General features: G+C 41.9%; 3 protein-coding genes across 3 annotated transcripts; all 3 read left to right on the plus strand.

Annotated features, from left to right (window-relative positions):
• Positions 1-31,672: 31,672 nt before the first annotated feature.
• Positions 31,673-33,216, plus strand: LOC120435303. Its single transcript, XM_039604624.1, has 3 exons — positions 31,673-32,235; positions 32,381-32,697; positions 32,909-33,216. The coding sequence occupies exons 1-3, from the start codon at positions 31,673-31,675 to the stop codon at positions 33,115-33,117; spliced, it is 1,089 nt and encodes a 362-aa protein (XP_039460558.1). The 3' UTR covers positions 33,118-33,216.
• Positions 33,217-36,249: 3,033 nt separating this feature from the next.
• LOC120438065 (NLR family CARD domain-containing protein 3-like) lies at positions 36,250-48,739 on the plus strand. Its single transcript, XM_039608516.1, has 6 exons — positions 36,250-36,273; positions 36,358-36,456; positions 36,536-36,649; positions 46,278-46,356; positions 46,519-46,765; positions 46,959-48,739. Exons 4-6 carry the CDS (start codon positions 46,279-46,281, stop codon positions 48,737-48,739), a joined length of 2,106 nt encoding a protein of 701 aa, XP_039464450.1. The 5' UTR covers positions 36,250-36,273; positions 36,358-36,456; positions 36,536-36,649; position 46,278.
• Positions 48,740-66,563: 17,824 nt separating this feature from the next.
• LOC120438067 (NLR family CARD domain-containing protein 3-like) lies at positions 66,564-69,806 on the plus strand. Its single transcript, XM_039608518.1, has 2 exons — positions 66,564-67,026; positions 69,766-69,806. Exons 1-2 carry the CDS (start codon positions 66,590-66,592, stop codon positions 69,791-69,793), a joined length of 465 nt encoding a protein of 154 aa, XP_039464452.1. The 5' UTR covers positions 66,564-66,589; the 3' UTR covers positions 69,794-69,806.
• Positions 69,807-72,089: the final 2,283 nt, after the last annotated feature.

Consider the following 72,089-nt stretch of genomic DNA (forward strand, 5'->3'; position numbering starts at 1 on the left):
CAATCTTGTGTATTATTATACAAACTTTGGTTGTAAGATTCAGATAACTATTTAATAAAAGCTAAATATTTTATATGAGAGTAAGAAAGAAAAGTATATCTTTGTGTCCACCTTTCTCTGTTAATGGCCTACCTGGCCCCTGGCAAAAGCTTTGCTAGATCCGCCCCTGCACAGTTACCAGCTGTCAGCTACACAAAAAAGGAGCTTGCTGTTTACAGGAGTGCAGAATTATTAGGCAAATGAGTATTTTGTCCACATCATCCTCTTCATGCATGTTGTCTTACTCCAAGCTGTATAGGCTCGAAAGCCTACTACCAATTAAGCATATTAGGTGATGTGCATCTCTGTAATGAGAAGGGGTGTGGTCTAATGACATCAACACCCTATATCAGGTGTGCATAATTATTAGGCAACTTGCTTTCCTTTGGCAAAATGGGTCAAAAGAAGGACTTGACAGGCTCAGAAAAGTCAAAAATAGTGAGATATCTTGCAGAGGGATGCAGCAGTCTTAAAATTGCAAAGCTTCTGAAGCGTGATCATCGAACAATCAAGCGTTTCATTCAAAATAGTCAACAGGGTCGCAAGAAGCGTGTGGAAAAACCAAGGCGCAAAATAACTGCCCATGAACTGAGAAAAGTCAAGCGTGCAGCTGCCAAGATGCCACTTGCCACCAGTTTGGCCATATTTCAGAGCTGCAACATCACTGGAGTGCCCAAAAGCACAAGGTGTGCAATACTCAGAGACATGGCCAAGGTAAGAAAGGCTGAAAGACGACCACCACTGAACAAGACACACAAGCTGAAACGTCAAGACTGGGCCAAGAAATATCTCAAGACTGATTTTTCTAAGGTTTTATGGACTGATGAAATGAGAGTGAGTCTTGATGGGCCAGATGGATGGGCCCGTGGCTGGATTGGTAAAGGGCAGAGAGCTCCAGTCCGACTCAGACGCCAGCAAGGTGGAGGTGGAGTACTGGTTTGGGCTGGTATCATCAAAGATGAGCTTGTGGGGCCTTTTCGGGTTGAGGATGGAGTCAAGCTCAACTCCCAGTCCTACTGCCAGTTTCTGGAAGACACCTTCTTCAAGCAGTGGTACAGGAAGAAGTCTGCATCCTTCAAGAAAAACATGATTTTCATGCAGGACAATGCTCCATCACACGCGTCCAAGTACTCCACAGCGTGGCTGGCAAGAAAGGGTATAAAAGAAGAAAAACTAATGACATGGCCTCCTTGTTCACCTGATCTGAACCCCATTGAGAACCTGTGGTCCATCATCAAATGTGAGATTTACAAGGAGGAAAACAGTACACCTCTCTGAACAGTGTCTGGGAGGCTGTGGTTGCTGCTGCACGCAATGTTGATGGTGAACAGATCAAAACACTGACAGAATCCATGGATGGCAGGCTTTTGAGTGTCCTTGCAAAGAAAGGTGGCTATATTGGTCGCTGATTTGTTTTTGTTTTGTTTTTGAATGTCAGAAATGTATATTTGTGAATGTGGAGATGTTATATTGGTTTCACTGGTAAAATAAATAATTGAAATGGGTATATATTTGTTTTTGTTAAGTTGCCTAATAATTATGCACAGTAATAGTCACCTGCACACACAGATATCCCCTAAAATAGCTAAAACTAAACACAAACTAAAAACTACTTCCAAAAACATTCAGCTTTGATATTAATGTGTTTTTGGGTTCATTGAGAACATGGTTGTTGTTCAATAATAAAATTATTCCTCAAAAATACAACTTGCCTAATAATTCTGCACTCCCTGTATGAGAGTAAGAAAGAAAGGTATATCTTTGTGTCCACCTTTCTCTGTTAACGCCCTACCTGGCCCCTGGCAAAAGCTTTGCTAGATCCGCCCCTGCACAGTTACCAGCTGTCAGCTAAATAAAAAAGGAGCTTGGTGTTTATTTCTCTCAGAAACAGTTCATAACTTCCTTCAACTCATTCATGTCACCTAAAAAAAGGTAAACCTGTTTCTCCATCACCAGTTCAGCTCTGATGATTCAGTAAGGTCATCTCCTGGTTTCGACCAGCCGCTTCTACAGCTGTGGCTCCAGCAAACATCAGCTGATACTAGAAATTAAAAGCAAATGAATTCTAACAACAGCTGATCAAGCTTAAACGTGCTGCTGTGTTTAGCGCGATAAACAAGAGCGAAAAGCCGATCGTTGATCAGTTTCATGATTGAAGTTGCAACAGGCAGAGAATGACAGGGGAGGCTTCGTAACGACAGAATAAATCGTAATATTTTCTCTGAATGTGGCACGATTCCGTTTGTACGGCAACTCTACGAACTAACCATTATGAATAAAATAAAGTCCAACGTCAGTAACTCAGCGCGCACACAGCTGTATATAAACTCCCGTCGTGCTAGCTAGCACGCAGTACGATTGTAAAAAGTCAGCACAACGAAAATAAACTACACCTAAACTCTGTTTATATCTGACCCAAATAGAGTGCAGTTCATAACTTCTTACCTGAAATTCAGTTCACCTCACGCTCCTGCCTTCGGTTTCCAGCATCATTGGCCCATTTAAAAGAAAAATAAGTCCAGCTAAACGCAGACCCTTGGCGAGCGATCGGGTGTTGACACGACTTTCTGCCGCTTCACTATAAGCCAAACCTGGGTGCTTTTTCACGAAGGGTCGCTAGCTAGCTATGCTAGCGGCGCTAGCTAGCTAGCTAGCCGGCTATCAACAACACGTAAGAGAATATGGGATGTCTTGATAAAACGAGCAGATATTTGAAGTTTACACACCTACATTCTCGCCTGAAAATATCTTAAAAGTTTATTTTGTGACCTAGAAACACCAAAAAAAGCATTATAGAATCCAAGTGGTGTCCGCCATTGTTTCACTGGCAGAGGCTAGCGGCGCTAGCTAGCTAGCCGGCTATCAACAACACGTAAGAGAATATGGGATGTCTTGATAAAACGAGCAGATATTTGAAGTTTACACACCTACATTCTCGCCTGAAAATATCGTAAAAGTTTATTTTGTGACCTAGAAACACCAAAAAAAGCATTATAGAATCCAAGTGGTGTCCGCCATTGTTTCACTGGCAGAGGCGTGCTATGAATTGTGGGATATGGAGTTTTCCGCCAAGAATAAAAGTTTTAACCCGTACTACTCCCGGTATACCACTAGAGAGAGCCAACACACCACAAATGAAGTCTGTTTCTATGGGGCCAAAAGTAGAATCTTTCTCAGGAGGCTAGAAATTGGCCCAAATTTGCACTAAAATCTAAATATTTCAAAAACTATAAAAGTCATAAACACCAAAAGTCACACCATACTAGTCCAGCTCCAGCCGCACAAAATGATCTAACATATGTAACCCTAATGTCAAAACTGTTTGGCAGAGGAGCGCGGGAAAATTTTCACTAAAATATTAATATTTAAAAAACTATAAAATTCATAAACACCAAAAGTCATAGCACACCATTCCAGATCCAGCCGCACAAAATGAGGTAACATATATGAAGCTTGTCTCAAAACTGCGGGTCGAGATACGCTGCAAAATTTCAGGCGGAAAAAGGAAAATAATAATAATAATAATAAGAATAATAAATCCGACGAATAGTAATATGTGTGCCTCTTGGCATAGGCACACATAATAATAATAATAATAAATCCGACGAATAGTAATATGTGTGCCTCTTGGCATAGGCACACATAATAATAAATCCGAGGAATAGTAATATGTGTGCCTCTTGGCATAGGCACACATAATAATAACTAGAAAGCGAAAATTTCAGAAGAAATTTTATGTGTGCCTATGCCGCTGCTAATCACTGTAGTTGCCATTCATACGGCTACAGAGAGCAAAACTCAGAAGAGCAGCCATTCTCCACCATGAACTATGGTAAAAACAAACACCGCTCACGCTTCACAGATGACAGCTTACAGTTTTGTGTAAAGATGAAGTTACTTTGTACAGCGCCGATTTGCAGACGCTGTGCACACAGGTTCATGAGCAGAAGTCCCATTGTACCACGGCAGACCCGACAATGTTTGCATGAACACGCTTTGAAGCATTACATTATGGACCACTTTTCACACATGCATTCACTTTTTGTTTTTGTTATTTTTACACAGTGTTCTGAATTATGAACAATGGTCTACAGCCAATCTTGTGTATTATTATACAAACTTTGGTTGTGAGATTCAGATAACTATTTAATAAAAGCTAAATATTTTATATGAGAGTAAGAAAGAAAAGTATATCTTTGTGTCCACCTTTCTCTGTTAATGCCCTAGCTGCCCCGGCAAAAGCTTTGCTAGATCCGCCCCTGCACAGTTACCAGCTGTCAGCTACACAAAAACAACTCATAACTTCCTTCAACTCATTCATGTCACCTAAAGTGTAAACCTGTTTCTCCATCACCAGTTCAGCTCTGATGATTCAGTAAGGACATCTCCTGATTTCATCTTCATGCTCCAGCAAACATCAGCTGATACTAGGAATTAAAATCAAAAGAATTCTAACAACAGCTGATCAAGCTTAAACGTGCTGCTGTTGTTTAGTGCGATAAATAAGAGCGAACAGCCGATCATTGATCAGTTTCATGATTGACGTTTCAACACACGAGAGAATGACAGGGAGGCTTCGTAACGACAGAATAAATCATAATGTTTTCTCTGAATGTGGGACGATTCCGTTTGTGCGGCACGGCAACTCTATGAACTAACCCTAATGAATAAAATAAAGTCCAACGTCAGTAACTTAGTGCGCACACAGCTGTATATAAACTCCAGTGGCAGTACGATTGTAAAGGTCAACGAAAATAAATTACACCTAAACTCGGTTTATATCTGACCCAAATAGAGTGCAGTTCATAACTTCTTACCTGAAATTCAGTTCACCTCACGCTCCTGCCTTCGGTTTCCAGCATCATCAGCCCATATAAACGAAAAATAAGTCCAGCTAAAACACATACTGTAGGCGAGCGACCGGGTGCTGACACGAGTTTCACCCGCCTCAATATAAGCCAAGCCTGGGTGCTTTTCACGAAGAAGGGTCGCTAGCGGCACTAGCTAACTATGCTAGCGGCGCTAGCTAGCTAGCCGACTATCAGCAACACATAAGAGAACTGCTGCTAAATAAACTACACCTAAACTCGGTTTATATCTGACCCAAATAGAGTGCAGGTCATAACTTCTTACCTGAAATTCAGTTCACCTCACGCTCCTGCCTTTGCTTTCCTGATCCACAATTGGCCTCTCGCGTTAGCAAACACCGGTCGATCGGCGGTCGCGGCATGTCCTTTCTGTCATACACCGTGGATAGCTGCCCACTGTTGTAGCTCCGCATTATAGCACCACCAAACAACTCAGTTATTTTTTCCACATCCAGCTGTAACTCCGATTCTGTGCGAGCATTTGCGAGAGACCGGGAGGTGAAAGGAGAGAGAGAGTCCCCTAGCTGTGCATTTGCAGCCAAGGCGCGGCAGCTAGCTAGGTAGCCGGCTAGCTGTCAGGCAGGACCGAGGTCGTCAGAGCACTGTCGCTAATATGATAAAACAAGCAGATATTTGAAGTTTACACACCTACATTCTCGCCTGAAAATATCTTAAAAGTTTATTTTGTGACCTAGAAACACTAATAAAAGACATTTAAAACGAAGTGGTGGCCGCCATTGTTTAACTCGGCAGAGGTGTGCTATGAATTGTGGGATATGGAGTTTTCCACCAAGCATAGAAGCCATTGTGTTTACCGTAACTATTCAATGGTTCACGCAACCTTAAAACCTCCAATGGTTCCTGAAAGCAGCGAGGCTGTGCGCGCCAATGATATTGTCATCATTACGGTATCCAAATAAGGGTAGACAGGCTGTACCACTCGGCATACCACTAGAGAGAGCCAACACACCACAAATGAAGTTTGAAATTTGTTTCAATGGGACCAAAAGATGGCGCCAACACACCACAAATGAAGTCTGTTTATTTGGCGCCAAAAGATGAATTGGCCTAAATTTGCACTAAAATATTAATATTTAAAAACTATAAAAGTCATAAACACCAAAAGTCATGACATAATAGTCCAGCTCCAGCCGCACAAAATGATCTAACATATGTAACCCTAATGTCAAAACTGTTCGGCAGAGGAGCGCGGGAAAATTTTCACTAAAATATTAATATTTAAAAAACTATAAAATTCATAAACACCAAAAGTCATAGCACACCATTCCAGATCCGGCCGCACAAAAGGAGGTAACATATATGAAGCTTGTCTCAAAACTGCGGGGCGAGATTCGCTGCAAAATTTCAGGCGGAAACTGGAGAATAATAATAATAATAATAAATCCGACGAATAGTAATATGTGTGCCTCTTGGCATAGGCACACATAATAATAAATCCGAGGAATAGTAATATGTGTGCCTCTTGGCATAGGCACACATAACAATAACTAGAAAGCGAAAATTTCAGAAGAAATTTTATGTGTGCCTATGCCGCTGCTAATCACTGTAGTTGCCATTCATACGGCTACAGAGAGCAAAACTCAGAAGAGCAGCCATTCTCCACCATGAACTATGGTAAAACAAACACCGCTCACGCTTCACAGATGACAGCTTACAGTTTTGTGTAAAGATGAAGTTACTTTGTACAGCGCCGATTTGCAGACGCTGTGCACACAGGTTCATGAGCAGAAGTCCCATTGTACCACGGCAGACCCGACAATGTTTGCATGAACACGCTTTGAAGCATTACATTATGGACCACTTTTCACACATGCATTCACTTTTTGTTTTTTGTTATTTTTACACAGTGTTCTGAATTATGAACAATGGTCTACAGCCAATCTTGTGTATTATTATACAAACTTTGGTTGTGAGATTCAGATAACTATTTAATAAAAGCTAAATATTTTATATGAGAGTAAGAAAGAAAAGTATATCTTTGTGTCCACCTTTCTCTGTTAATGCCCTAGCTGCCCCCCCCCGGCAAAAGCTTTGCTAGATCCGCCCCTGCACAGTTACCAGCTGTCAGCTACACAAAAACAACTCATAACTTCCCTTCAACTCATTCATGTCACCTAAAGTGTAAACCTGTTTCTCCATCACCAGTTCAGCTCTGATGATTCAGTAAGGACATCTCCTGATTTCATCTTCATGCTCCAGCAAACATCAGCTGATACTAGAAATTAAAATCAAAAGAATTCTAACAACAGCTGATCAAGCTTAAACGTGCTGCTGTTGTTTAGCGCGATAAATAAGAGCGAACAGCCGATCATTGATCAGTTTCATGATTGACGTTTCAACACGCGAGAGAATGACAGGGGAGGCTTCGTAACGACAGAATAAATCATAATGTTTTCTCTGAATGTGGGACGATTCCGTTTGTACTGCACGGCAACTCTATGAACTAACCCTAATGAATAAAATAAAGTCCAACGTCAGTAACTTAGTGCACACACAGCTGTATATAAACTCCCGTGGCAGTACGATTGTAAAAGGTCAACGAAAATAAATTACACCTAAACTCGGTTTATATCTGACCCAAATAGAGTGCAGTTCATAACTTCTTACCTGAAATTCAGTTCACCTCACGCTCCTGCCTTCGGTTTCCAGCATCATCGGCCCATATAAACGAAAAATAAGTCCAGCTAAAACACATACTGTAGGCGAGGGACCGGTGCTGACACGAGTTTCACCCGCCTCAATATAAGCCAAGCCTGGGTGCTTTTTTTCACGAAGGGTCGCTAGCGGCACTAGCTAACTATGCTAGCGGCGCTAGCTAGCTAGCCGCTATCAGCAACACATAAGAGAACTGCTGCTAAATAAACTACACCTAAACTCGGTTTATATCTGACCCAAATAGAGTGCAGGTCATAACTTCTTACCTGAAATTCAGTTCACCTCACGCTCCTGCCTTCGCTTTCCCTGATCCACGATTGACCTCGCGTTAGCAAACACCGGTCGATCGGCGGTCGCTGCATGTCCTTTCTGTCATACACCGTGGATAGCTGCCCACTGTTGTAGCTCCGCATTATAGCACCACCAAACAACTCAGTTATTTTTTCCACATCCAGCTGTAACTCCGATTCTGTGCGAGCATTTGCGAGAGACCGGGAGGTGAAAGGAGAGAGAGTCCCTCGCTGTGCATTTGCAGCTGGCGCGGCAGCTAGCTAGGTAGCCGGCTAGCTGTCAGGCAGGACCGAGGTCATCAGAGCACTGTCGCTAATATGATAAAACAAGCAGATATTTGAAGTTTACACACCTACATTCTCGCCTGAAAATATCTTAAAAGTTGATTTTGTGACCTAGAAACACTAATAAAAGACATATAAAACGAAGTGGTGGCCGCCATTGTTTAACTCGGCAGAGGTGTGCTATGAATTGTGGGATATGGAGTTTTCCACCAAGCATAGAAGCCATTGTGTTTACCGTAACTATTCAATGGTTCGCGCAACCTTAAAACCTCCAATGGTTCCTGAAAGCAGCGAGGCTGTGCGCGCCATTGATATTGTCATCATTACGGTATCCAAATAAGGGTAGACAGGCTGTACCACACCCGGCATACCACTAGAGAGAGCCAACACACCACAAATGAAGTTTGAAATTTGTTTCAATGGGACCAAAAGATGGCGCCAACACACCACAAATGAAGTCTGTTTATTTGGCGCCAAAAGATGAATTGGCCTAAATTTGCACTAAAATATTAATATTTAAAAACTATAAAAGTCATAAACACCAAAAGTCATGACATAATAGTCCAGCTCCAGCCACACAAAATGATCTAACATATGTAACCCTAATGTCAAAACTGTTCGGCAGAGGAGCGCGGGAAAATTTTCACTAAAATATTAATATTTAAAAAACTATAAAATTCATAAACACCAAAAGTCATAGCACACCATTCCAGATCCGGCCGCACAAAATGAGGTAACATATATGAAGCTTGTCTCAAAACTGCGGGGCGAGATTCGCTGCAAAATTTCAGGCGGAAACTGGAGAATAATAATAATAATAATAAATCCGACGAATAGTAATATGTGTGCCTCTTGGCATAGGCACACATAATAAATCCGAGGAATAGTAATATGTGTGCCTCCTGGCATAGGCACACATAATAATAATAATAAATCCGAGGAATAGTAATATGTGTGCCTCTTGGCATAGGCACACATAATGATCCGTCAATAAAGGATAATGTTGGATCAGTGTTTCAGTATTTATATCTTTTATTAAATGTACATGTCGTTTGGTTATTTGCCTTTTGGTTGAAAGTACACTGAGAGAGGACTTTTTATTAGTGATTTCAATAGTATTTTTTCATATTAATTTCATTTTTTCATCTAATACAATCTATTTGTGTATAATTGTCAGTCCAAAGAGGGAGAGAGTAAAGAGGGGAAAGTACAAGGTCAGGAAGAATCAGGTAAGGAAACAGACAGGAAACAGTGACAGGCACAACACAAACTGTTACACTGCTTGAGAGACTTGACCACCAAACAGTGATAGATTTGCCAACCTCAAGCTGAGGCGACATAGCTTAAAATATCAGAAAAAATCTGCAGAGCCATATTAGTAGTATCTGCAGTAAAGATGTTTTCATACATTGTACCGTAGGCACAGTTGCCTCCATTTCTATAATTTTAGTAATTAATATTTTGTACATTTGTACATTTGAATGACTCTTCTATTTTTGGAGTGTATTTTTTATGTATCTGTATTATATTATACATACACTTTAAAAGTGAATCACTGTCCAATAAATGCACTCAGTTTACATTTTACTCACTGTGAGCATTACAGCAGATTACACAACACTGACAAAATGTTGGGGAGTCCGTGTAAACAGTGTTTCCGTGATGACCGCAGCTCACTGTCCTGATCATTCCCTCTGTTACCGTCCTCCCTGTTAAACATGTGCTCTTTGCTGTGTGTGATATTAGCATGACCTTTGCTTCAGTTTATCACCAGGTCCCATCATGCTCTGCAGCTCTGTGGGTCAAACTGAAAACACTTTGTAGGTGTTGTTTCCTGAGCTGCTGCTTCTTCTGCAGCCACAGGATGGGCCGTCCAAGGCTCAGGGAGGGGCAGCCATCTGACCAGTTCGGCTGAGAGAAAGAAGACATAAAAGACGTGCTGTGGAAGAGCCAGATATGAATAATAACTAATGATTAAACACGTAGAGGTGTATTAACACATAGTGAGTGAAGAAGAAACACCCAGTGCATCATAGGAGTCCCCCAGCAGCCTACACCTATTGGGTAGTTGTTACATGTACAAGATTCAAACTTGTAATTTGAACTAAATAATTTCATGTTTCTATGGTGAACATAATTAAATCATCTAGCATCTGCATGAAATTCAGCAACTTAATTCTTGTTCTTGTTGAGATGACAGGATACAATCTAGTAAGAGTGGTTAGTTGCTGGACTCACAAAAATCACAAGATCACATTAGATGTCAAACTGCATGAAAATTGCTGGAGTTTTAAGAGGCAGACAACTACACCCACACCACGTGCATGCTATCGCTATTTATTGTGGTTTAACCTGCCAAGGACAAAAACGTACAGAAAATTCTGCATCAATCACAGCTTTCCTAGTTTTGTTAAGCCTGGAGTGACAGCTTGGTGGTGTGATGGTTGGTGCTGTGATGGTTGGTGCTGTTGCCTCACAGCAAGAAGGGCCTGGGTTCAAATCCACAATCTGGCTGGTTTGCAGAGTGTAATTAGAGTTATTGGTGATTCTAAGTTACCCATGAATGTAAGTGCAAATGGTTGTTTGTCTCTATTAAATCATCAACCCCCATATTGGTTCATGAAGCAAGACTAGCAGTAACTGCCTTGATTGACAGAGTAGTTGTTCAAACAACAAGATTTCATTGTGTTCTCCTGAAGTTTTTAACTTGTTTTGAATGAATTAAAACTTTCACTCTGCATACTTAGATAAATCACTTCAAGTCAATGTAAGTATACTACGTTGATCCAAGGTAATCTGATTACATCAAACCACCAAATGCCAAATGTGTTGGTTTGACATGGTCAAAAATGGGTTATTGTACTTGGTAAAATCACAGGTGCCATGATTAAATTGTGTTCATCCAACAACAGATTTTTTTGAGTGTAACTAAGGGAGGATTCAGGGTCACCTGGTCCAGCCCTAACTATATGCTTTAGCAAAACGGAAAGTTTTAAGCCTAATCTTGAAAGTAGAGATAGTGTCTGTCTCCTGAATCCAAACTGGAAGCTGGTTCCACAGAAGAGGGGCCTGAAAACTGAAGGCTCTGCCTCCCATTCTACTTTTAAATACTCTAGGAACAACAAGTAGGCCTGCAGAGCGAGAGCGAAGTGCTCTAATAGGGTGATATGGTACTATAACAGGGGTCCCCAACTCCTGGACTCCGGTCCAAATCCAGACCCCAAGAGGATTTTGTCTGGACCACAAAGCAGTTTCTCATTTACTCATCTACATCTCATTGTAGTTGGATATTTTATTCCTGCCGGCTGCCGTGGCTGACTTTTGAACTGGTGCCACATGCAGCTATGCAGGTTAGCATCATGCTGGTCCACTCTCCCAGCCAGCTGTTGGCGGTAATGCACCATTCAACTGCCAATAAAATGACAAAGAAGAACAAGCTATGTGGGTATGCGGGTTGATAGGTTACTATCTTGGGAGCTTGCGCTTGCTGAGTGGATGAGTGAGTAAAAGAAGGTGGCTTTGTCAAAAATACTTATAAAGTTGTAAAGAGTGGAAATCTGAAGAGCTATTATGAAATCAAACATAAGAACTTCAACCAAAGCTGTCCGCCTGGGTCTGACGGTAGAACAAGAAGAATAAATGAACTGAGGTATGAGCGAGCTACACGCCTGATAACCAGTGTTGGGACTAACGCGTTATTAAGTAACGCGTTACAGTAACTATGTTATTATTGTGGTAACGAGCACGGTAACTAGTTATTATGCCAAAATCAGGAACGCGTTAGTTGTTACTGAGATTTAGATAGGCTCGTTACTCGTTACTTCGTGTGGTGGATATCGCGGAGCTTCCACAGATTCAGTAACATTAGCAAGTGGTGGAAGCCAGCAGGTGGATGAGGGAGAAGGGAGGCAGGAGGAGAGACCCGAGGCGGCCACCGGTCCGAGTGTCAGGTGAACTGAACTTCAGGTAAGAAGTTATGACCTGCAGTCTATCTGGGTCAGATATAAACCAAGTTTAGGTGGAGTTTATTTTCGTTATGCTGACTTTTTCCTACTGCGTACTAGCAAACTAGCTAGCATGACGGAGTTTCTATACAGCTGGGTGCTATGATGTTAGTGATGTTGAACTTTATTTTGTTTATAACGTTAATCATTAGGGTTGCCAACGACAGAATCTGTCACGGTCCTGAGCCTGCCGACTCAGTGTTTTGTGTTTCCTTATGCTTTTGTTCATTCCGAGTATGTATTCTGTTGTGATTTGCCATTTGTTAGGTTTCTGTTCTTTGCCTGCCTGCCCCCACTTCTCTGTGTTCCCTCCGTCTGTCCATGGTGTCACACTGTCTGTTTGTGAATCTGTCTGTTTAGTTCAGTGTCTTGTCTGGTTCTGTGTCTAGGTTTCCAACATCAACTCCATCCTCAAAAAGACCCAGCAGAGGATGTACTTCCTGAGACAACTGGGGAAGTACAGTCTTCCACAGGAGCTGCTGACCCAGTTCTACACTACAGTCATTGAGTCTGTCCTGTGCTCTTCCATCACAGTCTGGTATGGTGCAGCCACTAAACAGGACAGGAGCAGACTGCGGCGGACTGTACGGGCAGCAGAAAGGATCATCGGCGCCCCCCTGCCCTCCATCCAGGATCTGTACCTCTCAAGAACCAGGAAACGGGCAGGGAAAATCATCACAGACCCCTCACACCCTGGACACAGACTTTTTGACCTGCTGCCCTCTGGCAGACGGTACAGAAGCCTGCAAACCAAGACCACCCGACACAGGAACAGTTTCTTTCCCCTCGCCATCTCCCTCCTAAACAGTTGACCTGTCACACTGCTCCCCACTGCCAGACTGCAACTGCACCTTATGTACATTCTGTAGTATTCATTCCACCTCATTTCTTTTCTGTATTTTATGTACATAAGTTTAGTTATTTATAGTTGGTTTACACAGCTTTGTGTATGTATGTGTATGCATGTGTAATGTATATATAGACGTGTGTGTGTGTGTGTGTGTGTGTGTGTGTTTTACATTGCTGTGCTTGATAGCCACCATCTACCGGAACCAAATTCCTTGTATTTGTCTGCACATATACTTGGCCAATAAACACGATTCTGATTCTGATTCTGATTCTGATTATTGTGAAGGTCTCCGTCTGTTGTGAGTGTGTTCAGTTTACGTTTCCCCTGTCCCGTCAGCTCTGATTTCTCCCAGCTGTGTTGCCCTCCTGTTTCTCATTCCCTGATTACTGGTGTGTGTATTTAAGCCCTGTGTGTTCTCCTGCCTGTTGCCGGTTCGTCTGTGTTCCACGGTGTCATGTTCCTCGTCTGCGTCTCTCTGCCTCCCATCCCTTTTGGTATCTTCTCAGGTTTGTTATTTAGTTTTCCCAGTTTAGGTTTCTGTAGTTATTGTCCTCCCGCATTGCCTGTTTTGCCACCACTCCACTTTGTAAATAAACGTCACTAGCATTATCATCCACTGCTTGCATTTTGGGTCCTTTCTCCCTCCAACACCACACGGCTCGCCTCGGCAGCCGTGACAGTATCGTCTCGTATTCAGAGAAAATATTACGCGTTTCGTATTGAGGTGAATGGGAACAGTTTGTCCCGTTGTTGTACTTCAGCTACAATGAAAAAGACACAAAGCTGGAGCTGTACAGCTGCCTCTTCTTCTCTCATTCTCTCCTCTCCCGTTTCTACTTAAATCATGAAACTGATCACTTTGTGCCAGAAAGAGGAAACCAGCGGAGGTCGCACTAAATAACAGCAGCACGTTTAAGCTTGATCAGCTGTTGTTAGAATTTATTTAATATTAATTTCTAGTATCAGCTGATGTTTGCTGGAGCCACAGCTGTAAAGCTGCTGGTCATGATATCGGTTTGTATATGTGGTGAGAGGGAAACATGAAGATGAAACCAGGAGATGTCCTTACTGAATCATCAGAGCTGAACAGGTGATGTAGAAACAGGTTTACCTTTTAGGTGACATGAATGAGTTGAAGGGAACTTATGAACTGTTTCTGAGAGATAAATAACACCAGGATCCTTTTCTATGTAGCTGACAGCTGGTAACTGTGCAGGGGCGGGTCTAGCAAAGTTTTTTTCCAGGGGGCCAGGTAGGGCATTAACAGGGAAAGGGGGGTACAAAGAAATACTTTTCTTTCTTATTCTCATTTAAAATGTCTCGTTTTTAAAAAATAATTATCTGAATCTTACAACAAACGACTGATAGATTGATACATATATACCATCAAAACAGTGTACATCACTGTCACAACAGCTTTTGTTTTCATTTAAAGGCTTTATGATTTTTCCTATAATGGTGGGCCGGTCTCTAGTCAAAATGCTCGGGCCGATTTTTTGTCCCAGTCCAGCCCTGTGTGCAGCTCATCTGCAGTCTGGTGTTACCTACATCTTTCTATTCAGAAGGCAGAATTTCTGAGTTCTGAGTACAATCAAAGCACCACGACTGCAGTTTTTGTGTTGGATGTAAAAAGCGCACATGACGCTGTGATGTAGGCTAGAATCATGGCAGCGGTCAATGATGGTGCAGGCGTGGATTTTCTCTCGTGGAAATGTGCACATTATTTTTTCCTTTCTATTGGTAGGTGGCACAGTGCACTAGTGGCAAGTAAGCAAGCTAGAAGAGAGAAGAGAATTTCATCCTTCTTTAAAGGCATATACATTTTTCTCCCACCCGCATGGTGTCTACTCAAGAATTGACAATTTTTTTATGTGCAAATCAGAAAGACCGAGGATAATAGAATGTAACATTGGACCCAGAGACGTTTCTGATCATTCGGCAGTACACCTAAAGATACATTTGGATATTAAGCCTAGAAACGTTGTATGGAGACTGAACACTAGCCTTTTGAATGACCGAAAATGTGAAGAATTTATTAAATAAGAAGTTAATGACTTTTTGGAGGTTAATGACAATGGTGAAGTGTCACAGAGTACCTTGTGGGATACCGCGAAAGCAGTGCTCAGAGGAAAACTAATAATGTGGTCAGCGAGAAAGAAAAGGGAAGGAGAGAGGCAACAGACTATCATGTCGAATAAGTTAAAAGAATTGGAACAAGCACATATAGAATCAAAAGATGACAGAATTTTAGAACAAATAAAAAATATTAAGGAGGAGCTAAACAATATTCTGGATAAACAAATAGAATTCAAGCTAAAATATCTCAGACAAAACTACTATGAAAACGGCCCCAAAGCAAAAAAAATATTAGCATGGAAATTGCGCAAACAATTAACAGATAGAACAGTTACAAAAATTAAAAATCCACTTACTAAGACCTATTGCCATAAACCTGAAGATATAGAAGAATCTTTTGCGTTATATTACAAAGAGCTTTACACTCAACCCCAAATAATGGATTCATCACTAGTGCAAGGATTTCTGGAGTCTCTAGATTTGCCTTCCATAGGAGAAGAACAAAACAAAATACTAACTCAAGATGTTACTAAAGCAGAACTTGATAAAGCTATATCTAGGCTGAAGACAAACAAAGTGCCAGGAGGAGATGGATTCCCTGCAGAATGGTTTAAGCGGTATAGGGACATTTTGTCACCAATGCTGTTAAAATGCTTTAATTATATCTTGAAGGGAGGAGAGACTCCAGTATCCTGGAAACAAGCTATCATATCAGTGATTCCAAAGGAGGGAAGGGACAGATCAGAGTGCACCTCATATAGACCTGTCTCAGTCTTAAGTATAGATTACAGAATATTTACTTCAGTCATCGCAAAAAGACTGGAAAATGTTATTCCTGACTTGATTGACCACGACCAAACGGGTTTCATAAGATATAGACAAACACAGGATAATGTAAGAAGAGCAATATACCTAATGAATATTATGAGTCATAATCAATTTAAATCAGTCGCTTTGAGATTGGATGCGGAGAAAGCCTTTGATATGGTGCAATGGGAATTTCTTTATTTAGTACTAAAACAGTTTGGATTCAAAGAGCAGATCATAGGCTTTTTAAAATCGCTATACAGTTGTCCAACTGCACGGATTAAAATGAATGGAAATCTGTCCAGGACTATTACACTGGAGAGAGGATGTCGCGAGGGGTGCCCCCTAAGCCCTACCTTGTTTGCACTTTTTATAGAGCCCCTGGCGCAATGTACTAGAGAAGACCAGAAAATCGAGGGCATTCAAGTTAAAGGAGTGGAGTATAAAATATGCTTATATGCAGATGACTTCCCCTTGACCTTGTCAAATCCGGACTCCAGTCTTCCCAAACTGATGACGCGCCTTGAACAGTTTAGCCAATACTCGGGCTACAAATTAAATATACACAAAACCCAAACTCTGACTTACAACTATGTACCAAAAGAAAACATACGTAAAATGTATGATTTCAAATGGAATACTAACAAACTGACATATCTTGGAGTCATCATACCAAAGGATTTGACAGAAATTTATAACTTAAATTATAATGCCATCACAGAAAATATAAAAGTGGACTTGGGAAGATGGGCACATTTGACAACTGGTCTGTATGGTAGAATAGAAATTGTGAAAATGAATGTTTTACCCCGTTTGTTGTTTCTTTTTCAATCCCTGCCAATTGAAATTCCCACAAAACAATTTAATGAGTGTCCAAAAGTTGAATCTGTTCATCTGGACGTAGCGTTTTGTGGGAGAAACGTTTCATCACTCATCCAAGTGACTTCTTCAGTCTCAGCTGACTGCAGGTTTCCCCAATCTTATAAACAGTACATTTGCATAATGACTGAAACCAGCCCACAGAAGGAACAATGGGCTGTGAGGTCAGTTCCTTAATCATAATTATGCAAATTCCCATGACCATTGTTCAACAATCACTGACCAAAACCCACTGATCAAAGAACACTGATCAATGGCCATGAGTCCCATTCACAGAGAGTTGGGGAATGGCTGCAATCACAGCATTGTAAGATGGCGAAAGATGTACCCTTAGGCCCCCTCCTCGATTCAGAGATGGTCTTTCCCTTTTCACGTAAATGGCCTCCTTGACTCCGGCGCTCAAACCAGCGTTCTTCCCTGTCCAGGATGTGTACATCCTCATCGTTGAAAGAGTGTCCACTGGCCTGTAGGTGTAAATAGACTGCAGAGTCCTGGCCTGATGAGGTTGCTCTCCTGTGTTGTGCCATCCGCTTCGCTAGAGGTTGTTTGGTTTCCCCGATGTATAAATCCTGGCAATCCTCCTGGCACTTAACAGCGTACACTATGTTACTCTGTTTGTGTCGGGGACCCGATCCTCGGGTGGACCAGTTTTTGGCGCAGCGTATTTTGGGGTTTAAAAGCCACAGAGACCCGGTGTTTAGAAAAAATGCGTCTCAACTGTTCCGATACTCCTGACACATATGGGATCACTACAGGTTTTCGCCTGGGCAGCGGTTGTCCTTCTCTCCTGGATCGGCTGGAGCTTTCTTTAGGTGCCTTCCCAGCTTTGACAAAAGATTACAGGATAACACCAACCTCAGCAACAGGACCACTCTCAGCATCGACCAAGTGTGTTTGCTTTTGGAACTGTGTCTTCATTCCACCTACTTCAAATACAAGGGTCAGTTCTACAGGCAGAAACATGGGTGTGCCATGGGCTCCCCAGTTTCACCCATCGTGGCCAATTTGTACATGGAAGAAGTGGAAAAGAGGGCGTGATTGCAGCCATTCCCCAACTCTCTGCGAATGGTACTCATGGCCATTGATCAGTGTTCTTTGATCAGTGGGTTTTGGTCAGTGATTGTTGATCAATGGTCATGGGAATTTGCATAATTATAATTAAGGAACTGACCTCACAGTCCATTGTTCCTTCAGTGGGCTGGTTTCAGTCATTATGCAAATGTACTGTTTATAAGATTGGGGAAACCTGCAGTCAGCTGAGACTGAAGAAGTCACTTGGATGAGTGACGAAACGTTTCTCCCACAAAACGCTACGTCCAGATGAACAGATTCAACTTTTGGAGATTTACTTTCCTGGATGATTGAGAATGCATCAAGACGAAATAATACTCAGACTTTTACCTTCAGTGTTTCACTAAAGCTTCAAGAGTCAACGTCCACAATTTACACTTTAATTACAGGAAACTTCATTAAAGCAGTTTAGGAAAATCAAATAATAATAATGAGATGACTTAAACTCTACTGATGTAACTAAGCTGTTCTTCTCTTTGGTGAGGAGAGGTTGGAGGAAGGATGAGCACAGCCAGGCCTAAAGATGCTCTTATCCCCGAGTTCTGTGTTGATGATAATCCCCCAACAGGAGAGCAGGTGGGCATCCAGTGGAAGCGTGATGTCATCCAAATCCTTCTCAATGAACCATCTAACATGACAACTGATAGGTTTGTAGCTTAAACCTATTCGCTGGAACGTTAAAGGCAATGTAATTACACAGCAAGCAAGACACGAAGTAGGCAAAGTTCTTTGTGTTACTCATGCATGAGGGAGGCCTGCCTGGAGACAAGTGTCGTTCCACCTACTTGACCTCCATCAGACTCTCAGCCAGGTTCCCCATAGCACTCCTTTTATTGTGGTTACTTGAATATGCATAGGGTCATTAACATATAACGGCTTACATAGGTACACATGTGAACAAAGAATACCCTGCCTGTGGTTTTGTAAGTGCGTGTGTGTGTGTGTGTGTGTGTGTGTGTGTGTGCTGCTGACCAAAAGGGTCATAAAGCAGGAACAACATCCTAGGTCATAAAGAGGGTAACCTCCCCACACCCAATCTATGGTTCACCCTAGATAACACAGTGAAGCCATACAAAGGGCAGGAAGTTTTACCACATCAGACCTTCACAAGGATGTTGCCTGTGATAAAACACTACAGCCCCCCACTCAGAACCTCGAGAATCTGGGGAGGGGAGAACAAAAGAATTCCTTTCAACACACAGTTAAAGTACAAATGGTAAGAATAAAAATGACAAACATTTAACAATTCACTCTAACAACAACAATGAGCAGATGAAGCCAAAAATCACAGAATCCGTAGACAGGTTCACAGGTTGGACTGAGGTTCCCCCTCCAGTGTCTCTGCTGGAGTCTTCAACCTCTCACTGAAGACTCATTTATCTTTGATTAACAATAAAAATGCTTTATTATTAGGAAATAGAGAAAAGTTCTGTTTCAGCACTCTGATCATATTTAATCACATAAAGCTGATATTAAGACCTTAGAATCTCTGAGCTGTGATGTAGAGGCAGCCAGGGGGGACTTCTATGTCTTTCGACCCCAGGTCACATGACACTCGTACATGTGATTGTGCTATAAAATGATTGTAGATCAATTTATTGACTAGTAATTATGAATAAAGCAGAGGTGCGTCTCTCTGTATTCACACAAACACTTGAGGAAGTCTCTGAATGAGCGATGTGAGGATCCACTGTTCTGAACCTCGGCTGAATCGACTTAGACCGAAGCTTGATTTAGACGTCTGTGAGTAATCTGAGTAACTTACGCCGTAACCTTCCATGTGACCTGACGTGCACCTCCTGACAAACGTAACTATGTGTTGGGTGGACACACGGTGACTTGAATGGCGTGGAAGGTTGCAGTGTGGGGTTTAGATTTCCTGTAGAAGTTTAATCAAGCTTCACTCAGGGCTCTGCCTAAACCTGACCAATCAGAAGTCATGCTCAGTGGTGACATTAGTAGTGATGTCATCGTATTCTTCATCCAGTCCCTGACCTCCTCCATCACGCTGGGTCATCTCCACGGAGACGGCTGGTTTGTTCTTCTTGCTGAAGCAGACGGACAGAAGACCACTAGATAGCACAAGAGTCTGAGCGCAGACTCAGAGGGAGGAGGAGAAGGAGGATGAAGAACACCTGCAAGAGGATCAAACACTTTGTGACTTTTCACATAACTGGGACTCACTGCTGACCTCTGACCGCTGTGCTGGTGCAGAGGATTCTGGGTAAGGATGAGCAGGAAAGCTTGCTGAATGCATGCAGCTGAACATCCTGGTATTTCTGACTTCCTGTGTTCGACAGACTGAACATTTCTCTGACCTTTGACCTTCAGCTGGACATCTGTCTGGCTCAGATCTTGTCCGTGGCTGCAGACGGAGCAGGTGTAGGTGCTGCTGTCACTGGCTGTCGGGCTCCTCAGAATGAGGCTGAGGTCTCCAGTCTGCAGAGCATGGGCTCTCACTGATGTTCGGTCGATGTAACGCCGGTTCTGGTTTCTAAGGTTATCATCACTCTGCAGACGCACGTGGACGGTCAGGGGATTCGAGTCACTGTGGTTCCACACTGCTGCTGCTGAGGCAGAGGAAACCAAGGCTCGTACCTGAAAGGGCAGCAGGACAGACTCCTCCCCTTCATACACCTCCACCACCGAGGCATGCTGGGAAACTGAGGAGAGAAACCAGGAACATTAAGACACAGTGATGTCAATCAGTGAGAACTGTGTCAGTAATCATGAATCATGTTCATCTAGAGCATCAGTGCTCACAGCCTGCAGGTTTCAGCATTCTAGTCAAAGTAGAAGCTCCTTTTTCTTCCCGTCCCCTCTGCAGGACGGGGAGAGCATCAGAGCTTCTATTCTCCAGACTAACAGAGGAACTCGAGTGATGTAGCAGAGACTTCTCCTTCACTGGACTATGACACTGTGTCACAGCTAAAACACACTTCAGTGTTTAAATTCAGTTTGTGAGCTCAGACGTGCAGCTGTCACACTGCTCTCTGGTTGTGTTTGCAGCTACAGCTTTTTAAATGGCTGCTATAAATGTTTATATCATTTTCAGATCTCTGATTGGAGGAGAAGGCAGTGCTCAGTCGGTCATATTTTGAAGAGAAGAAAAAGAAACATGAAACAGCCCATTAACATGAGCACTCACTCACAATGAAGCACAAAGATCAGCTTAACAAAGACAGTTAGTGCCAGAGAGAAAGCCTGCCCTGTGTTTCCTCCACACAGGAAGAATGTCCACTTGTAACGGTTACATGATGCTTCCGATAAAGATGCTGAGTTACACTGTTGACACAGACTCCACACTTCCTGCATCTCTTTCAAAGTAAAAGCCCTGTGTGTGTTCAGTGCTTCTATTGTGAAACATCTGCAGCAACATTGTGTGTAAGAGGTGATGTTGAACTCCAACCACTGAGCAACTGCTTCACTTCAGTATGTCTCAGCTGATGTTCACACGGAGCTGTTCTAGTCTTACTGACCATCTTTTAAACTACGAGCCACATTTAACCATCGCTCACCACTCCTTTATTCTACACACATGCAGGTCTGTGGATTGTGGGAAGAAGCTGGAAAACCCAGAGAGAACCCACACGGATACGAGGGGAACCAGCCGGGGTTCAACCCAGGAAACAGTGCAACCACTACACCACTGTGTCTCCACCCAGAAGAACTGAACCAGGCTGGTTTCTTAAAGAGAAACAGGAAGAACACAACTCCACCTTCCATCTATTCACCTGCAGGAACAGTCAGTGCAGACAGCAGCAGCACACACAAACCTGGAACAGGACAGAGGTCACTAAAGGTCAGACAGGTGTAGGAACATCAGCTCACCTGCAGCAGTCAGCAGAAACAGGCCTGAAACTAGTGATGGCTCGCTTGAAGCTGACGCCTCGGTGCGTGTGTCAAAAAAATCAACACACTGCTTCAGAAGCACTGTGTCAAAGCTTGATTCGTTTGGCCAGAGTCACGTGATCAGTGACGTCCGAAGCTTCATTTAGAACCTAACTGCTTCGGTGTCTGATTCACTGGTTTATAAGGAAGTGAATCATTCATGGGATTTGTGGAGTGTTTTGATGGTGACAGATAGCAAACCACTGATATTTCTACTGAGAGATATGGAGCCAGCGAGGAATAGAGGAGGTTCTGTTATGTGGGAGTATCGGGTGGGTTTTCCATCTTTGTGTTCTGGCTGTTTGCTTTTGTTTTGTGTTTATTTTACCTGAAAACGGGAAAAACTTAAAATGTCAAAAATCTGCTTTTCATAATATAAATATCATTAAATAACTTTACAAAGACTTCCATTTGACTCTTTACATTTAATGTTATAAAAAGATATATTTTATTTTTTAAATAATCTTAAACTGTTAGTTTGCAAAATGTGCAGCAATTTAATTTATTTATTCTCTTTAGCTGATAGTTTGTGAGACCCAGGTAGACTGTATAACTGCATCTTTACCAGTTTCTCTGCACTCCAGCTTCTTCTGTGCCATGTGAAGGGATTTTCCTTAAGGCAGGAGAAATTATCTCCACGAAAAGGAACAGGTTCGGCCATCGCACAGTGGAAGAAATTCTCTTCTTAAATAAAAATGAAAAAGGGTTACCTTAAATGCATCAGGTTTTTAATTTGCAAGTTCATAAGCATTTTCCCTTTCCAGTTCACAATCAATTCTACCCCCAGGTCAAAAATATGTATAAGAGAATTTCCCTAATATGATATTATTTATAAATATACCCGTCTAGCGATTAATTGCATAAGTGCATGGCGGCAGGACCTCACAGCAGAAGCATACTCCATAATGTGTTGTACATTGTTATATGTATATTATATGCAACGTGGTATTTTTCAATTATTGTATATACCAACATCAAGAAATCACAAGCAAAGAAAGACCAAACCATGGTGCATGTTTAAACAAGGAAAGTTTACTGGTCAAAATTATTCATTAAACAAATATACCACATTTTTTAACCCCAAAAAATACACGTTCAAAGCAACACAACAGCAGCCCAATATCAGACAGAATTCCACTCTGTAGAGTGAGCAATCATTATGAAACAGTTGGTTTTCTTTTGTGGATTCAAGCTGCTCTTCATGTTTTTGGTCACAAGATGTCACCAGAGAGGACTGTGTTGAAAAACTTCGAGTAATGAACCGTTTTTCAATACAAGCTTCAGTGCTTCAGAAAGCTTCATTTGGCCATCACTAGTGAACAGTATACAGGGGGAACGGAGAAGGGCATACAGAGAAACTAAGAGAAATATAAACTGAGAAGACTAACAAAACTGACCTGAAACCTGCATACAGTGGAAACACAGGGAGACTCAAGGAGACAACGCAGATGGACCAGCAACAAGCAGGAGAAAACACAGGGCTTATATACTTACAGGAGCAATCAGGGAATGGGAGACAGGAGGGCAAAACAGCTGGGAGAAATCAGAGCTGACGACACAGGGGGAAATGTAAACTGAACACACTAACATAAGACATGGACCTTCAACAATAACAAATGAACTTAACATGATACAGAAACACAAGAAAACAAAGAACGCTGGGTCAAAATGACCGAGGACCATGACATTTAGTTTAAAAGTGATCTGGCATTCACCAGGGCAATCCTGGCAGGAGCTGGAGCACGGGCTTCAGAATGTTGAGAAACCCAACGCAGCGATCTCAGGTTTCGACAATATTCACGGTGGCAGTTTGGCCTGGGAGGGCAGTTTGGCCTGGGAGGGCATTGGCAGCGAGGCCGAGGAGCATCATCAAAGCCGACCACGGGCACCAAGCAGGCATCAACAGGATCCACGAAACGCCGAGACACAAATCATCTTCGGAACAATCCATGCGCTTGTCGGAAAACAGCTGAAAAATTCCTTAGGGAAACCTTCAGCTTCACCAGCCCACCGCTTCGTTTACTCCGGCGATGATGACTGTTCACCAGGAAGGTAGCGTGGGAACCCAGAGCAGGTAACCCGGGATTTCTGATACAACTGGGGGCAGGGGTTGCTGCCCACCAGCTGCAAACAACACAATATTTTGGACCAATGGTTGGAGGTCCAGTAGTGTCAGGCGATCATACCTCAGCAGAGACTTTGTTTCATGGATGACACAAGACAGAATTAATATAAACACAAGCAAACTTGGCAGTGACATACTAGGACATCCAGAGGGCCCCCAGAGTACGAGAGACCCAGAAGAACCACTTCTGAATACCCCGATTCAGGCTGATAGTAGAAAGGATAAAGATCTGAACATAACAGTAGAGAGTGTGTTAGCTGGAGCTTTGAGATATCCGATACACTATAGGATATAACCAAACACTTTGAATTTGTGACCGCTGTTATTTACAACATCTAAAATACATAGGTAACATATGCTGACTGGACAATAAAGATATGGAACGTAGTGTAAAAGCTGTTGAACATCGATGTACAGCAGGCAAGAAGGAGAATGATGGATAGAGTAAAGTTTATGCAACTGCTGGATGATATACAATGATTTTATTCAGCATAATATTTAATCAGGAACACCACAAAGCCCAATGAAATGTGCATAGAGGAAAAAGGTGATGATGAACATTTGTTGAAGGTTAATCATTGATCTAAAGTCACATGAGAAAGCAGCAGCTGAGCTTTGACCTTTGAGCTGCAACTTCAGACTCTTTTATAGTGTGAAGTGTTTAATGTTTAATGTTCAGAGTGTTTAAGCATGCAGAGATGCCCACAGTCAGGTTATATACTTTGAAAATTATTTGCTAATTGCTATGAAAGTGTGGATGTTTTATTAGAGTGTGGTAACTGATCTTTGTCCTGTGAACACCAACTTAAGAGTGTTTTATGGTGTGAAGTCTTTAATGTGTCACAGCCTGCAGACACAGAGGACTGATGATGGAGAGGAAGCAGAGGATTTTCTCTGTTTCTATACAGATCTGGTCCAGACAGCAGAGAGCTGCAGAGTGAAGAAGTTCATGCAAAGAAGCTGAGTAAGTGCAACTTTGATTAATTCCAGTCTCTGAGGTTTCTTCTTCATCACAGAGCAGCTGCTCTTTGTTTGTTAGCGTGTTTCTGCAGAGAACACATGAAGATTCATTTAATCTCTGACGTCTGGTGTTGGATAAAGACTCCAAAGCAACAACAAAGTCTCCAACATCCAACTCAGAGCCTTTCAAACAGAGTGTGCAGGTAGATATTTGTTCTCCTCACATCATCACATCAGACTAACAGTCTGTGTGGGCATCTTCATCAGTGTGACTCTACTGTGATGTTTAGTCACACTCAGTGTTCATGTGGACTCTGAACCGCCTCATAGTCAAACCATCAAACTGGAGTCCTGATATGAGAACCTGCTTTGGACGCTGGACTCCAGTTTGACTCTGAAGTTGTTTTATTGAAGGATTAGAGTTCATGTTTGTTTGTTAAATATTCTCCAGAATTCATGGATAATAATTAACAGGACTCAGGGATGCCCCCTGTTGGTTCCCTCTCAATGCTGCTGTCAATCTCCGGTGATCCTGTAGATGGATTTATGGAAACTGCAGTTTAGTGTCGAGGCTTCCGGTCGAGTGAACGCTGGCGCGCTTGGCTGCCGCTGCTCACCGGTTATTATTATTATCTACTATTACTATTTTTATGATATTTTTATGATATTTTTTCAGTTGCTGATGACAATTTAAATCAAGTATCTAAGGCGCGACCCTGATTTGACTTGTTTTCGCAATATTTGCGGGCTTCTATTGCTTGCGCTGCAGCTGTCAGCTGGTTGTTCGGTCCCTCTGTTTGTGTTCAGTGCTCGGCCCTGATTAAGATGCGGATCCACAGGGTGTTGGTGTGGCTCGTGCTCACCTGGGTTTTTTTATCCATCATTCATCACCCGGCGACAGCTCTTCTCCAGTACTCTGCTACGGATCTTTTGCGGCTTCGTTTTTGCCTGGCTGTCTCTCCACCTGTGGCTCTATACTTCTACCCGGCCATCGCCTTCCAGCCCCGCCGCAGGTATATCCACCGAGGGCTTCGGCGGAAGTTCAACATCAGTGACACTAACTCAATATTTTCCATCTGGTCAAAAACTCGTCATCCTCCCTGCAAGACTGACCGGGCTGTTGACCACAGTGTGCTGGCCCACCTGGCTAGATCAACTTAGCCTACTGTGAGGTACGGTAACTCCAGCATCAAGTTTGGTCTATTAAACATCCGCTCTCTCACTGGTAAGGGACATCTCGTACATGATCTCCTCTGTGATCGTAAGTTGGACTTTCTTTGTTTGACTGAAACATGGCAACAGCCTAATGACTTTGTTTCTCTCAACGACTCCACTCCATCTGAGTTTGTTTACACCTGTCAACCTCGCATCTCGGGGAGGGGCGGAGGTCTCGCGATAATTCACCGGAGGCACTGGAAAGTGCTCCCTGTCTCTGCCCCTCCCTCTCATTCATTTGAATATACTGCACTACAGCTCCCCGGATCTACCCCCACCATCATATGTACTGTTTATCGGCCACCTAAGCCAAACAAGGAGTTTTTAAATGAATTTTCTGCTCTTCTCACTCATTTCTCTATACTTTCTCCAAATCTGATCATTGCTGGTGACTTCAATATTCATATGGACAATGATAAAATCCCTCTTTCCAGAGATTTTACCTCCTGCCTGGAAAGTTTTGGGCTTCTACAGTACATAAAATTTCCCATTCCAAAGGTCATATCCTGGATTTGGTCTGTTGTTCTGGCATTACCCCCACCCATTGTAAAGCCACATTGTTTCCCCAGTCTGATCATATGTTCATTTCTTTTGATGCAAACATAACCGCTTCCAAAACTTGTATCTCTCGTAATATCACTTTTAGGAAAATTAGTAACATCAACCCAGCTGTTTTTTCATCTGCCGTCCATGACCTTCCATCTATCCACAGCTCCTCAACCCCTCATGAACTTGTTTGCCATTATAATGTCAACCTTCATAACCTTCTTAACATATTTGCTCCCCTTAAACATCGAACTGTCTCATTTTCCCGTTCAGCTCCATGGTTTACCTCCGACCTGCGTCACCTTAAAGCTAAAGGACGCCAACTCGAACGTCTATTCAAGAAAACCGGACTTACTGTACATAAAGAAATGCACAATGATCATGTTTTGTTCTATAAGGACTGCATTGCCTCAGCCAAATCTGCTTACTACTCTGGTTTAATTAGTTCTAATGAAGGTAACTCCAGGTTCCTCTATTCATTGTTCAATAAAATTACAAAACCTCCAGACGCATTCCCCTCCCAGATGTATTCTGTTGATTTTTGCCACTCTCTTATCTCTTTTTTCACTTGTAAAATCTCAGACATTCACCGTCAACTTAACTCTTTAGGAGCTCCTGACTCTGAAGTAGACTTCCTGGTTCCCCCACTGTCTTCCTGTCAGTTATTTTCAAGCTTTACTCTTCCCTCCATAACTGACGTATCTAATCTCATTAAAAAATCTAAGTCATCTACCTGTCAACTTGACCCTCTCCCCACTGTGTTAGTTAAAGCCTGTCTTCCCTCGTTAGCACCTCTCATAACCAGCATTATCCATTCCTCCCTGAACACTGGAATTGTTCCTGAAGCACTGAAAAAGGCTTCTGTTATCCCAGTTCTCAAAAAGCCTGGTGCAGACCCCAATAACTTTGATAATCTTCGCCCTATATCAAATCTCCCCTTTATTTCAAAAATTCTTGAAAAAGTTGTTGCCTCCCAGCTTCATTTACATCTCATTGACCATAATCTCTATGAACAATTTCAATCTGGTTTCTGCCCCAATCATAGCACAGAAACTGCTCTGTTGAGAATTACCAATGACCTTCTGATGGCACCAGATTCTGGTCTCCTATCCATTCTCATCCTTCTTGATCTTAGTGCGGCGTTTGATACCATTTCTCACAATATTCTCCTGAACCGGTTAGCTTCCCTTAGTATTAGTCATACCCCCCTTGCCTGGTTTACCTCCTATCTCTCCGACCGCACTCAGTTTATCCAACTTAAATCCCATTCTTCAACTCTCTTTCCTGTTTCTGCTGGTGTGCCCCAGGGTTCAGTATTGGGGCCTCTTTTATTCATTATTTATATGCTTCCTCTTGGTTATATATTCCGAAAATATAATCTAAATTTCCACTGTTATGCCGATGACACCCAGCTCTACCTTTCTTCTAAACCCAATTCATCCCTCCCACCTACCTCCCTCTCAGACTGTCTTATTGAGATCAGATCCTGGTTCTCCTCCAATTTCCTCAAACTTAACAGTAATAAAACTGAAGTTTTACTTGTTGGTACACCATCTATCTTAAACAAATCCCACAGCTTTTCCATTTACATTGAAAATTCTCCCACCCTTCCTTCCCCACAGGTTAAGAGTTTGGGTGTCATACTTGATAATACTCTTTCATTCCAGTCTCACATTAATTACATAACCCGGTCTGCTTACTTCCATTTACGTAATATTAACTGACTCCGTCCCTTCCTTACCCCCCATGCTGCTGCCATCCTTGTCCATAGTCTTATTACATCCCGTATTGATTACTGTAATTCCCTCCTATTTGGTCTCCCTAAAAGGTCCCTTTTATTAATTGTGTTTTTTGTAAGGTGACCTTGGGTTTCTGAAAGGCGCCCTCAAATAAAATGTATTATTATTAAGTGTGCCTATGTAATGGCACACTTATTACTATTCTTATTACTTATTACTATACTACTTATTACTATTTTCAGCTCAAACCTAACATCGAAGGGTGTCTTTACACTGTCACCAAGTCAGTATAATACACTCTAAAGGCATGAAAAATTTAATATGTTGTAGTTGGGAAATTCCTGCCACTGACGGTGAAAGAAGTTTTGCGATCGGACCTATAGTTTTCTCTTGGGAAGCATTTGTTTCAGAGCTTAATTCCTGTTTGCCCATCTCTCTGTCTGACCATTACTGCAGAGTGTGTGTGTGTCCCATCCCCTCCTGCCACTCACAGGAGTTACTATAGCAACAGGCCCTAACAGCTGAGTACAGGAACAGCTGATGACTCTCTGCTTAAAACTCAACAGTTTTTTGCTCTAAATACATACATCCTGATGTATTTGGACAACCGATCCGGTAGGTACACTTAAAATTTCTTCAGAAATTTTCGCTTTCTAGTTATTATTATTATTGTTTTTTCAGAAACATTTCTTCATCTGGCACTTTTCCTCCATCAGATCTGTTTGATTTTCTAGATTCAAATGTAATCCGTCAGTAGTAAACATTGAAATCACAGCATTCAAACTCTTTAAACACACAGAGACTGCTGATACTGACAGCTCACACATGAAGTCACAGCCTAAGATTTGTATTCAAATTTCCACAGAAAAACTGACCCGGATTATCAGCACAATAGATTGTTTCATTGATGCTGATAATAATTAATGTGTCATATGTGACATATGATGTGTGGGTGAGCACAGACGGGTGTTGAGTACTAAAATAATTTCCGGTTCCCTTAATTGGAGATAATTTATCTGAATTTCAGGAGTGGGACCATTTCTTTGTCTTTAGACAATAATTCTGATGGCAAAAGAACCAAATGGGACAGGCGAAAAAAAAAAAAGAAGAGTGGGACCATGCCTCTGAACACGCCCCTTCTGGTTTATATCTATATATATATCTATATGTATATATATATATGACCCCCCCCCCCCCAGTTCTACAAGCTGTTCATTCTCGTTTTTGTGCCCCTCCCTCCCCTTTTTCGATTCTTTCACTTCTTCACTTCTCATTGGTAAATGGCAGGGGTGGAAGTAACGAATTACAAATACTCACGTTACTGTAATTAAGTAGATTTTTTGGGTACTTGTACTTTTATGAGTAATTTTTCTAGTGTGTAATTTTACTCATACTTGAGTACAATTTACACCATGTAATCTACTTCGCTACTTATAAAATCAAAAGTCGCTACTGAGTACGCCCACAATTTGAATTAATATTCAAACCTTTTTTGCAGCGGCCTCATTGGGTCGCGACCGCGCCAATTTAAGACGTAAGCAAAGAATAAACTCCGCTGCAGCAGCAGGCACAGGTGTCTAGAGGTGCTAAATGGTGGAGTATAAACTAGTTTATAGACGGAAGATTTGGAGACAAAGAAGCCAAAATGGAGACAGAGGACAACACTGTCAACCATGAAAATGATGTAGAAAAGACGGAGGATGAGTGCCCGTGGCCGTACCTGGAGGAATTTTTCATGTACAGAGGGAGAAAAGGAGACAGCGTCCAGATGCAGTGCAAACTTTGTTTGACCTCTACAGTCATTTCAGCTTACAAGACTTCAGCGTCTAATCTAAAAAAACACATTGAGGTAAGAGGTTTTACAACTATACGTGTACAATATTGCTTTCTTATTTTTCATGTGTGTTAAGGTTATTAGTTTCGCTAAGATATTGTCACCGCAATTGGTTAGCCGGATATTAAAATAAGACGGAGCTAGCTAACGTGCGTGTGTGCATGCATAATTGAGCTACAATTGGTAGGAATGTTTTAGCTTATTATTTGGACAACCACCGTCATTACAATAAATTAAATTTGTAGTTATTTAAAACTCACAGGCCTACAATCAGCTGGCCTATATTTAAAAAAACAAACAAACTGGCACACAGTGCTGAGCTGCATCTCAAATTAATCTTCCACCTCTCAGCTGACATGTACCAGAGCCCGATTGATGGATAAGTTGATCAGTATCATTGGTCTGATATAGGTCTATCATAGTGACATGGCTCTTAATCAGTAGGGTTATATGTTTCCCAATATGATATATATTTTTTAAAGAACATAATGTGGATTGTTTTTATTTGTTAGCTGTATGGGCAGCATTTTTGTGTATGTGATCCCTTTTCTTAAATTAGATTTGCTATATACACATATTTTGCTCTCTTAGTATTTTTAGGACCTGACTGATACTGAAAACTTTAGGGTGATACTGATAAAAAGGAGTTAAATATTTAGATACTGATACATTGGTCGATACTCTTTTTACAGATAGTATAAAGATTACAGAACTTAGAATGTATACAGAAATTTCCCACGTGTGGGACTAATAAAGGTTATCTTATCTTATCTTATCTTATCTTATCTTAATACATGTTTTTTGCAATAATCGTTCAAAATTGGTTTACACTTGTGAATAAATACAGCAATATGTCTGCAAAATTTGACCAAATTCACCACTCTTTTATACTATGCTAAACAATCAAAGATTAGCTCAAGTCTAGTTGAATGATGTTTTAAAATGTGTTTTCCTTTAGTGTTAATCACAGTGATGTTATGAAGTAATGTGTGAACCTGACATATGATAATATTAATCTCTACAGAGGAAACATCCATTGAAGATTGAGCAGTACAATATCACTGTGGCATCAACATCTCGTCAGCGAAAGACCACACAAGCTCTCAGCAAATACACAAGCCAAGTTACCAGACCTGATGTTGAGAGCTGCAAACAAACATGTTCCACAAGCAACTGTTGACAAGCTTGTCATCAATTTCATATGTGAGGGTCTACAGCCATTTGCAGTGGTAGAACAGCCATCTTTCAAAGAATTAGTTACCACATTACAACCTCAAGCCAAAGTCCTCTCCAGACCCACTGTCCGTGCCAGAATCTGTGAAGCTGCTGATCACATGAAGATGACTTTGGTTGCAGCATTGGATAAAGTCAAATTTGTTGCTACCACTGCTGATTGTTGGTCAGCTCATCAGAAAAGTTACCTTGGAGTCACATGCCATTGGATAGAGGAAGAGTCCCTGGAAAGAAGATCTGCAGCACTAGCGTGCAAAAGATTGAGAGGGTCTCACACATTTGACATGCTCGCTGGTGCGCTTGATGATATCCATTGCCAATACAAGATTAGAGGCAAAGTTGTAAGAACCACAACTGATAGTGGATCCAACTTTGTCAAGGCCTTCCACATGTTTGGGGCACAAAATGATGCAGATGAAGATGAAGGTGAAGATGAAGCAGACCCAGAAACTCTTGACCTGACTGACCATATTGACTACCATGAGGCAAGTGCAATTCTTGATGAAGACTCTGGTTTGGAGTATCAACTCCCGCCTCATCAGCGATGTGCATGTCACCTGCTAAACCTTGTGGCAACAACTGATGCTGCCCTAGCAGAGAGCATGAATGACACCTACAAGAGGCTCTCCCGTGCAACCTTTGCAAAATGCCAGGCCATTTGGAACAAAACTGGCCGGTCTCATTTGGCTAATGAAGTGGTAGAGGACAAGTGTGAGCTACAGCTCATTCGTCCCAATGCAACACGGTGGAATTCAACCTACCTTGCCATTGAAAGGATAATACGCATCATTGATGAGAAGGGGGAAGATGCCATCAGGAGCATTTGTGAGGAGTTCAAGGTGAAAATGTGAGTAAAATTGGACACCTACCAATATGGTTGCAAATTTTGTGAATTTTCCTTAATGGATGGTTAAAAACGTGAGCAGACTCTTAATATTAAATCAGAAGATCCCTATTATAGTCATGGTGAGTTTTGTTGTTGTGTCTTACAGGTTGAGTCCTGCAGAAGTTGCATTCCTTAGGGAGTACTGTACCACCATGAAGCCACTGGTGAAAGCTTCAAACATCCTTCAGTCTGAGTCCACTTCCTTTATGGGATGGCTCCTGCCAGTAATCCAACAACTACTGTCCAAACTTAGCAGGCTGGAGACATCAAGCAAGACATGCGTGCCACTCATCAGAGCCCTGCAAAATGGCCTTCAAAAGCGTTTTGGACCGATGATGGAGGATCCAGAGTTGGCTGCAGCTGCAGTCCTCTTACCCAAGTTCAAGACTTCCTGGACTGACAGAGCAGATGTAATAGCGGCTGGTAAGAATTCATGTGATCCCATTTTTATTTTATCTTTTTACATTTGAACACATGCTTAAGTGAGTATTTTACCTAATATGTTGTAAGTTATTGATGGTCTGTCCTGAATACTAAACAATCCTTCTTGAGAATTTGTCGATTTTAAATTTGTGTTCAGGAATAATCACTGAAATTTAAATAACAAAATTGTGTTATCTACTTGCAATTACAGCCTTGACATACATCAAACAACATCTTGAAATGACAGAGCATGAGAGTGAGGATCAGCAAAGAGAGTCATTTGATGAAGATGAATTCTTCTCCAAACCAATCTCCAGAAGGCTGCAAAGTGCAGTTGAGCTTGATTTCTTGCTTGTGCCACAGACACCATGGAGCTGCTGCACTCCTTCTCAGCCATCAAAAACCTCTCTCTTAAACTGAACACAGCTCTGCCTGCTTCTGCTGCGTGTGAGCGACTTTTTAGTTGTGCTGGTCTACTCTTCACGGCCAAACGAAGTCGAATAGCATCTGTTAATTTAGAAAACCAGCTCTTGCTGAAACTGAACAAAAGGTTCAGAAAGTAAACTGTGACAGAAATGATAAGAGTTTAAGACACTTACCTGCCTGTTGTTCAGTGTTTGGGGAAAAGTTTAAACGGTTCTACGCATGTTCAGAAACATTTTTGTCATTGTTTTAAGAAACAAAATTCCTCCTTTTATATCTACATTTATTTACAAAACAAGTTACCTTTCTATACCTTGTTCATCTGAGAAATGTGCTTTGAGCATAAATATTTATACTGGTGAATCGAGTTGAATGCCTGCTATTAACGACAGAATAAAACATCAGTCTGTTAAAAAGTAATTAGTACTCTGAGTAGTAAAGAGTACTTTGTACTTTTACTCAAGTATTTTTTTAACACCAGTACTTTTACTTGTAATTGAGTACAATTTAACCAGTGTAACAGTACTTGTACTTGAGTACAAATTTTGAGTACTCTTTCCACCTCTGGTAAATGGGGACTTGCCAGGCCCAGGAGCCACCGCCAGTCCCCTATGAGGTCTTCCTCAAACCGCAGCTAAATTCATGCTTAAGCCATTCACCTTTATCTACTAAAACACTGTCAAACTTAAAATGAGGATGTGGACTAAGCAACTGAACTAAGCCTCTCACTGAGCCCTGACAGTGTGCAGTAATAGTGGGAATAACACCAGTGGAAAGTTATCATTGATGCGATGTGTTAGTCAGAAAGCCATTACATGCTGAGTTTTAGACGAGAAAATACTGGTTACTGTCATGTGCTGTGTGCCGGCAAGAATGGTGAATCCAAAAGTGCGGACTCACAGAGGCAAAAAGGTGAACTCAAACACAACTTTAATGCTGGATTTAAACAACAAAAAACTTGCTAAAGTGAGGATACCAAAAAACCTCAACAGGCAGCCAGAAGACACAGTGACGAATGAGGGAGATCAGGACACAGAGCAAGGAAAACACAGGGCTTAAATACACAGAGGAGCAATCAGGGAATGGGAGACAGGAGGGAAACATAGCTGGGACAAATCAGACCTGATGAGACAAGGAAAGCAAAGCCAGACACACTGCACACAGGAAAGGGACTATCAAAATAAGACAGGAAACACACAGACTGAATACAAGACGCATAAGCTTGACACTAGGGACTAGGGAGGGATGAAACAGGGACAAGATTCACAAAACACAAGACACGGCTAGACAGTGAGGGAGGTAAACATAATTACTAACAGCAAAGAAAACAACCTAACAAAAAACTGCTTATAGAACCTAAACTTAGAATATTCCTTTAACCTATTAGACAAAGCATACTAGAACATAATGAAATAAAATCAAAGAAGCAAAAACACAAAACACTGGGTCGATGACCCAGGCACCCTAACAGTTAGAACCATGACAGTGAGTATGTTTTTACTTATGCTCTGAGTCCATGACTCAGGGATTTGGGGTTTGGTGTATTTGTTGTTATTATTATTATTATTATTTTCATGATTTGTGTAAAGTTTTGGGATGTGTGGCTGGCCTGGTCCAGCAACATCCTTGCCTGGCACTGCAGCTGCCACGTCTGGCGTCTCTACATCGTCGACCATCTTCCAGGCCGCTTGTGGGGCATCATCGCCATCGTGGATGACCACCTTAACGCCATCGTTGCCTTCTGCGCGGCCGGCCTCCTGAACTGTCTCATCCTGGTTTTCTGTGGTGTCTGTCAGGTGGTGTAGTAGGACTGAGGCGCAGAGCAGAGTTCAGGGGAAAACAACGTTTATTTACACAATCACCACGTGCAGATACTATATACAGTGAGGGGAACGGGGGTCCTAGGTCCGAAAGGGAGGTCCGGGATTGGAGTCACACACACTCTAGCTCTTCTTCTTTACAGCAGTTGAAATAACAGGTTAGTCACGGGTCCGGGGAAAACTGTGCACAGGGGAAAATAAGGTTACACAGAGATCGCAGCAAGTTTACAAAGCTTAAGGATTCGAGGCAGACGTTCACTAACGTGTCTAACATAATCATCCAGTGGTGAGGCTGTCTGCGTCCTGGCCTTAAGAGTCCAACCCGTAATCAGAGCCTGACGAGATGCAGGTGTGTGCCAAGGGCGGGAGCCTGCAGTGAGCTCCGCCCTGGCGGGGAGGAGAGAGGAGAATGTACACAAAGCACATGTGGCCTTGTGGAGCAGACACGGGGACCATGACAGTGTTGGCTCCCGGGTCGACCGCCTGACTTCTGTTTCGAACTGTTTCTCGAGCGCCAGTGTGGGTTATGGATATTTTGCTTTGGGACTTTGTTTGGGTCTAGTTTTATGTTTTTGCTGTTGTTACGTTTTGCAGACTGTAAATAAACTCATTTACATCACCGCCGCTGTCTGCTACTTGGATCCTCCTTCCCATCTCCACACGACTGCTGCCCCAGCCGTGACACTCACAGTATGACAGCAAAAGAGTTTACTTATGGGATTTAATTAGTCCTTATTTCTCAGACAGATCAGTACAGCTGCTAAAATAGAATGCCTTTTATTGTCACTAAACACATGTACAATAAGATTAACTACTACCCAGTCCAGACATGTAAAAAAAAAGGAGTTAAGGTGCACATTTCTGTGGTGCTTCATACAAATATCAAAAATAAATAAGGATTTTATATTTACAGTATGGGTTATTGGGTATTAAATATTGCATAGTAGTGATAGTAATTGAACTTTTTAAATATTAGTTCAGTTTGTGTCAGTGAATGCATCATGTGTGCTTCATGGCTCCATCTGGTGGACTGATAGTAGAAGTAGAGCAGCTGATGGCAGCTTCCTCTGCCTCACACTGCTGTCTGACTGCATTCAGCTGACACTGAGATGAAGCAGGAAAGAAGCAGCTGATATTTGGACAGCACACATGACTGAAAGGAGGATTTCAGCTGATGTGCACATGAATGATTTGTGTTTCCTCTGCAGGTGAAGGTAGAAAGTGTGTGTGAGCTGAATTGAGCAGCATGGATCAGTGTGAGGACAGAGAGGAGGAGTCCCTCCTCTAAAAGCACTCTGTGTGGGGAACATGAGAGCCAGACCAAAGCTCAGAGGTGAGATGACCATCTCTAACTGTCCATGACTCTTCTCCATGTCACAGCTCAGCACTCACATCACTGCTCCATCATTATTCACAGGAACCCACCTGGACCTCCACCCAGCTGTGTGAACTATGATAGCAACCGAGTGAAAGATGTCATTAAGAAATTTGAACAAAGACAATCATCTGGTAATCAGTAAGTGCTCGTAAGTAATAACATTTCAAATATCATATGAGCTGCTTGTACTTTATTTATTCATTTAATTATATTTTAGTATATGTCAGAGACTCAAACCTGGACCTGAACCCAGCTGTGTGACCTTAAGGAGTGATGTGTCTAAAGAAGACTTGATTGATTTTAAAGTTCAGCAGACGTCTGCTGCAGAGAGGTAAGCTGTTAGTAACACGAACTCTTTAATGTCAGTTTGATGTCTGATTTAAATGAACTGCTTAATGTTGTTTCCTGGTCTCTAAACTGCATCTCAAAGAAAAGTCCCAAGGTCCTATTGAAGTAGGGGGGAGTGTGAGTAGATGACTACTGCCAGAAGTGCCAACCAACCTACCCCCAGCACCATACCCTGAACCCTCTACTCCACCCCATGTCTGCAGCAAAGCCACAAACCACAACCCTTCACATACCCCATCACCCGACTTAAGTCATCCAGCCTAACCTACTCATTTCTGTGAAGTTGGGTACAACTGTGCAGTAGTAACTAACAAGCCTCAAGAACCAACTCGCCTCTTTTTTGGCTTTGGGACTCGGGCAGGATGCGATGGCCATTGTTTTCTCTGCCTGCAGGCATACCTGTAGATCTCTCAAGTGGTACTCTAGATACTGTACATCCCTCTGTCCAACGGGACACTTCTTCAGATTGGCCGTGAGCCCCGGCCCCAGTACCGTGGCCACCTGCTGCACATGCTCACGATGGAAGATAATGCCATCCAAGTAGGCAACCGCATATGCAGTATGTGGATGCAGCATCCAGTCCAGGAGGTGCGGGAAAGTGGTCGGGTTGGGGCACTCTCCTCCTGACAGGAGTGTGTGCAGGGATCAGCAGCATAGACATGTGAACTGATGAACTTAGATGTAGTAGAGGGGTTGGTCTGTAGCCCTTGTTGCGAGTTTAACCTGGGGTCCAAGGTATAATTGGCCGTTTTTGACTACTTTTGATTTGACCTCTATATTTCACCTTTAAAAACTGTTTATCTTCCCTTTTTTGGTATAATTCCTTTCAGCACAACCTGGAGTGACTCTGACATTCATTAGGAGTACTGACACACAAAATAAAATAACGACTACACTAGACAATAACTATAGCCTCCAAACACGCTAAACGTCACAAATCTCTCACGTATCAAAACTCGCTCTCTCTTTCTTTCGCTCGCTCGCTCTCTCTTGCCGGTGTCACTCCTAAAACTTCCCCCTCTCCCCAAACAACCAAATGCCACATGTTGGCAAATCATTTTTTGATTGGTCGACATGGTGCATGTTCCCAATAATAGGGAAGGGGTGTTTTTTCTTTTTTTCACTCATAAGCGGAGTGTTTGCTGGTGCTGTCCTTAGAAAACACAGTTTTTACCGTTTCTTCCTGCTGTAAACACCACTGTTTTATTCAGAAAAAAACATTGCGTGTATTTTTTTATCATAACTCTGGTTTTACATGGCTGAGTTAGCATTAGTATTGGTGGTACATATATGGCTGTTACCATGATGACAGTAGACTCTTGAGGTATGTAGACGGGTCTGCGTTTCACTGTCAAATATTTTACACCAAATGTCATTGATGAAGATGCATACCCTTCCTGCTTTGTTCTTACCAGAGCTGGCTTTGAGATCACTGCATAGAGTGCTCCTATTACCACTCGCTGGGACCACTGTTGCCTTTACCCTCCACATTTTCTCGAGCTCTTCTCTCAGCGGTTGGTATTTCTCCAGCTTCTTGTGTTCCTTCTTCCTGATGTTGCTCTTAGTCAGTATATCTACATCTATCACTATGGCCATCTTCCTCTGCTTGTCCACCATTACTATGTCTGGTTGTGTAGCCATTACCAGTTTGTCCTTCTATATCGAACTTAGTTGTGGTCATTTCGATCAGGTGCAAATGTCCCCCAGTGTCTCCCAATTTAACCTCAGGACTTCCAGGCTGTACTCGGCACAGATGTTTCTGTCTACTATGTCAGCCACTTTGTTATGGCGTTCCATGTATGCCCTGCCAGCTAGCATCTTGCACCCTGCTGTTATGTGCTGGAATGTCTCAGGGGAATCTTTATCAAAATCAAGTCAAATCAAAATTTATTTCTATAGTACAATTTAAAAACAACAGTGTTGACCAAAGTGCTTTACAATCAGCCAAAAAGAGAATAAAAAGTTAAATACGAAACATTAACAAACAAAACAGATCAACAAACAATACAGGTGACAAACAAAAAGCAAGCCGGATGATAGTCAACCAGTTTATTCATTCTTTTGAATCATGTCTTAAAATCCACTTTTTTACTTTGGCTTTTGAATCAGACTCGGAAGTACGAATATCAGGAAGAAGGTTATTCCAGAGTCTAGGTGCTGCAGTTGCAAAGGCACAATCACCTCTGGACTTCAGCCAAGACCTAGGTTGTTCTAAGAGCATCTGACTAGAAGATCTTAGTGCTCTTTTGGGGTTGTACAAGTTAGAGTTCAGTTAGATAGCTAGGCGCCAGGTTGTTTAAAATTTTAAAAGTACGCAAGAGAATTTTAAAATCAATGCAATATTTGACAGGGAGCCAGTGCAAGTTAGCTAAAATTGGAGTGACGTGGTCATACATTCTAGTACCAGTTAAAAGGCTTGCAGCAGCATTTTGAACTAACTGCAAATGATGGAGATGAAGAGTGTTGGAGGCCCAAATAGAGAGAGTTGCAGTAGTCCAGTCTAGTGGTGATAAATAAGAATAAGTTTTTAAAGGTCTTTCAGAGGAAGATAGGGCTTCGCTTTGGATATCTGACGTAACAGATAAAAACTGGTTTTAACCACTGCGGACACTTGCTTCTCTAATTTGAAAGAGCTATCCAAAAATACTGTGTGGGAGAGATGGCTAGCAAGAAGACCAAGAGTATCAGTTAGCTGGCCTAAAGGGGTATGACTATCAAAAACAACAACTTCGGTTTTATTTTTATGCAGGGATAGAAAATTATGTGATAACCAGACTTTGGCATGAAGACGGTTAAACAGTGGTTGCAGTGGGACAGAGACATCCAAATTCAGGGAAAAGTAAATTTGGATGTCATAGCAGTGGAAGGAGATATTGTATGTTTTGAAAATGGATCCCATGGGCAACATATATAAGGAGAAAAGTGTTGAACCCAAAACAAACCCCTGTGGGACACCACAGTAAATAGGAGGCACAAGAGGAAGAATATTGCCCCACAGCAATGGAGAACGACCTCTCTGAGAGATATGATTTGAACCATGATAAAACTGTGCCTTTAACACCAACTACAATGTTATGATCGACCTTATTAAAAGCAGAAGTCAAATCTAGTAAAACTAAAACCACAGAGCAACCTGAATCAACGGTTAAAAAAAGATCATTGAAAAAACTCTTAATAAAGCTGTCTCAGTACTGTGGCGAGGTTTGAAATGAGACTGGAACTTTTTGCTGATACCATTAGCATATAAAAAGTTGCTTAAAAACCACTTTTTCCAGGATTTTTGACATAAAGGAGACTTTGGAGATCAGCCTGTAATTAGAGAGAGCATTAGGGTCAAGGTTTTCCTTCTTAATAATGGGTTGCACAACAACATTATTGAAGGCAGTCGGTATGCAACCTAATGACAGTGATACATTCAATAAAAGTAAAATGGGGCCCAATAGTGCTCAATGCTTCCTTGAAAATGTGAGAGGGAAATGTGCCATGTGGGGAATTAGAAATTCTTAGGTGATCAATTATTTCCTTTAAGGCAGAAAAAGACACAGGCTTAAACTGCTGAAAAACAGTCGAACATTTAGAAGCTGGAACTTAGTCTATCACTACCATTGAATGAGGAGCCCTTAGCGCTGAGATTTTTCAAGGAAGCATTTTCAGAAGTTTTCAGAGAGTGTAGGGGTGCCTCCCTATGATTAGTGGCACAAGGGTTAATAACAGAGTTAAAGATATTTTCACAAGGTTCTTCACACGCACACACTCACTCAGCTTCACAGGGAACAAGTCCAGGCCAGATCTACACACACACACACAGAAAAATCCAGATAGCAACGATCTTAAAACTCACAGATTCCGACTTGCAGATTACAGAGGGACTCATGCTGATGGCACAACGATCCAGCAAAGAATAACACAGGTCCGCCATCTTAAATAATTCAATTTAATTCAATTCAATTCAATTTTATTTATATAGCACCAAATCACAACAAAAGTTGCCTCAAGATGCTTCATAGATACAGAGAAAAACCCAACAATCATATGGCCCCCTATGAGCAAGCACTTTGGCGACAGTGGGAAGGAAAAACTCCCTTTTAACAGGAAGAAACCTCCGGCAGAACCAGGCTCAGGAAGGGGCGGGGCCATCTGCTGCGACCGGTTGGAGTGAGAGAAAGAAAACAGGATAAAAGACATGCTGTGCAAGAGAGACAGAGATTAATAACAGATATGATTCAATGCAGAGGTCTATTAACACATAGTGAGTGAGAAAGGTGACTGGAAATGAAAAACTCAATGCATCATGGGAATCCCCCGGCTGCCTACATCTATTGCAGCATAACTAAGGGACGATGCATGGTCACCTGGTCCAACCCTAACGATACGCTTTAGCAAAAAGGAAAGTTTTAAGCGTAATCTTAAAAGTAGAGATAGAGTCTGTCTCCGGAATCCAAACTGGAAGCTCGTTCAACAGAAGAGAGGCCTGGAAACGGAAGGCTCTAAAATAGCTAAAATAAGTCATTAAAAACTTTTAAAAGGGCTGATTCAGTGCTATGAAAGGGTTTAAAACTATATTGGAAAACCTCTAACACATTTTGCTTTTCCAGGAAGGCCATTATTTGGCTGTAAACTATCTTTTCAAGAATTTTGGAAAGAAAAAGTAGTTTGGAGATAGGCCTGTAATTAGCAAGAGCCGTAGGATCAAGAGCATGTTTTTTAATCAGGGTTTTGACTACTGCATGTTTAAAATCTTTAGGGACAACACCTGACATCAGACTATGGTTTACCAGCTCAAGAACCAAAGGTCCAACTGTAGGTAACACCTCTTTTAAAAGTCGAGGAGGGACAGCATCATTTGGACACCCTGCAGGCTTAAGATGACCAACACTCTTCTTTAAAAAGGACAGAGTCACAGGCTCAAACCTGGTAGTTAGGATGACTCGGGAGTGTTGATTCATTTAAACTAACAAAACCATCTTGCTGCAACCAGGTTTCCGTAAGGCAGAGTACATCGATTTCTAAATCAAGTATTAAGTCATGTACTAACAAGGTCATTAAGATAAGATGGGTCTGTTTATTTAAGACCTTGTATGTGAGGAGCAGGATTTTGAATTCAATTCTGGATTCAACAGGAAGCCAATGAAGGGAAGCCAATAGAGGATAAATGTGCTCTCTCTTTCTAGTCCCTGTCAGTACTCTTCCTGCAGCATTTTGGATTAACTGAAGGCCTTTCAGGTTTTTTTTAGGACAACCTGATAATAATGAATTACAGTAGTCCAGTCTAGAAGGAGGGAGAGCCTTCAGTTTTCAGGCCCCTAGTGATGTGTCAGTCGCGAATGAAAGGGTCTTAGAGCCAGATCTTTGACGTGAGTCGGCTCCTTTTTGGGAGGTGTGGTTTTTTTTTTCTTTCTCTCTCTTGCATCTCTCTCACACTTTATTCCCGCTTCACTCCACACGCGACCCTTGTGCTTTGCGCTGGGAAGAAGGGGGGAGGGGCGGTAGTTACACTCTCAGTAGCACAGGAACAGAGCGGGAGGGAGAGACACAGAAAGAGAGCCAGGGACAACAACGTCACATTGGAAAGGTATAGTAATCATTTGAATTTGAATTTATTTTTCATTTATTTATTTAAAAGGGACAGTGCAGTTTAACATAGTTCAAGGGCAAGACATGAGACTGATGTACCGCACATAGGTTTATAGCTACTGCTAATTTTCAACAATTGTCCCTTGTTGGGCTTACAATCTAAATAAATACATATTACAATAAAACGGGCTGGAACACAACTATTTTCAGTTGCAGATGATAAAGGATTCAGAAAGTTTATTCATGCAGGCCCATATGAAAGACAATGTGCATCTTCTTTTTGTTTTCATATTTTAATTTATATTTAATTGTGTTGTGGTTTGCAGTGTTTTGTGTTGTTTCACTTTAAATTTGTAAAAGGAAAAAGCTGAATATTTAAATAATTAAAAGTTGAAATGTGAATAGTTGGTTTTTTGTATTATATGATTAATTTATTACATTTTATGTGGAGTGAATGAATAAAAGTATATTTAAGGTGGCCACTAGAGACAAAGCACCTACAAACTCCAAAACATTTAAAAACTCCAAAACACGTAAAAACTCCGAAGCACATACAAACTCCAAAACACGTACAGAAGACAAGAGAAGTGCTCCAGGATGCTCGGCGCAGTGTTGAGCTTTTGTTACCTAGTGGCTACACAAGCCAGGAAGTACCAACAACAGGATTTGGTGTGTGGTAGTAGCAAAATGAATATTCTTTTTTAATTATTTGAATATATATGACTGCTTGTGTATAAATACAGAAACAATACACATATGCTTTCAGTTGTGTAATTTAAGTGATCTAGGTAGCTCTTGGAAGTTCAGTTAATGCTAGAAATGTGCTTTGAATGTTTGATTTAATGAAGTTTGGATTCCGGAGACAGACTCTATCTCTACTTTTAAGATTAGACTTAAAACTTTCCTTCTTGCTAAAGCATATAGTTAGGGCTGGACCAGGTGACCCTGAATCCTCCTTTAGTTATGCTGCAATAGACGTAGGCTGCCGGGGATTCCCATGATGCATTGAGTTTTTCCTTTCCAGTCACCTTTCTCACTCACTATGTGTTAATAGACCTCTCTGTATTGAATCATATCTGTTATTAATCTCTGTCTCTCTTCCACAGCATGTCTTTATCCTGTTTTCCTTCTTTCACCCCAACCGGTCGCAGCAGATGGCCCCGCCCCTCCCTGAGCCTGGTTCTGCCGGAGGTTTCTTCCTGTTAAAAGGGAGTTTTCCCTTCCCACTGTCGCCAAAGTGCTTGCTCATAGGGGGTCATATGATTGTTGGGCTTTTCTCTGACCTTTGTTGTGATTTGGCGTTATATAAATAAAATTGAATTGAATTGAATTGAATGCATGAACTAGTTTTTCAGCATCACTCTGAGACTCTGAGGGAAGCATGTATAATCTAAACAGAATTGGTCCTAGCACTGAACCCTGTGGAACTCCAAAATTAACGTTACTGTTAGAAGAAGACTCTCCATTTAGATGACCAAATTGGAGTGTATTGGATAGATATCAGGCTTTCAAATGAATTAAAAGTCTGTCTTGGTCTTTGGTTGATTAATAGGCTGGTGTGAAAAATTGCTGCCACACCGCCCCCTCGGCCTGTGCTTCAAGGTTTCTGGTAGTTAGAATGACTCGGGGGTGTTGATTCATTTAAACTAACTTAATCATCCTGCTGCAACCAGGTTTCTGTAAGGCAGGGTGACAGGGGATTTCTAGGAATCGCCCCACAGTTCTTCAGCTGAGACACCTGAGTTAGAAAACACAAACACTGCAGTTGTCTTTACTCGCGAGGGCAGTCACAGAGCGCTCGTACTCGCAGGAGGCACTCACGGACTCACACTCTGTCACTGTCTGCGTTCTTTATTTATACAAGCTGGTTACACGTATGTACAAAGATAACAAAAACTCAGAGCTGAGGTTCCCCTTTTCTACATCTGTATGTTCTCAAAACAGAGGAAGCTCTTAGTTGCTAAATAAGTTTATCACACAAAAGTTGTTATATGAAAAGTCACGTAGACATGTTGATCAATTATTAAGTCAGGCACTAACAGAGACTTGGAGGAGAGAGACCTAATATTTATTAACCCACATTTCACTGTTTTACTCTTTGGTTCAGATGTGGGTACTGTATTCTTCTTTCTTTGTGATTTTTTATGTTTTAAGGTTTTTTTTGCTGGTTTTTAGTTTGTTTTTTGTCTTTTTGGGAGCTGACATAGTCTCTATGTAGATTTTTTTTGGGGGGCGGGGGGTAACAGGAGGAGAGAAGCTGCAGAGAGGCGTTGTTACCTCTAAACAGTTTCACCCCAGTTCGTGGATTCCTAAGGCCTCCAGAGACAACACCGGGACTCAGTAGTCAATTCACAACACTTTTATTCATCCACACTTATCCACCCCAGAATTCCTCTGCAGATCTCAACTCCTTTGTCTGTGAAACACAGTTTTGTAGAAGTGACCCCCCTTCTAACCCCTCTACAATGTGCCATAAAACGAAGCACTGTATTTACATGTTTGTGTGTGTGCGAGCACGTGAGTGCCTGCGTGTGTGCGTTCCTGTGTGTAAGTGCATGTGTATATATGTGTATGTACCTCTGCGTACGTGACTTCCTGTGGGTCATAAAAGTCTATCTCCCTTCCAGACCAAAGTTATCCAGTTACAAACATTGAGACCCCCAATATCCCCTGGGGAATTTCCACTGAGCTGGGTCTTCTCTCTGTTTTACCTTCACAGCTCAAGGTGGGGGAGCGTCTCCTACAAGTCTACTCCTAAGTTTATGACACGCTTAGGCCTTTATTACATATCCAAAGTGGGATAGATGCCATCTCTCCTAACAAGACCAGGTTTCCTGCAGAAGGTTTGCAGAAGGTTTGAAGAAGGTTTGCCAATTATCTATGACGCCCACATCATTTTTGGACACCACTCAGACAGCCAGCAATTTAAGGAGAACATGCGGCTAAACATGTCACTCCTGGTCTGATTGGGGAGGGGACCAGAGAAAATTACAGAATCCGACATTGTTTTGGCAAAGTTACACACCAATTCAATATTGATTTTAGTGACCTCTGATTGACGTAACCGGGTGTCATTACTGCCGACGTGAATTATAATTTTACTGAATTTACATTTAACCTTAGCCAGCAGTTTTAAATTTCCCTCAATGTTGCCTGCTCTGGCCCCTGGAAGACAATTGACTATGGTTGCCGGTGTCTCTAGCTTCACATGTCTGAGAACAGAATCACCAATTACTAGAGTTTGACCCCTGGCGGGTGTGTCGCCGAGTGGGGTCCGCTGCACCAGCTACAGGGGCCTGGCTAGCTACGGGTGAATGAAGGGTGCGAAGCCGAGTCTCCAATTCAGTGATCCTGTCCTCCAGAGCTGCAAATATGCTACATTTGTTACAGGTATCATTACTGCGAAAGGAGGCCGAGGATTAACTAAACATCTGACACAATGAGCAGGAAAGTGCAGGAGGGACAGGTGAAGAGGCCATGGTGCTAGCGAGTTGGCTACGAGCTAAGCTAGCGAAAAAGACACAGTGAGTGAGTACTTTGGCTATAAATTAGGTAGTGAGTACACAGACAGTGTGCTTTGGATGACGCATGTGAAGATTATACTATGAAAAAAGAATGTATTTAAAAGTTTTTAATTAAATTGCTAAGCAGAAAAGCTACTCAAAAACACCACTGTTTGAGCAGGAACAGGAAGTGATACTCTACCGCAGAGAGAGCGAACACTGGGATGGTTACTGGATCCTGTTCGGGAAGGTTGCTGGGGCCTGCTCTTAGATTGAGCATTGCCATTGTGGGTTGTGTCCTTCTCCCATATGCTCATCTAGTATTGCTCCTTCTCCAGTCTTAGTAGAGCAGTTCTCATGTTGTTCCTTTGCCACTGAGAGTACACCTTGGATGGGTCTGTGGAGAACAGCTGGTTTTTCTCCTGCCTTCTATTTTTTCTGGTATACCGCTTCAATCGGTAAAAAAATTGGGGTGTTCTAAAACTTTTGACCAGTAATGTATGCCTGAAGTAATTCTTCACAATTTCTCCACAGTATGGAAAAGGAGAGCACAGAGGTTCCCAGTGGTCAGTCTGCCCAGCAGCATCAAACACACCTGGACTCCATATTTATGGTCTGTACATGTACATAAACAACCTTTAACTCTTTTCTGTTCACAGTCATCTTCATGCTGCTCTTTGTAGACCAGTGGATTGTCTGTGTGTCCAATGTGGATCTGATGTTTGCCGTCATGATTTCAGTCTAATTGTGTCATTCATAAAGTATTATGTTCCAGCTACTGGAGAACAACATCATCACTTTTGTGAAGAACGAGCTGAAGAAGTTCCAGAAGGTTCTGAACCCAGAAAACGCAGGATTGTTATATAGTCAGTTAGAAGATGGGGAGGTATTGGAATGTGAGGATAAAGAGCAGAGGAGGAGCACCAGAGAGGCATTTGTGAAGATCACACTAGACTTCCTGAGGAGAATGAAGCAGGAGGAGCTGGCTGACCGTCTCCATAACCGTAAGAGAATATTTGTAAATATTTAGGCTGCTGAAAAAAATGATTATTTACTAATGACTCAGGTGATAGGCTGGCATGTATTAAAATATTAATTTATTAAGGGAATCAAATTGTGTGTAATGCATAACTATGTATGAACTGCTATTTTTTATTTTTTATTATGATTATTATTATCATTTTTATTCAGAACATCTCACTGTAATTTGTCAACGCAAACTTAAATTGAAGCTGAAGAAGAAGTTCCAGTGTGTGTTTGAGGGCATCGCTAAAGCAGGAAACCCAACCCTTCTGAATCAGATCTACACAGAGCTCTACATCACAGAGGGAGGGACTGCAGAGGTCAATGATGAACATGAGGTCAGACAGATTGAAACAGCATCCAGGAAACCAGACAGACCAGAAACAACAATCAGACAAGAAGACATCTTTAAAGCCTCACCTGGAAGAGATGAACCAATCAGAACAGTGCTGACAAAGGGAGTGGCTGGCATTGGGAAAACAGTCTTAACACAGAAATACACCCTGGACTGGGCTGAAGGCAAGGCCAACCAAGACATCCAGTTCATATTTCCATTCACTTTCAGAGAGCTGAATGTGCTGAACAACAAAAGGCTGAGCTTGGTGGAACTTGTTCATCACTTCTTTACTGAAACCAAAGAAGCAGGAATCTGCAGCTTTGAAGAATTTGAGGTTGTGTTCATCTTTGATGGTCTGGATGAGTGTCGACTTCCTCTGGACTTCCACAATGCTTTGACAATGACTGACGTTACACAATCTGCCTCCGTGGATGTGCTGCTGACAAACCTCATCTGGGGGAACCTACTTCCTGATGCTCGCCTCTGGATAACCACACGACCTGCAGCAGCCAATCAGATTCCTCCTTTGTGCACTGACATGGTGACAGAGGTCAGAGGGTTCACAGATTCACAGAAGGAGGAGTATTTCAGGAAGAGATTCAAAGATGCGGAGCAGGCCAACAGGACCATCTCCCACATCAAGACATCACGAAGCCTCCACATCATGTGCCACATCCCAGTCTTCTGCTGGATCACTGCTACAGTTCTGGAGGATGTGCTGGAAACCAGAGAGGGAGGACAGCTGCCCAAGACCCTGACTGAGATGTACATCCACTTCCTGGTGGTTCAGGCCAAAGTGAAGAATGTCAAGTATGATGGAGGAGCTGAGACAGATCCACACTGGAGTCCAGAGAGCAGGAAGATGATTGAGTCTCTGGGAAAACTGGCTTTTGATCAGCTGCAGAAAGGAAACCTGATCTTCTATGAATCAGACCTGACAGAATGTGACATTGATATTGGAGCAGCCTCAGTGTACTCAGGAGTGTTCACACAGATCTTTAAAGAGGAGAGAGGACTGTACCAGGACAAGGTGTTCTGCTTCATCCATCTGAGTGTTCAGGAGTTTCTGGCTGCTCTTCATGTCCATCTGACCTTCATCAACTCTGGAGTCAATCTGCTGGTAGAACAACAAATAACCTCCCAGAAGTGTGAAATCAGACAATCATGTGCAGGGACAAACTTCTACCAGAGTGCTGTGAACAAGGCCTTACAGAGTCCAAATGGACACCTGGACTTATTCCTACGCTTCCTCCTGGGTCTTTCGCTGCAGACCAATCAGACTCTCCTACGAGGCCTGCTGACACAGACAGGAAGTTGCTCACAGACCAATCAGGAAACAGTCCAGTACATCAAGGATAAGCTCAGTGAGAATCTGTCTGCAGAGAAAAGCATCAATCTGTTCCACTGTCTGAATGAACTGAATGATCGTTCTCTAGTGGAGGAGATCCAACATTCCCTTAGTTCAGGAAGTCTCTCCACAGATGAACTGTCTCCTGCTCAGTGGTCAGCTCTGGTCTTCATCTTACTGTCATCAGAAAAAGATCTGGATGTGTTTGACCTGAAGAAATACTCTGCTTCAGAGGAGGCTCTTCTGAGGCTGCTGCCAGTGGTCAAAGCCTCCAACAAAGCTCTGTAAGTAAAAAAGAGGCCTCTTATAAAACTATCATCAGTCACTCTATTTTTATCAAAATACCACTCAGACCCAGCATATAGTGAACCTATATTTGATAATTATCTTATTAACAAAGAAAAGAAAAATTAGAAATGCATTACAATAACAAAACAAAATGAAATAAAATAAAATAAAATAAAATAAAATAAAATAAAATAAAATAAAATAAAACAAATTAAAACAACAAATAACAAAATAATATATTACGTTTTGTTCATAGCAATATCACATGTACCAATAAAATTTCCTGTTACTTTACTGTTCTCTCTTTGATTCTCACTCATTGCTCTGATCTAAGCTAAAGGCTCTGCATCTGTGCACTGTTCAGTTAGGTCAGAGTTCAGATTTTGGTTTTTGCAATCACTGTTTTGTCTACCAAGTTCTGCAGTTGCTAACAAACTAAATCATATCCCTTTGGTTGTCTTTGATTTTCAACTTTCGGGTCAAAGAGAAATCTAACTTAGTCGTTCTCAAAAATGTCTTTCTGCATCCACTTTCATAATTAATGTTCTTATCATTATTATTATTATTCTTCAACCTGATCCAGTGACCCAGTCTTTGTGCTGTTCACTGTTAGATCCATATGTCTAGGTTATAGTTTTAATTATGGGAGAGAAATCATGTTTTAATTTGCTTCAGTAGTAGAAATTATAGGTGCAGTGCTGGACCTCTCTGTGAACACAGACGATCTTCTTCATGAACCAACATGGCAGTCCTATTGTCTCCCTTCAAGTCTCTTTCCCCCGTCCAACCTATTATTGCCACGGTCCTGAGTCTGCGACCCAGTGCTTTGTGTTTTGGTTTAAGTTTTGTTCTTTGAATTATGGTTCTCTGTTAAATGTTTATTCTTCATGGTTTCTAGGTTTCTTTTCTGATTCTGCTCCTCATATGTCCATGTCTGAATGTCAACTCTACATCTCTGTTTCTGTCTTGTATTTTCTGTTAACTTTGTTTTGCTTTCCTCTTCTGTCGTCTAATTAGGTTCAGCTGTGTTTCCTTCTGTGTGCCATTTACCCATGTCTATGTATAATGTGTGTTCAACTCTCTTCCTCATCGGATCGTCCATTTGTAATCCCAGTTCATCATTCTCTTCATCTTCCTGCGTGTCATCCCCTGTGTTTCTTCCTCTGTGTTTCCATGCCTCAGGTTCCTTGTTTCTGGTTTTCAGGTTTTGCTTCATTTCCTCGGTTTAGCTGTTTCCAGTTTAGGTTTTTGTTGGTGTTCTCAATTCCCCATTTACCTTTTGTTTATAGTGTTTTTATCCCCAATAAAGGCCCACTTTCAGTTCAAACTCTGCCTTCATCTCCCTTGTCTAAGCTTGGATCCAGTCGTTTCATCTCCCAACAATCTGCATGCAGATTGTGACAGAATGATCTGACCAAGTAATGGACTCAGCAGACCATGAGTTGTACGTGTGGCAGGAGGCATCCTTCGCCCAGTTTGAAGAAGTGGAAGCCATGGCTCATGCCTGACCATGAGCGCATAATTCGCGGGACTCGTCTAGCTCTCGGGGGTCCCCGGAGTTGCCGTGTATGCCCACCTGCTGTACCGCCAGCATCTAAGGCTCAGTCACTTCCAGTGGGATATTGCTGCTTTTCTTCGGACACATACTCTCCAGCCCCTGCGTCGCCGTTCTGCTTGCCGGAGGGTCAGCTGTTCACTCTGTTGGTTTCCTCCCACAGAGACAGATACAGCCAAGCCTTGATTATTTAATAATATCCGCATATTGATTCTTACTTATTATCTAAGTTTGGGACATTCTGTTCGGACTCCCTTGGCCCAGGAAATATGGTTCTGCCTATTATCTGGTGTGATGTGTAAGCATGTAGCAAAAAGACATAGCACTAAACAAAGATGGAGCGCCAATATATAAATGAGCACATGAAATGTGTATATAAAAATCATAAAAAACAGCTTTATCTAATCCTAACTGTTGTAAAATAATGTAGTGCGAATGTAGTGTACTGTAGTGCCTACAGGTCCTGTATTAATGTCATTAAATATATCAGCAACACACTGGTTTCAATTCAGTCTGTATTACTGTATTTTTATAAATGCAAGTGTTTTATTCATTTCTGGACTAAATTTTATTTAGTTTCTTTTATTTTTAGTTAAGTTGCAGTGTTTATAGTTGCAGTCTTTGTTCAATTTTCTTGTCTTGGTTCAACCTATAAAATGATTGTCATTTCATTATACAGGGAGTGCAGAATTATTAGGCAAGTTGTATTTTTGAGGAATAATTTTATTATTGAACAACAACCATGTTCTCAATGAACCCAAAAACTCATTAATATCAAAGCTGAATGTTTTTGGAAGTAGTTTTAGTTTGTTTTTAGTTTTAGCTATTTTAGGGGATATCTGTGTGTGCAGGTGACTATTACTGTGCATAATTATTAGGCAACTTAACAAAAACAAATATATACCCATTTCAATTATTTATTTTACCAGTGAAACCAATATAACATCTCCACATTCACAAATATACATTTCTGACATTCAAAAACAAAACAAAAACAAATCAGCGACCAATATAGCCACCTTTCTTTGCAAGGACACTCAAAAGCCTGCCATCCATGGATTCTGTCAGTGTTTTGATCTGTTCACCATCAACATTGCGTGCAGCAGCAACCACAGCCTCCCAGACACTGTTCAGAGAGGTGTACTGTTTTCCTCCTTGTAAATCTCACATTTGATGATGGACCACAGGTTCTCAATGGGGTTCAGATCAGGTGAACAAGGAGGCCATGTCATTAGTTTTCTTCTTTTATACCCTTTCTTGCCAGCCACGCTGTGGAGTACTTGGACGCGTGTGATGGAGCATTGTCCTGCATGAAAATCATGTTTTTCTTGAAGGATGCAGACTTCTTCCTGTACCACTGCTTGAAGAAGGTGTCTTCCAGAAACTGGCAGTAGGACTGGGAGTTGAGCTTGACTCCATCCTCAACCCGAAAAGGCCCCACAAGCTCATCTTTGATGATACCAGCCCAAACCAGTACTCCACCTCCACCTTGCTGGCGTCTGAGTCGGACTGGAGCTCTCTGCCCTTTACCAATCCAGCCACGGGCCCATCCATCTGGCCCATCAAGACTCACTCTCATTTCATCAGTCCATAAAACCTTAGAAAAATCAGTCTTGAGATATTTCTTGGCCCAGTCTTGACGTTTCAGCTTGTGTGTCTTGTTCAGTGGTGGTCGTCTTTCAGCCTTTCTTACCTTGGCCATGTCTCTGAGTATTGCACACCTTGTGCTTTTGGGCACTCCAGTGATGTTGCAGCTCTGAAATATGGCCAAACTGGTGGCAAGTGGCATCTTGGCAGCTGCACGCTTGACTTTTCTCAGTTCATGGGCAGTTATTTTGCGCCTTGGTTTTTCCACACGCTTCTTGCCACCCTGTTGACTATTTTGAATGAAACGCTTGATTGTTCGATGATCACGCTTCAGAAGCTTTGCAATTTTAAGACTGCTGCATCCCTCTGCAAGATATCTCACTATTTTTGACTTTTCTGAGCCTGTCAAGTCCTTCTTTTGACCCATTTTGCCAAAGGAAAGGAAGTTGCCTAATAATTATGCACACCTGATATAGGGTGTTGATGTCATTAGACCACACCCCTTCTCATTACAGAGATGCACATCACCTAATATGCTTAATTGGTAGTAGGCTTTCGAGCCTATACAGCTTGGAGTAAGACAACATGCATGAAGAGGATGATGTGGACAAAATACTCATTTGCCTAATAATTCTGCACTCCCTGTAAAGATATTTCATCACAAGCACTTTTTTTTCAGACTAAGCAGCTGCAACCTCTGTGAGAGAGGTTGTAAAGCTCTGTCATCAATTCTCAGCTCTCAGTCCTCTCCTCTACAAGAACTAGAGCTGAGTAACAATGACCTGCAGGACTCAGGAGTGAAGCTTCTGTGTGCTGGACTGAAAGATGCATATTGTACTCTGCAAACTCTGAGGTCAGGATTCTAACTTTTTCACAGATGGTCATTTAAAATCTAAATATTACTGGATAAACACCCAAGCTTTATTGTAATTATTACTGATTGCCAAGTGAACATTTACTTACATTTGAGTGGATTATTGAATCCTTTTCAAAAGGTAGTATTGAGGCTTCTTCAGGTGTGTCTGTTTGCAACTTTTATATCCAACAGAATCATTGTTCACAGATGGATTGTTGTTTTGTGTGTCTGCAGTCTGTCAGGCTGTCTGATCACAGAGGAAGGCTGTACTTCTTTGGCCTCAGCTCTGAGCTCCAACCCCTCCCATCTGAGAGAGCTGGACCTGAGCTACAATCATCCAGGAGACTCAGGAATGAAGCTGCTGTCGGCTAGACTGAAGGATCCAGGCTGGAGACTGGACATTCTCAGGTATGGAGAATAGCTATGTCCCAATTCAGGGACCGCATGCTTCGGAGTACGCGCGCTTCACGGACTACGTGGGGTGGGTACTCCGAAGTGCAGGAATGGCGGAAGTGAGAGGCTTGTGAAATGGGACGGTCTAGCCTCTGTCGCGCTGCTCAGGTTGCCTAGCAACCATGAGAGAAGTGTTTCATTCAGGATTCTTTGACAGAAATGAAGGAGAAAAAATGTTTTTTTTGTTCGTTTACTTTTTTTTATGACATCAGTTTGATTTGTTGAGTATCTGACGCTGAGACCACAGGACTGTAAAACATGATTGTTGGGATTCATTTCTGTTCTGAACAGTCATTTTAAGATAAGCTAGTAAATAGCAATTAGCTAATTTCACTCATGAGACTAGTGTCATTATACTTTGGTAATATATGTAAATATAATATGGCCAATATTATAGTTTTTTTTTTTTGCGTGCCTCCAAAAAAAATGGAGTGGCACGCATTTGTGTGGCAGCTTATTGAATGCAGAACACCTGATTTTTCTGTAAATAGTTTGAAATGGTTATTTTAAAAAAGGGTAAAAGGTAAATGGATGCAAATAACTTTCTTGTTTGCAAAAATTGTGCATAGGATTTTAAAATTGACAATCAATATTTGCATTTTAAGTTATGAAATATGATTCATTAAAGATGTTTGTGGTTGCTACAGTAAAAAATATAACTTTTTTTACTCTGATTTTATGGTTTTTGTCAGATTTTAGATCAATTGTGTTAATACAGTAGTCAAAATGAAAACATGGCTGTAAATTCAGACACGCGAGGTTGTGCTGAAAAGAATGATACCAAACAAGGCAAAGTAAATAGTTTTTAATGGTAAAATGTGGAGGGAAAATCAAAAGTAGTTAAAAATGGCCAATTATACCCTGGACCCCAGAGGGTTAAAGGGTTAGGGTTAAAAGTTTTTTTTAAAGTAACGCAATAGTTACTTTTCAAGTAATTGATTACTTTTAGAATACTGTAACTCAGTTACTAAGTCAGTTACTTTTTTGAAGACGTAACTAGTAACTATAATTGAATTACTTTTTCAAAATAACTTGCCCAATACTGCCTATCACTCTTACTAAATCTGTCCGAATACTTACAAATATGGGTAAAACAAAAATTTACTTTCTGTGATAACTGTTTTTGATCGAATGAAGAGTAGACTTATATATGAAATATTCCTTTATTGGGTGAGAAAATCAGACCATGTCATAACTGCTTTAAGTCATACAGAATAGATATCAGAGCCTTAAACAGGCTGACTTCTGCTAAATGGGTCAAACTGGGCAGAAAGTATACAAACACATAACATCCTTATAGAATATGATGTAACACTATAGATCAACTTACCTACGAATATATAAAGCATATAAACAATTACAACAATATGATGCAACAAACACAGCAGTGCTACTAATCCAAAATACTCAAAGCTTCATAGAACTGAAACAAACATTTATTTTTAGCTCCATTCTGCTGCTGATACATACTTTAGGTTTCTGAATGTTAAACTTGTTGCTGCCTTTCATAGTGTGTAACTTGAAGGCCCTGAGTACTTTCTCCCACACTGAAAACACTGGGATGATAACATTATTTGAACATTACCTAATAAGACTGATTCAGGACAGACAATTAGTGATGTTAAACTTTCCTAGCAGTCCTTCACAAACAGGGAACAGTCTGTCTATTCTCTCCATCTGTCAGCTGCTGCTGGCTCTTCCTCCTCCTCTTCCTCACACACTGCTGAGTTTGTCCTGGTGGATCATCAGGGGTGCAAAGCCTCACAGATGATGTGCAGCAGTGGGTCCCTCAGTCTGTCCTCACTCTGGACACTTGCAGTTGTCACACATGGAAATCAAATGTGTGATAAGCTGCAGGATTCAAACACAAGTGTAACTTATAAATACGTGTTCATACTTTTATTCCACAATCAGAGAGAAAGAAACAGAGAGAGAGTGCAGGACAGACAGACAGGTGACAGTCTCAGGTGTACACACTGCTACAAAACAGCACAAGAGAAGGAGGATTTAGTGTTTGTGTTATTACGAGTGCTAAACAAGAAGAGTTCCCAGATGGTCCAGTGGACACATGTGTGATTCCTGTGATTAAAGCATCTAAAGAATCCAGAGCAGAGCGGCCTACTTAGCATTAGCTGCTCAATCACAGTCTAATGCTAAATGATCATGATTTAGCATTAGATGTTGACAATGCGAACAAAGCAGTTAAGACAAAAAGCTCTTAGTAGGGTTATCTACCAATGAGGGGGCAGGAATGTGATCTGTAACAAATGACTCAGCTCCTCAGAGGTTGAGTTAACATGGTTACATGAGCACAGAAAGCAGAGCCGTTGGAGAGTTGTGTCAGTGGAGATTCAGAATACAGGCTGTCACATGGTTCATGCAAACCACAAATAGTTCCTGAAGTGCTGATTTAAATATGTGAAGACAGGAGACAGAGTTGTGTATTTAGGTCATTACTACTATTACTCAATAAATGTATTGATATGGTCCATTGTTTGTGTGACAGAGGCAGAAATTTCTCTGCAGAAATTTCTCTGTGTACATGCGGGGACATAAATCAGAATATGATCAGGTTTCAGGGGGCATTAAAACACATCAAAACTACGCTGCACTCACTCAGAGGTCAGAGGTAATGTACAGTGACCACATTGACACCAAGAGGAGATAAACAGCTGGCAGCAAAGGCAGGGAGGTGTCGTTTCAACCTAAACAGAACAGGAATATAAAGATAATGAAAGTGTAAGTTTGAATCAGTCATATTTCATTCAATACCGTGGTGTAGTGACAGATCCAGGATCAGTCCAAATCATCAGCAGTTTGATCCACGTATGGATTGAGGTGTATTTGTGAAAATGTTGGACTGTTCCTTTATCAGTGTGTAACAGTGTGTGTATGAGAGCCATGTAATGTCCATGTGTGCATGCTGACTGTGCTGCTCTGACCCCCCTCCTCCTTTCAGGGTGGAGCCTGCTGGAGTCCGATGGTTGAGACCAGGTCTGAGGAAGTGTAAGTGTGTTTTTAATGGGATTCATGACAACAAAGCAGCACACATTCAACCATCTTCATCATGTCAGGAGTCATAATCAAAGTGTCAATCAATGAACAGATGATGGATCAATAACTGCAGCTGGATTGTGTTTGTTCTCTCCATCAGATTCCTGTCAACTCACAATCAACACAAACACAGTGAACACAAAGCTCCAACTGTCTGACAACAACAGGAAGGTGACACATGTGGAGGAGGTTCAGTCATATCCTGATCATCCAGACAGATTTGATGTTCCTCAGCTGCTGTGTAGAAATAGTCTGACTGGTCGCTGTTACTGGGAGGTCGAGTGGAGAGGAGACGTTTATATATCAGTGAGTTACAGAAGAATCAGAAGGAAAGGAGACAGTAATGACTGTTTGTTTGGACAGAATGATCAGTCCTGGAGTCTGTGGTGCTCTGATGATGGTCCTCGTTATGCCTGGCAAAATAACAGACAAACATCCATCTCCTCCTCCTCCTCCTCCTGCTCCTCCTCCTCCTCCTCCTCCTCTGTCTCTAACAGAGCAGCAGTGTATGTGGACTGTCCTGCTGGCACTCTGTCCTTCTACAGAGTCTCCTCTGACACTCTGATCCACCTCCACACCTTCAACACCACATTCACTCAAACTCTTCATCCTGGGTTTACAATCTGTTCTGCTTCCTCAGTGTCCCTGTGCTGAGTGTAAAGAGTGTCTCCTGTTAGAGAAACACTCTGACTGTTGAACAGATAGTTCAGTCTGTACATGTCTGTCTCTTTCACTCACAAACACGTTTTCACATTCATGGATTCAATCAGTTGATGTTTGAAACTCTTCTAAATGATTCCTTGTAAACTTCTTCCTCTTCAGTCCTTTAAAGATGGAAGCTCCCATTATTCCAGGATCCACATGTTGTTTTTCTGTCTTTTTCCACTCAAAGCTTCAGTGAATCTCAGTATGTTGTGTTTCTCTGAAGCTCCCTTCACAACCAGCTCCTCTGCATTTCCAACAAGTCTGAGCTCATTAAAATGAATCCAAATGTTTGATTTCTCTTTCTTTTTGGGATGTTTCCAAACTCTCCACATGCTCTTACTGTTTCACTCATTGTTGGAAGAGTTTAGCAGACTCAAACATCTGACTGACGTCACACAGACAGAAGGATGAACCAGTGAGGCACAGAACACAGTTACTGGAGATACTGGATCAGCTCCATGTGAACCTCTGATGGAGAAGCTGCTGACCCAGAGAAACATCAGGACATGACAGGCAGCTGCACTGATCTAACAACATGTAGCAGAGCTGATCTATGTTAGAGGATCTATCACAGCAGCTGAAAGTCCAACACTGGATACCAGCTGAGCCTGTGCTGAGTGTTACAGGAAAAGAAACACTGACACTGGTAGACACAGTGATGCTGACTGGGGCACAGAGCTGAATGATGCAGCATCAGGACACTGTTTCAGTCTGACTGACAGAGAAACCTGTAGCTGCATCTACATGTGAGGCAGAGGCCACACAAGCAGGTTTCTATGTTTCACAGTGACTGAGATCTTCAGTGGGGTGGACATGCTCCTGTACAGACCTCTGAGGAGAACCAAGGTGCAGTCAAAGAGTCCAGTCTGTCCTCACAGATGTCAACATGTGGTTTCATCAGGTCTGCTGTCAGCTAGCAGGCTCACATCAGAATCACTGTTCCTGAAAAACACAGTCTGTGTGACATCATCAGTCAGCTGATCGTCCCAGATCTGAATGGTTTCTGTCTCTACTGAGGAAGTCAGAGAATCTCACTGAGGTGTGGATCAGGTCTGAGTGACCTGTGGAGGGACAGCTTTAAACAGTCCACAGGTCTCACGTCCTGCTCAGTCTGGTAGCAGATACCTCGTATTGTTCCAGATGTGCTGACATCACCAGCAGCAGCAGCAGCACAGCTGTGTGATACGATGAATCTCAGTTATTGATCCAACACACAGTAAATACAAAGATCAGGATTTATGAGAGTAATCATTATGAATCTGAACACATGATCACTGAATGTTAGTCTCCACAATAATAAGCTAACACAAGCAAACACAGCTTTCAGCTCTTATTTTGAAACTTCTTTAGAGAGCTGTGATGTGAGCGTGCCTGGCTCTGAGGCACTTGGGTCAGCCTCTGTTGTTTAGAAGTGTTACAGACTGTGAATGACACAGACCTGTCAGTTTCCATGTTTGTCTGTAACACAGCTCAGGGGCTCCATGCTGAACGCATCCATCCAGTGTTATTGATCCAGGACTAATACCAGCATTGGGATCAATACTACAATACACAATCACATGTATCCACGTGATGGATTTGACCAGCTTTATCCATTAATGATCAATCAACTTATTTACTGCATCTGAGTCCAGCTTCATTTAAATGATCCAACCATGAAAGTGACATCAGTCCTACAGAAGCACTTAATGCTAACAGGAAGTCATTTATTAAGGTGGAATAACACAGAGACACACAACCACTCACAGTTAACCTGACCCCACTAACTGCATGTGTTTGGACTGTGGGAGGAAGCCAGAGTACCGGAGAGGACGCACACAAACACGGGAGAACATGAAGCACTGAAACAAAGATGGTGGATTTGACCTCAGGACCAGGCGCGTAATTCCCAGGGGAGGTTACGGGGGTCATGACTCTTTATGTCTTTAAGACATTCCTGCAGTTTAATTAATTGGTGTGTGTTATCTGGCTTCATGGATAGATAGAGCTGGGTGTCACCTGTATAGCAGTGAAAATGTATACTGTGTCTTCTAATGATACTGCCTAGGGCAGAGGTTGGCAACCTGCGGCTCCGCGTGGTTTGGGAAAATAAATTCGAAGTATTTAGCTGAAGTGTATTTTATTTGTGTTTAGTTCTTTTTTAACTTGTAGTTCTAAATTGGAAGATTATTGTGATATTGAAATATAAAAATAAAATTATATTTTATTATTTTTCATCGCTCAAAATAAGCGTCACACTCGCGGAAGCCGGTATACTTGCTGAAACGCCGTGCATTTATCGAGACTTTCAACCCCAGGTAGGCCAATAATGGATCTGGATCCACATTATGTCAGCAGCTGTTCTCCACCGTGAACTATGTTAAAAACAAACACCGCTCATGCCTCACAGATGACAGCTTATAGTCCTGCGTAAAGATGAAAGTGACTTCGTACAGCCTCGATTTGCGGACTCTGTGCGCAGAGGTTCAGGAGCAGAAGTTCCATTGTAAACATATCACGACAGACCCGACAATGTTTTCATAAACATGCTTTTCAGCATCTCTTTATTGACCACTTTTCACACATGGTTGCTGTACGCATACATCCGGCTGTAGCTTTTCAGCTCACAGCCCCACAACACAACAGCAGAGAGAGCAAAGACGTTAAGGCGGTGAGGCGTGATTGCGGGTGCCGCTCAGGTGCGTGCTCCTCCCCTGCAGCGGCACTGCAGACCACGCCCCGCCACACACATTAACCAGGTAAAATACATATTTAGGCAGAATTTTGCAAATATCTATTTTTCATCTTTTAGCAGCATAGTGCTTTTTTTTCCAATTACTTTTTAAAAGTCAGGTCAAGGCTCCAAAAGCCCAAAGGCGATATAAGGGTGGCGGCTCACAACAGTTTTTGTTTGCTACATGGATCATTTTAGTTCAGCTGGGTGTCTTTGCTTTTGTTATATTTCTTTAAGAGTTCAAAATGTGTTAATTACATAAATAAAATGTAATTTTCTCTGTAGCACTTCATGAATTTCATAAGCAACACACCTTAGTTGCTCTGTGGATTCTTTTAAAAAGCAGTTAAAAACTTTTCTGTTCAAACAAGCCTTTTGTTGATCTACATATTTTATATTTTTTACATTATTTACATTTGATCTTTTACATTGTGTATAATGTCTATTGATTGTATTGTTTATTTTAATATTTGTGTACAGCGCTTTGTGACTGCCTGTCTGTGAAAAGCACTTAATAAATAAACTTTACTTACTTACTTAAGTTGTTCACAAAAAGCATAAAGCTAAAAAGACTATATACAGTGTTATCTTCATTTTAGATTTTAAAAAGTATTTGCGGCTCCCAGTGCTTTCTTTTGCGTGGAAACTGGGTCCAAGTGGCTCTTTGGGTGTTAAAGGTTGCAGACCCCTGACCTAACCCCACTAACTGCATGTGTTTGGACTGTGGGAGGAAGCAAACACGGGAGGAAGAACATGAAACTCAGCACTGAAAAAAAGATGGTAGAATTGACCTCAGGACCAGGCGCGTAATTTCCAGGTGGGTTACGGGGGTCATGACCCCCCAATAATCAGATCCAGCCAATATAATTTCATCATTGCAGTTTATAAAATTATGAATTATCTTGTAGAAATAGCTTGTTGATTTTCTTTAATCACTTTAACCTCCTAAGACCTGAACTCTTCCATGGCATTCATTTTTAATTTCTCTTTGATATTTGGGCTTATTGGGGCGCGATGAATGTAAAAACAAAGAACTACCAGATTTTTTGTTTTTAAGAAAAATGAGACCCACATATGAGGATATTCGCTTAAAATTTTGATAGAACACTAGCAGTATAATGTTCTCGTAAGTGGATATCAGGCCCTTGTAGAGCAAAATTGAGTATTTTGGTCTAAATAACCCAAAATAACCCAAAATGTGATGTCCACATATGTGGACACCAGGTCATAGGAGGTTAATTATTACCAGCAAAATACTTGGCTTTCTCTACCAAACCTTCACTATTTGCTGTATGTTTGTTAGCGCAGTCGCTGGTGCTAACTAAATGCTTGCTAACTGAACTATGGAGACATCAGACATGAAAAGAGGCGAACAGGTGACACTATTTAATTGTTGGTTGAGACCAACCGCTTTTACAAAGAAAAAAGTCCGACCCAAAGGAGGTAAATACCTGTGTTGTTAAGTTAGCTGATGATTTGTTGACTGGAGTTGGTTAGTTAGTTGTCTGATTGGCAGCCGAGCCTCCTGTGAGGAAACGCCAGAGGCTGCCAGTGATGTAGCCGACTGTATAGGATCAATGTCAGTTTCACTGAATTGTAACTTAAGTAGCTTTTTGCTACAATACAGTCACATGTGTTAGCATCGTTTAGCTATCTGCCATCCCTCCTGTTTAACTCTGTCATTGACAGCTAGCTGCTGATGGTTAGTTCAGAGCATAGACAGTAAGGTTCAGAGACGACTCCAATCATTTCCAGCACACACGCCTGCACACACAGACCTACGGTGAATGACACTGCATGTTTGTAGGCTTGTTAGTTACACAAAGATGGAGTCTATGACTGAAACGCTGAGTTGAGGATTAACAGAAACATCTGGTTAGCTGTTCTTTAGCTTATCTCCAAAAAAATCTGAAATACTGAATGTAAAATAATTGTAATGTAAGAAAAAGGAAATATTTGCCCTGTTTGTTGACGTCTGCCACCATAAATCACTGCAAACTTTGATGTTAACTAGGATGTCCTACATTTAGCTTGTTGATTAGCTACAATCACAGCATTATAGTGGCCACTGAGAAAACTCCTTTCTTGACACAATAAAATCATGAAATAATAAATGTTTTCCTCAGAGGTAGAAACATTTCAAGGTGTTATAACAAGGAAATTGGTGATTATACCCAGGAAAGGCAAAAGGTGTTTCAAATGCTTTCCAGCTTCTTAGTAAGGGAACATGCATTCTCTAAAACCATGTGAATATCCCACCTCTGTCACACCATTTAAACATTAACTGAGCTTTTTATATCAGGTACAAGAGGTTTGCAGAGCAGGTGATCGAGGGACACAAGGAAGCAGAGGTGAGGAGAGAGGAGGCAAAAGAGGAGGTGCAGAGGAGAGTGAAGGTGGTGACAGAGGAGGTGCAGAGGAGAGTGAAGGTGGTGACAGAGGAGGTGTAGAGCTTGGGCAAGAGAAAGGAGGAGGTGACAGTGTGTCAGATGAGCAAAGAGAGAAAGGCTGCACATGGATGAGCAAGTAACATAAAAACAACACAAATAATTGTGCGTGCAAACACACTGTCAGAACACTGAACTGATCTGTGTTTGGTTCACAACAGTCAGACAAATGAGCAGGTGAGAATGCAATGATATATTCATCCATGTTTTATTTAACAATGTCAATAATTTTGTTAATATGTGCAATATGTCTGTGAAGGTTCTCAGTCATCCAGGTCATCGTAGTCTAAGGAGCTTGGAAAGAAAAGCATCTGGACTTCTTTAAGTTGCTTGAAGACGTTTCACCTCTCATCCGAGAAGCTTCTTCAGTTCTAAGGTCAATTGGTGGAGAGTCCCAGATTTAAACCCAGTGGGAGTTTCCCCCCAAAGAGGGACAAAAGGACCCCCTGATGATCCTCTACCTAATCACATGAGCCAAGGTGTGAAAGCGGGTGTGGGATCTAATGAGCCAGGGTTTCGGGTGAGCTCATTGTGAAACCTGGCCCCACCCTATCATGTGATTTCCTGAGGTCAGATGACCCAGGATGTGAGTGGGTGTTAAGTCGTCTGGGGAGGGAACTCAAAACTGGATTATAGATGGCAGACAGTTGGTGTCGTAAACCACCACCTCTGTTCAAAGATGGTCGCTCACAGTGGACGTAAATGGCTTCTTTCACTCCTCTTTCAAACCATCTGTCCTCTCTGTCCAAAATGTGAACGTTGGCATCCTCGAAAGAGTGACCTTTGACCTTTAGATGCAGATGGACTGCTGAGTCTTGTCCTGTGGAGGTGGCTCTTCTATGTTGTGTCATGCGCTTGTGAAGTGGCTGTTTGGTCTCTCCAATGTAGAGGTCTTGGCATTCCTCGCTGCACTGTACAGCATACACCACGTTGTTCAGTCTGTGTTTTGGAGTTTTGTCTTTTGGGTGAACCAGTTTCTGTCTGAGTGTGTTGCTGGGTCTGAAGTACACTGGGATGTTGTGTTTGGAGAAAACTCTCCTGAGTTTCTCTGATACACCGGCTACATAGGGGATGACAATGTTGTTGCATCTGTCTTTCTGGTCCTCCCTCGCTGAATAACTTGAATAACTCAAAAGATATAGACCAAAAACAAATGTCCTTTACAGAGGACATAAATAGGCTGGTTCTCATGAGGATATTGTGTATATGAAGTAAGTGTCAGGAGAAAGCAAGACAGACACAAAGCAAACAAGTCGTTGTTCCAAAGAACGTCAAAGAAAAGTAAGAAAATTTTTTAGAAGCATCAAACTGACGGGAACGATCAGCAGTTGAAAAAATGTTGTACAAAGTCATCACAGCAGATTCTGTCAGCAATGTTTCACATATTTCTTTGATCTTATAGATGGATCGTACTGCAATGAATGATCACCTGAAACAGGTTTTTGTTTTCTTCCTGGATATGACTCATTTAAAAACTATATTAACTGCTGGAAGTCATGAAAACAGCATTTGGACAAACATGGAAACAATCTGTCATGTTGTCCTGTGACAATAAGTTTCCTAACATAGCATTTAAAGTCTGTAGTTCTAATCTAAGAGTTGTAGTTTGATCAGCAGAGACCAGAGCTGTGAACGTGACTGTGGTGAAGCTTCACTCCTGAGACTGAACTTAGGAAATATTGTGAAATATTTAAGCTCTGTGCAGACGTCCTGGAGCCTTCATCTCACAGCTGCTGCACACAGAAAAAAGTCTGATTAGTTTAACTCAGGGGAAAACTTGTCCTGATCCAAATGAGGTTGCAGGAAAAGAACAGGAGAATCACACACATAAATAATAAATGAATAAATACTGGAGCTACTGGAGTCAGTGTGGACATAGAGTCACCAGGAGAACCGAGAGACGCTACAGAAGCTGATCTGTTAGTGTTTCCTTTGATCGCTTCCTTTCTTTCCTATCTCTCCTCCTTCTTTGTAATTGTTGTTTGAGTTGACACTAGGACCAGTGTGCAGTGTGGATTCCCCTCAGACTGAGTGGGAGAGTGTTGGCCCACTGCATGACCCCCTGACTCTGACCGAGTCAGTGGTGGGTTGATTGTACTAACTTCTCCTGTGTCAGCCCCTCTCAACAGTTTCTGACCATGTTTCTGTTGTAGATATCCCAACAATGCTATTGCTAAAGGCTGCATAACTAATACTGGGACAAGGCTTACATGTTGTGTTAAATAATAAAGAATCAGCAAAGACAAAGACCTGTGTGTGTTTGATCCTGCAGCTCGAGCAGCTGTCAGAAAACCACATCTGTAATGTGGCACCGAGTACAGTCTGACTGAAAGCTTTTTACACATTTTACATTCATTCATGTTTTAGCTGCTTAGAGTTGGTGCTGGAGGGGAACCTGCTCATCTTGGATATGTTTCTGTAACTAATCAGTTACTTCTTGAAAATGACCTAAACCAAGCTAATCTGCACACTGACTGGAAAACATGAAGAATATAAGCAGCACCCTCTGATGGAAGACTTTTATTGTGAAGTATTTGCAGGAAGTGTGTATTCATAGCAAACTGCAGGCAGATCACTGAGTGTTTAATAAGACAGGCAGACAGGAAAAGCAGCTCATTAGTGTTGATGAAATCAATGAAGCATCACTTTGTTTCCAGACTGAACGCTGCCTTCAAACAGAAAAATATCTCCACTTTACTCTGTGACCATCAGAACTTCTGCACCATCTTTTACATTTGAATAGTTTTTAGCAAACGTTTTAGTGATGAAGAAATGTGTTCACAGAGAGAGGAAGAGGAGTGGTGTTTGTGAGGAGGAGCAGCTGTCCTGCTGTGCTTTGTGTCAGGACGTCCTGAAGGATCCAGTCTCTACCAGCTGTGGACACTGGTTCTGCAGACAGTGCATCTGCTCATACTGGGACCAGCCTGCTTCATCAGGAGACTCCTCCTGTCCCCAGTGTGGAGAAAGATCCAGAAGCAGAGCTGGACTGCAGACAGCCAGTCAGAGCAGCTGTGTACAAAGTAAGACTGAACATCTGTCTGCTGATGGACTCATTTCTGAAAACTGGACTTCTTGTTGTTGTTCAGACATTGAAGAGTTTTCTTTTTGTTTCTCTTTCTTTCAGCAGATGTTGGTCTGCAGGAGGTTTTAGATGAATATAAGATCAGTCTGAGGAGGAGATGTGAACGTGTGACTGAAGGAAGTGATGAAACAGGAAGTAGAACCCTCCTCAACAGGATCTACACTGAGCTCTACATCACAGAGGGACAGAGTGAAGAGGTTCATACCCAACATGAGGTGAGGCAGCTGGAGACAGCTTCCAAGATGGACGCCCTCCATGACGCTCCAATCAGGTGCCAGGACATCTTTAAAGCCTTACCTGACCAACAGAGACCCATCAGAGTGGTTCTGACCAACGGCGTGGCTGGTGTTGGAAAAACCTTCTCAGTCCAGAAGTTCACTCTGGACTGGGCAGAGGGCTTGGAGAACCAACATGTCAGTGTGGTGGTTCTGCTTTCATTCAGGGAGCTGAACCTGATCAGAGATGAGCAGTACAGTCTTCTGGAGCTGCTCCATGTTTTCCATCCAACATTACAGAAGGTCACAGCAGAGAAGCTGGCTGTCTCTCAGCTTTTGTTCATCTTTGACGGCCTGGATGAAAGCAGACTTTCATTGGATTTCACCAACAGGAAGCTGCTGTCTGATGTCACCACAGAAGTCATCAGTCAGCCAGCTGCTGACAAACCTCATCCAAGGAATCTGCTTCCCTCGGCTCTCGTCTGGATAACTTCCCGACCCGCAGCAGCCAATCAGATCCCTCCCTACATGTGTCGACAGGCTAACAGAAGTACGAGGCTTCACTGACGCCCAGAAGGAGGAGTACTTCAGGAGGAGATTTAGTGATGAAGAGCTGTCCAGCAGAATCATCTCCCACATGAAGACATCCATGAGCCTCCACATCATGTGTAGTATCCCAGTCTTCTGCTGGATCACTGCTACAGTTCTGGAGCACATGTTGACTACAGAGCAGAGAGGAGAGCTGCCCAAGACCCTGACTGACATGTACTCACACTTCCTGCTGGTTCAGACAAAGAGGAAGAAGAACAAGTACCATGAGGGACATGAGACGAGTCCACAGGAGCTGACGGAGGCTGACAGGGAAGTTCTTCTGAAGCTGGGGAGGCTGGCGTTTGAACATCTGGAGAAAGGAAACATCATGTTCTACCAAGAAGACCTGGAGCTGTGTGGTCTGGATGTGACAGAGGCCTCGTTGTACTCAGGAGTTTGTACAGAGATCTTCAAAAGAGAGTGTGTGATCTTCCAGAAACCAGTCTACTGCTTTGTTCATCTGAGCATTCAGGAGTTTCTGGCTGCAGTCTACATGTTCCACTGTTTCACCAACAGGAAGACAGAGGTGCTGGAGGACTTCCTGGGCAACGATTATAATGAGTCAACTCTGGATGATTTCCTTGAGAGAATCATGCAGAAATCCCTCGAGAGTAAAAATGGCCACCTGGACCTGTTTGTTCGCTTCCTTCATGGCCTCTGTCTGGAGTCCAACCAGAGACTCTTAGTAGGTCTGCTGGGTCAGACAGAGATCAGTCCAGAAACCATCCAGAAAGTCACCAAGAACCTGAGGAAAGTGAACAGTGATAAAATCTCTCCTGACAGAAGCATCAACATCTTCCACTGTCTGATGGAGATGAACGACCTCTCATTATTTCAGGAGATCCAAGAGTTCCTGAAGTCTGAGAACAGATCAGAGGAGGAACTCTCTGAGATCCAGTGCTCAGCTCTGGCCTTCATGCTGCAGATGTCAGAGGAGGTTCTGGATGAGTTTGACCTGCAGAAGTACAACACATCAGAGCGGGGACGACAGAGACTGATTCCAGCTGTGAGGAACTGCAGAAAGGCTCGGTGAGTCCAGATGTGATCATTAACATCATTGATCAGTGTAGATCAGTAGTTTAGTTCTTCAGATATACACAGCACTAAACGACTCTCATTAATTTGAGTTTCATTAGGTTGAGCTAATGCTGATGTCACAGCAGCACATGGATTCACTCTCATTCCTACTGCTGCTCCTAATGACCAATGTCTGACTTCATTTCCTCATTAATCACAGAGCTCATTGTTCAATGTTTAGTTGTTGCTGCTGAAATGTCGTCCCTGTTTTCCGCTGATGGAATTCACTGCTGTGTTTTTGGCTGCTGTTTGCATCCCCGAGCTAACTTCTTGGCAAATGTCATGATGTCATCAGTGCTTTATAGACGGTGGGAGGTTTAGGTTGTAACCACAAAGTGTTTGTGTCCATACGCTGCAGCCTTCCACACCATCCTTTATTGTACAGACTCAGCACAGAGGAGCTCCAAGGATCCCAAAGAGTGGAGAACAGATTTGAAGTGTGTCACATCCATGTAGTCACAGCTGTTTCCACCATGTTTCCACTGATATTAATCCTGTTCAATGACACATTTCATATCAGTGAATATGTTCTTTAGGACGTCCACTGACATGTTTAAGTGTCCTGCTGGAAATCACTCAAATCATCCATGAAATCCATGAAAAATCCTTTTAGTGTTTCTAACTTCACCCTCTGTCCCCCCTCTCTCTCTCCATCCTCCTGACTGCATCTTTCACTGATAATCACACAAACATCGTATTCATGGCCTAAAATTCATATCGCGGTATAATTTGAAGCACGTGCGGTAACGATATATATCGCAATATATTCTTTTCTTCTGTATAACGTATTTTCCACACTATAAGGCACACTTAAAATCCTTTCATTTTCTCAAAAATTGAGAGTGTGCCTTATGTATGAATTCTGGTTGTGCTTACTGACCTCGAACCGATTTTGGCGTGCAGAAATCTGTTAAAAAATGTTTTAGTACAACTTTGGTCAGCCACACTGCTTGATGGATTGTCAGAGCATTACGGCTGCCATAGTGAGGAGCTTCATGGAGTAATCTGGGTCCAAAACTCCGTCTGCTTCAGGTCCCAAAGTCAAGCGAACACTGAGAGTTAAAAACGGTCTAAATTCTTTCATCTTTAATAAAATCATCAGCGTTGCTGCTTTACCAGGTGTAACAATTAAGTTTAACATCCTGGCATCCATGAAAACAGAATTTATTCAATTTAACGGAGTTAGAAGTTAGCAGGAAGTTAGCTCGCTAGTTTCCACCTAAACATGACATACCATGTTGTGACTGAGAGATTTTTAAAACTAATTCAAATGTACAGCTCTGCTACCACTTCCAACATAAATGAAGACAGAAAACTAAACAGCAGTGACGTTTGCAGGGTTACTGAAGTTGGACTACCTGGTATATAATGTTGTGCTACGTGATTGCTAGCGACACAGCTATGTTAGCATAACATTAGCACAGTGTAGCTGGAGGATGAACGCCAACTTTTTTTTCCACTCAATAAAAGTTAACGTGAGGGATTCTGGTGGTCAGGGACAAATACAACCGCATAGCAGGATGCTATACACGGGCCAAACTGAGCAGCTGCGAGAGAATTCAACATTAATGAATCAATGTTACGGAAGTGGAGGAAGCGCAGTTTTTGGCTTTCCCCATATTTCAAAAGTGCTTAATCTCTTTGCTATGACTGTCGCCCAGCATAATTTGCAGATGATAATGGTTGTAGCTGCTGCGATGCTTTCGACCAAAACAGGCGCAGCTCGATGACATCATCAACATGCACTATCGTGGTAGAGCGGTATAGTCAAAATTTCTATCGTTGGCCAAATTTATATCGTCTCTATCGTATATCGTTTATATCGCCCACCCCTACATATTCAGCTACAAAATAACACAATAATAAAATAATGATCATCTGATGATCATTATTATAAGAGCAGGATCCATATTTGATATCAGAGTAACACACTGCTTGGTTATGTGCAGTCATCATCAGTGACTGTGGGTCAAACAGAAGCTCTCTGATTGGTTGCTGACCTTGGTCACCTGTCCACTCTCACCTGTTTGTGTTTGCTCTCTCTTTACTGTCTCCATCCTCTCTCTCCTTTCACTCCCTCTTTGTCTTTGTACCGTCACTCAGGTCCAATGGAAACAGTGACATTTACAAACCAATCAAAGACAAACTGATCCATGTCAGGTTAGAACAATATTCAAAGTGAATACAGGCTGCTGCTGGACACGGACAGGTAACATCATTTTGACTTGCTGTCACCTGGATCTGGACTCATAAACACTGAAGAACACAACAGGAATACAAATCATTTTCTGCCAACTAGCGACACACCAGCAGATAATGGCTTAGAAAGCTAAAATGAGCAAATAATTTCTGTGTTTAGTTCCCCTGAAATCAGATCTGATATCAGCAGCTCTGAGTTCATTCATCATTATTGTCCAGTGATGAGATTTCTGCTCCGTTTGGTAACAGTCAGCAGATTTTTCCTGCGTGTGGACGTGAACAGTCGTACCTGACAGCAGCATGTAGCAAACAGAGATCATCTTTCCAGCTGGAACTCATTCACTGAGCTGAACTCATTCAAAATGTTCTGGAGTCAAAACAGGAAACAGTCCAAATGTGTGTCTTCACTCTGACTCTGGATCAGATCTCAGTGACAGACAGTGGACATTATGGAAGCCTAAATGTGACACCATCTTCCTCCTTCATCTGCAGATTAAAGCCAAACAAAGATTCTCATTAAAAGTCTGCAGGTCTGAGAGAGACTCAATTGTTGTGTCATGTCAAACACAGTAAGAGGAGCTGAAGCACAGATGTGAAGAGCAGATGTTCATCAGATGATGACCTCACTCTGTTTTGTCTTCATATACATTCAGTCTGTGTTTATAATGCAGATTTCTGCTGTTACAATAACACACTTTATATTTTCTATAATCACAGACTGTGATTATAGAAGACACAGAGACTCACTGTGAAGTTGTGGTCTCAGCTCTGAAGTCCAACCCCTCCCATCTGACAGAGCTGGACATGAGTAGAAACAACCTGCAAGATTCAGGTGTGAAGCTTCTGTGTGCTGGACTGGAGAGTCCAAACTGTCGACTGGAGACTCTGAGGTGAGTTCACTGACTGCAGCTGTTGTTGTTTTTCTATATTTCAGATCTTTGATTGATGTTTGAAACTTTCTTTAGTTCCTAAATGTTCAGGATGTGTCTGAAGACAAATGTGAAGAAGTTTGAGTGCTTTCACAAATGTTGTGTCTTTCCAAACGACTGAACAACAGTTTTGGCTTTTGTCTCCAAATAGAAGTCACAGACTTGAGCAGGGTTCATTTTAAGGCTGACAGAAGTGGAGTGGTGACGGGGAGATGTTTGACAGGACAGTGTTTCAGCCTCCACAGGTTCATGTTTTGCTCCATCAGTCAGTGAAGATGAAGTCCGTACTGATGAGGCTGTAGAGTGTGTGAGGGATGTGAATGAGACTGTTGAAGAGCTGATGATAGCAGATAAAAACAGGCTGCAGAGACTTTGAGCTGGTGTGGAAACAGAGAGAAAAGAAAGACATGAATGTAAAAGCTAATACAGGTGAAGTTAGGAGCTGTGATGATGTTCATGGTATCAGAAGCTGATCTGGCTGCTACAGAGACAACCCACACAGCTGCTGTGGTGAGGTGTGTGTTAAAGCAGAGGAACACAGAGCAGCCTAACACAGGCCCAAACATGACAACAAAGCAGGATTCAGGCTCTGTGAGAGGATTTCAAACAGAAGCTGGAGAAGAGAAAGGACTCTGTTGGAATGACTACAGAAAGAAGGCAGCTGAGACCAGTCCAAGTGTTTCCATGGAGCCCAGTGTAACATTCATTTATACACTAACGTACACAGTAAATTTCCCAGTGTTAAATCAGCAGTGTTAAAGTGTATTTACTCTAATAGAGTCATTATAACGACAGCTGGAGCAAAACGCCTCCCAGTGTGGGTGATAATTCGCGGAGTTAAAAGACGCAGTGTCAATGTTACTCTAGAAAGCTCCTCCCACCACAGACTCCTTTTCAAACTGAGAGGATTTTTCACCGCGCCATTTTCTTCACATCAGTTACACGGTAAGTTGTTCATATTCACTTATTAGACCAACAATTTGACATTTTAAACACAAGTAGCATGTTAAAATAAGGTTACATTCCTCTTGTCCATGTTTATTATATATTTCATTTTGTACCTGAAGCAAATGTGACACTGTCTGTATGCTAATGTAAGGTTGTTAATTAGTGTTGGCTAAGACTGTAAGGATTGTTAATGTATTTCAGTGTGTAGTGGTGATTGTGTTGTGTTCTAGCATGTTTGAAATTCCATTAAATTAAACCCTCTATGTGTTGGGAGCTACATATTAACATTAGCTAGCTAACTAGCATTTTGGCTAACATTGGTGCACGGGAAATTCGCTTGTTATTGTTACATTTTAAATTATGTAAGGCAAGCATTAACTAATTAAAATTTTACACTAATGTTACATCTTTCACTTCTTTTTGGATACCTATCTATAGAGGTCGTTTTCAGTAAGGTTATTGTCTTATTTCAATTCCGCTGTCTTTAGCGATTTTACAGTTACAGTTATTACAACCAGCAGGCAGTATAAACTTGATAAAGTATCCAAAATATCCAGGATTCAGTTTGTAATGTTTTCTTTTATTAGTTTGAACTTAAGATGACAGTGTTTGTATTTGTAGTGAGTTAACTTGATGTTAACTAATGATGGTATTGACACAAGCTAAGTGGATAATAACACACGGTACAGAGTACCGCCCTGACTTTATCATCTGTACAGATGTAGTGTCTGAGATTCCGGGTTTTTGTAAGATCAAAAGTATTGTTGTGAAAGATGACATTGTATTGCTCTGCGGAAAACTGATGGAAACCCTGTGTTTTGATGACCATTATCATGCATTTAGGGTCAGACTGCGTCCCAATATGGTGCTGAAGGTGTTGAACATAAATGAGCTGTGTTGCTTCTTCAAATGAAGTATGGTCTTTCAGATTCCTCCCTG

Source organism: Oreochromis aureus, linkage group 3, assembly GCF_013358895.1.
Source record: "Oreochromis aureus strain Israel breed Guangdong linkage group 3, ZZ_aureus, whole genome shotgun sequence".
In the NCBI taxonomy this organism is placed as follows: domain Eukaryota; kingdom Metazoa; phylum Chordata; class Actinopteri; order Cichliformes; family Cichlidae; genus Oreochromis; species Oreochromis aureus.

Coding starts and splice junctions, on each gene's coding strand:
- LOC120435303 (XM_039604624.1), top strand. CDS start 31,673: ATGCTCGCTGGTGCGCTTGATGATATCCATTGCCAATACAAGATTAGA. Junction 32,236..32,380: donor GAGGAGTTCAAGGTGAAAAT/GTGAGTAAAATT, acceptor TGTGTCTTACAG/GTTGAGTCCTGCAGAAGTTG. Junction 32,698..32,908: donor AGCAGATGTAATAGCGGCTG/GTAAGAATTCAT, acceptor TTGCAATTACAG/CCTTGACATACATCAAACAA.
- LOC120438065 (XM_039608516.1), top strand. CDS start 46,279: ATGGAAAAGGAGAGCACAGAGGTTCCCAGTGGTCAGTCTGCCCAGCAG. Junction 46,357..46,518: donor ACCTGGACTCCATATTTATG/GTCTGTACATGT, acceptor ATTATGTTCCAG/CTACTGGAGAACAACATCAT. Junction 46,766..46,958: donor CCGTAAGAGAATATTTGTAA/ATATTTAGGCTG, acceptor TAATTTGTCAAC/GCAAACTTAAATTGAAGCTG.
- LOC120438067 (XM_039608518.1), top strand. CDS start 66,590: ATGCAGAAATCCCTCGAGAGTAAAAATGGCCACCTGGACCTGTTTGTT. Junction 67,027..69,765: donor AGGAACTGCAGAAAGGCTCG/GTGAGTCCAGAT, acceptor CTTCATCTGCAG/ATTAAAGCCAAACAAAGATT.